Source organism: Cydia strobilella, chromosome 10, assembly GCF_947568885.1.
Source record: "Cydia strobilella chromosome 10, ilCydStro3.1, whole genome shotgun sequence".
NCBI classification, from domain to species: domain Eukaryota; kingdom Metazoa; phylum Arthropoda; class Insecta; order Lepidoptera; family Tortricidae; genus Cydia; species Cydia strobilella.
Window position 1 is genome coordinate 14,091,394 of NC_086050.1, and position 66,785 is coordinate 14,158,178.

Sequence of the window (66,785 nt, forward strand, 5' to 3'; positions counted from 1 at the left end):
TGCTTTTACGCAAATTAAAGTCAGATAATAATAGCGTTGATAGAATAGTTAGGTACACGGAATCAATTTGAATATTACATCGTACACCTGCATATTGTCCTAACTTCCTTGGCTTTAACTTAAATTACTTTTTGGTGAAGATCAAATGCAAATTGTGAGCGAGTTTCATGGAATGCATAATGCCTGCCTGCATGTGCATCAAAGGAGAGTATAAATGTCTTGAGCAGTGTTTGCTAGATGTAAGCCCCGGAGCGGATATCATTGAAGACATCGCTTTTCAGTTAACTGGTACATTTTAGGTGAAGTATATGTGCAGTATAGGTGTTCGAAATACGTAGTAATAAATGAAATCGACATGTGCAGCGAAATAGGGCAAAGCTGGAGATATGGGATTAAATGGCTGTGACATACGGACAGACGGACACGACTACGTAACCATTGACTTATATATTACTTCGTAATATTTTATTTTGTTCCTAGTTGCGTTAGACTGCACGACTGGCTCGCATTCGCACTGCCCGTAATGTATAAATGTCTTTGCAAATTGCAAAGTAATATTATGCCAATGTACAAAACCCTAAAGAGTACCTAACGGTCCTCCACCATCATGTTTTCCGATTTAAATTATTTTATGACGCGTTTTATGGCTCTTTAGCTAAATATTTATTGCGCACATCATTGTGCAAGATATTATTGCAGGTTATTTTACTGAACTTACGCACGAAACTATTACGAATAGAGCTCACGCCGCTGTATCTATAAACAACACTAAACTTTACTAAGTTTAGTTGCTCATCAAAAATACACTTCGTTGATTGGGTAGTAAAAGGTCAAAGTTTAATAAGCCGCCCGCTGCCTGGAATCTTCAAGCCTAATGCCTAAACTCAGGCTAACGCCAATAGATCCGGAATTTCTGATTAGCCCTCGGTCAACTTAGGCAAACTTGCCGACACAACTTCTTACATAAATTAGCACTAGAAGCTTCTACATGTAAGCAACTTAGAAAAATGGCGATGGAATTACTGCGATCTAACTTATTCGTAGGCTAACTTCTCATTTAGGTAAAAGAAAACTGTATGTTAAAGAAAATACGCTCAAGAAAGACCAATGAAAGTCATTTGATAACTAAATCTTTTTTACAGTACATAATTATGGTGCTTAGTTACCGCACTAGTGCGGTAATTAGCACTTTACGTGCCTATATCGAGAATTTAAGACTTTATATACTGTAGAGTGTACGATACACGTGCGAATAGGTAATTCGCAACTCGTGTCGATTTAAAACGCTCCCTTCGGTCGTGTTTTAATTTATCGCCACTCGTTGCGAATTTTCTACTTTTCGCACTTGTACCGTAACTTCAGTGTTGCTTTGAAAAAGTAAGCAGTGTAAATCAAATATAACTGTCGAATAAACATACTTATATACAATTACTGAAGTCGTAATTAATGTACTTAATGGACAAATGTACTTAATATACCACATACATCCTTAATAATGGTCAGATTAAAGAATCGATCAACATTTCATTAAATGTTTATTACATCTGTGCACTTCGTTAGGTTATGTTCGCTGCTATTACAGTATCATGTCTCAGCTACATGTAGTCGAAACGATCTCTAGGCGGTTTCTAGCAAGTTTCCGAGATCTGTCAAGCCGAGACTGAGCTCTTCTAAAACAACGTATCAAATTGAACGTAAAAGTCCAGCAAAAGCTCGCAACCGCAGCCGCTTTAGCACGTAAGCTATTAGACAGATTTCTACCAAAGAAACCGTATTTCGAAAATTGCGCTGAAATAGTTTTAAACAACAATGAAAACAACTTTCAACGGCCGACGTACGAAATCCGACGCTACCTGACACCAGTGGAAATGGCTTTTGTTTTCTGAATAAATTCCACTTTACGCGTTTAGTTTGCAACTGGCAAATATCTGACGCTCAAAGGAAAATCGGCTAGTACCGTAAAATTTTAGGCTTTTGTTTATTTTTAATACTATTTTTAAAGCTGCCAGTTTGCATGTGCGCTCGTAATTTTTTTTAATACTTTATGCCGTTTAGTGCGTTTTACTCTGTGTTAAAATTGCAGTGCCACAGATGAAATTATTCTGGTACAAAGGCACTTCTGTTCTGCAATTTCCCGCACGCTTTCTTAGAATCTTGGCGCATTCCGACTCGAAAAGCACAAAATGAAGTAAGCAAAGCGAAATGTAAGGAATGCCGAGTGGGACTGCTTTTACATAATGGCGCTTTTAGAATTTATACTTGGATAAATGTTGCGTTTGTTTCTGCTTCTCTTATTTACTATAGCGGAGAATTGCTGTATTAAGTATTTAAAATACAAACAAAATAATAAATATTTACTAAAACTTTTTATTTTATTTAGGAAAACTTTATTCACGTTTACCCTATTTTAGCATTTAAATAGCAATGAATTTCTCGAAAATTATGTACTTACATTACATATTTACTTTTACTCACGAAATATCATATCATATTTACCAGTTGCTTTTTGGTAAAGGTAAACTTACAACGTGAATAAATAAGAATAACATAAAATTTTATTATCTTCAGCTCTGAATAAACAGCTTTTGGTGGTATTACTTGCGCTGTTCGTTGATCTTTATTAGGTCTTAACATAACATTAAGTACCTACAAAGAAAGTATTAACAACCTACTCTAGAGAATACTGACCTTATCTTCTCCACATGTCCTACAGCTATCACAAAACGATTTAGCCTTGTAACAAAATTGCTCTATCAAACTAACAAGAAGCTAAGCACTAATAAAAATTGTCTCCTTCAACGCAATCACACAAATCCGGGCATTGTATTTCCAAACTCGTACAGTCTCTGAAATATGCACTCAATTCCAACCTAAACAGCTTGATATAAGTCTGAGTTTCCAATGACAACGATTTGAAAATTACAACCGTCTCAAAGCTAACGCTACAGTTGCCTGCTGTAACTGAGCGTGCTGAGTCCACCAAATGGTCTATAAAAGCCTCTTTGTTCGAATGGAATCGAGCAAATAAGGTTAATTACTAAATAGGTGAAATGGCTTACAGTGTTTCCTACGTTATTGGCGTTCCAATTGCTTTTATAGGGCAGAAATGTAAATCTTAACTATCATTGAGGGTAATAAAGAGTACCTGATAGTTCTTTGAAGGGCATCGTCAACGCACTTTCAAATTTTCTGGTGTTGCAGGTGTTTATTAGCGGCGGTAATTGCTTACCGTCAGAGCAGAGGCGATTCGCCTGTATCATAAAAAAGGGCAAAATAGATGTAGGTATGTAGAAATAAAAAAAAACTGCCAAACGCGTGTCAGGCCATGCACAATATCATAAATTTTATGATTTATGATATAAAAAAGGCGAGTAGCTGTGGTATTAGCAATGCAGTCCTAGTGGGTGGTAAGTACATATTGCTATGTGCCAGCAAACACAGAGAGTGCTGTTTCTAACAGCCCGCTCCTAATTTATAGGCAGATATATCCTGGCAAGAGCTTTTGTAGACGAAAGCAAATAATTTACTTGTCAAAAACCTGCCAAATCTCATTATACTAATAATTTCCGTATCAGAACGTTATACTCGATGTAAATTCACGAGAAGCCCGATATTCGAAACTAAATTGCTCTCATTGACTAAACAAAAGACGTCTTCGCTCCTAGAGGCAATACTGCGTAGGGATGTGTATGACGTATACTCAAAGCTAAAACCAGGTAGAGTACCATCGCTGTTAAAATTGCCTTTAAAGATATTCGCTATTTTTAATTCCAGTGTACTGAAACTACACTAAATATACTCTAAATTAGCAATGTGCAAATTGCAGAACATTTTTATAACTTCCGAAAATTTCTGGAAACTTTCATGAGAAAATTCTGATGCAAGTTTCCACTTAGAAAGTTCTCGTTCAGATTAGGAATTATTACTCAAATGATGACTATTTAATTTTTTTACATTTACGTCTCTCCTTAGCATCTATTTCAATCACTACATAGTATAAAACAAAATAGCTTTCTGCTGTCTGCATGGATGTCTGTCCATAATGTATGCTTAGATCTTTAAAACTACGCAACGGATTTTTAACAGCGCGCCAAGCGGGTTGTTTTGGAAACTCAAAATCCCATACATAATGAGACTAAACGCAAACGCGTACGTTCGTCACGCTATCGAATGAAATTAACACTAGAGGTACAGAAGCTTTACATCACACCGTACTGCAATGAATTCCTAAATACTGCAGCTTTAACCTTTCTAAATATTCCTCCTATAACAATCTACCTCTTACAGAAATAACGTAACAAACAAGTATTTCAATACCAAGTATTTTAATAGGTAACGAGTATTTTTCCGCCTCAGGACTAAAGAACCTGCAATCCGGGAAATCCGGAAGACAAACGTCTCGTCTAATGAGATCTTGCCAGGGTCTCTCCATTATTTTTCCTAGAAAAGGAAATCTGCATAGACTAAACAAACTAAAGTATCTTATTTTACAATACCTAGCTACTACGAATACGTATACTTTAAAGAAAATAATTTATAAAAAGAGTAAAGTTTTTAGACTTTCTACGTTTTATAAGAAAAAGTTATGTTAAGGTATAGGTAATTAAGTTACCCTTAATGAGTTATACAGTGTGTAAATCCAATACGGGCGAATATTGAAACGGTGGTTAGCATAGGACCTAAGAAGTATATTGAGATAAATTTTGTTAAGAAATACAATGAAAATATTAACCATGCAAAATAATTCGGCCCCCAATTTAAAGCAACGCAGAAGTTTCGAGATACGAGCTTTTTAAAGTAACTGTCAACGATTTTTGACAGTTACTGTAAAAGGCGCGTATTTCGTAATTTCATGTCATGTTATGGTCTCGTAATGTTTAGGTCACAGACCTAAAACTTATGCTTAGTTTACGTAGTACATTGCGGCTCGATAAATTTAAAAAAATAATTACGGGGTCATAATTAGGTAAGTGAAACATAAAAAAAACCTTTTAATGAATGATTTACACGGATAAATTGTATTGGATTTGCACACTGTATATTTATTTAACTATTTACAGCCGTCCGTCAAGCTAGTTGGAACACTGGAAAATAATTATGACATCGGTCTAGGCGCCTAGTTGTGATATTTGCAAAAAAAATTTGGTAATTTAAGTAAGTAAATAGAGAAAAAGTAGAGGTTTAAATTTTTCTCTACCAATTTCTAACACAACATCAGCTCATTTCAAAAAGTCGCGGGCATAAGCCAGTGAGTTACACTTTTATTTATATTCATCAATATGCCATTGTAGTCCTCTAAGTCATCAGTATCACTATGTTAATGTATTCATAGCGTTCGGAAGTCGCAATCCGACGCAATCCAGTCGGATCCGGTTCGAGGCGGACCTCAAAATTAAGGCGCCTTATCGGCCGGGGACTCGGGATTTATTGCGACCCGAAGTAATATCTTAATTACTTGCCTAAGCCTAGGATGGAATGCTTTAAAAAGTATTAGTGAATTGTTATATTTATGAAGAATTTTATTTATAACATTTAAAACTTTCGCGGTATGAACACATATTAAATCACCCAATCACATCAATCATCATATCAATCGCGATAGACCCGTTTGTAAATGTGATTTAATATGAATTTTATTTAGTTTGAATTTTATACGTAAACTATACTGTATCTACGTGTTTAAATTTGCAAATTTATAATAGTAACTATAGGTCATCTATTTATTTTATCTTACAGAAGTAGTAGGTAGTTATTTTACCTTATAAGATCGTTTTCTCTTATAGGTTATTTTTACTAAATATGAAATCGATGCGACCACTAACAAAAAAGCAATTGTGATTTGAAACAAATAAATAATAAAATATGCAATGGGTTTTTTTTTACTGATTGTAAGTTAATTTCATTGGAAGCCACCGCAATTTATTTTCCGCAGACCTTTAATAAACCTACATAATACCTAGTATACCTACCACGTTAATTTTTTGTACTACAATTTAATAAGATCTTGTTGATAGCAAACACTGTAAACTCAGGACTATTATAAACTGAAATAGATAGCGCTGAAACTGAGACTGAGGACTAATGTTCTAATCGAGTTACGGAGAAGATGAAATATTCTCAAGGAAAGACAATATTATAATCAGTCTCATACCATATAAGGAGTCAACTAATGAACACCTCTGTATCGGCTTACAAATACCAAAGTTTAATATCACAACACAATAGAATGGAATACAATGGGAGTTCGCACCGTTAGGTACGTTAGTTGCACAAGATTTATCCGAACTCATTTAGGGGTAAGTTACTGCTCATCCTGCTGTCGCTACCACGTGGCCAGTGGGCCGGTAAAATGGCACTTTAGTGTGGAATGTGATGGATTTTTGGGGTGATAAAAGAATGAGCGGCCCCGAAAGTTGTTAGAGATTTTATAGCTTTAGCTTTGCGACGACAATTTATTAAAGTTTAAATATTAAAGTGTGTACAAAAGCCTTAAATTTTTACAACAGAAATAATAGCCGAAAGTTATCCCGTAAAACGTGTCCTCAACCAGTCGTGCACTGTCCTCTTTTATAAGTTCCTAGCGATCTTGAATTCAGTACCCGGCGATATTGCATATCGGCCTTTGGAAAGACAAAATTGGCTACCGTCTATCAATTATCGTATTTATTAAGTGTCGTTTCATATCAAATAAATACTGCAATTACCTTATGTTAAATCGATGAGATATACACATTAAATATGATAAATATCTTATGATAACTTCACAGAAGTAGTATGCGACAACGCTGTACGAAGCCAATCTCAGTCTTATCCGAGTCTCTTTTCAAATTTTGTTATTTATCGCCGGGTACTGTAAGTACATAAGATTGTTGATCTACCTTATTTCAACTGTTGCTGCTAGGTCCTACGATTACATTAAAACTACCTGGATGTATTTACCTAATGATAAATTTATCACAGATAACATTAACATTGTAACGGTGGTGTATTTCGACAACTGTTTCTTAAAATTATTTGTTAGTGTGTATTAAATGTAAGTAAACTCGTTTTTTATGAACTTTCTTGAAAAAAAAAAGAATATAAAAAGTTACCTAAGTCCCACAGTAATCTAAATAATTTTCTTAAAATTAGTTATAAAACAAACACACACTCATAACTAACACAAAATAACTAAGCATCGAAAAGTTTAGCGCCCATCGCCAGCGGCATTTTACCCCTCCCGTCCTAACCACGTGTGCCTTGCAGTCTTTATTAGAACTCTCAACAAATAGCTCGGTTTCGTCTGCCAACGTTTATGACGTGCATATGACACCCTTTGTTCTTCTAGTCCTTGCTCGGCTTAATTTAAATTAAGTCAGGAAATGTTGGGTTTTGTCGCTAGTTACTTGGCGCGCGATTGTTTTCTGTTTTGGCGGTAAATCTTTATTTTGTGGGTAGGGTTGTTAAAATGAGTAGAATTGAAACAGGAATTGTCTTACGTTTATAGATTACAGGATTTAAAATTCATTCTTATGTTGTTCACATACTTCAGGTAAGCATGTAAGGGATATATTAGGTACTTGAGAAATCCTAGAAAAGAATAGTTTACCAGTTGTTCATAGCCTTGATATGAGAGTGAATTGCATAAAATATAAACCATAGTTAAGTAGTTTAATTAATTCCGTTATGTTACGAAAATTAATTAGTTTGCATGTAAATATGTTGGCGTAAGTTGTAAAATTATATATTATTGTGGTTTTTTTTGTTTTTTTTTTTTTTTTTTTAGGTAAGTATTATTATTTTAAATAAAACATTACAAAAATTTAACCTAAACTAAAACCTAACAAACACAAAAACTATTCACAAAATGCGCCCCGCGCCCCGCGCCCCGCGCCCCGCGCCCCTCCAGATGCAAAGGAGATGTTTTGTATGAAATAAATATAATAAAAAACAGTACAATACATTTTATATCGTAACACAACGTTTGTGATCAGAACATCATCCCGACTAAAGATATATTACATATTTATATTTACACAGATAATAGGTACTAGGCACTTACCAAAACGTCAAGTGCACACGCAAGTCATTACTGCGAGCGTTTGTCGTCCGTCGGCCATTTTGTTAACATCCCGCAATAATCACGTCTCAAAATGGCATCTTTGTCCGCGAAACGAGCGCCATTCGCGGCATTCGCGTTATGATGCCTGACTATTCCTTTCAGCTCAAATTGGACGAAAACTTGATATGAGACGAAAGTGAATTCCTTGCTCGAGATGTTTTGTGGAAGAATGGCGGCATTAGGAGTTTCTGCGATTTACATTTGGTACTAAAGTAGCTTATCTACTTACAGTAAAGTGTTTTCGTAAAATAAAATAAACGGTAATTCAGACGTAAGTGTAAGTCAAGTGCTTGTGTTACTTTGAGGGCCGAAATGTTAGCCGTGGCCAATTTTTGGCATCTAATATTCACCATTAGTTCTCAACTTAATCTACACCATTTAATTAATAAATTTCTAGCCCGTATAGAATAAATATATCGAAATCAAAATGCATTGAAGCAAGTACTCAGATATCACAATCACTTAGGTAATTTTAGTAAAGGTTAATTTTGAAATAATGTCAAGTAATACAGAAGATTTATAAAAAAGATCCAATATAATAAAGTTATAGTTTTCCCCTAATTTTCATTTTCTTATTGACTGCTATTATATTGCACACAACTGTACCTAGTTTACGGAACATGAAAGTCTTACGGCCCGGCCACGACATTGCGCGACCGGCGGCGGCGGCGGCGTCACCCATAGGTGGGCACGAAAGGTCCGACCGCTGTGTCTCGCTCCAACCTATAGTTGCCGCCGCCGCCAGTCGTGCAATGGCCGAGCCGTTACGTCATAATTTACTTTACCCAATGTGTTTGTAGCTGGAGTCTCGTAGCGCTCGTAGCCTACGTAGGTAGCTACGACGTAGCAAATTCATTGTATTCTTACTTTGTACCAGGCTATTTTTTGCCAACCGTATTATGATCAAATAAAGCCTTATGCACCTTAACCCGTCGTATCTTGTATATCAAATTTGCTAAAAGGTTGAGTAATATGAAGGACTTTCTGGCATCTTTTAAACTATATGTATGGAAGTAACTAATTAAAAAAAAAAGATAAAGAACCTACAACTAAAGTTGTTTGCGACAGTTTACTGATTGTGCCATTTCCATCGCAACAATCCTCAGTTAAATTTGATACCCTCTCACAAAATCATACGACATTGCCAACTTAAGACTGAAGAAAACCCTATCACTGCGAATTAGCCTTCACGTGGAACAAACACCCTTCTCTGCGGACTACAGATAATAGGTAACTGTATCTGATACGGCTCCTACAGAGGCTTATACGGCCCCATTTGCGTTTGGAGCGCCAGAGAGGAGACGAGAGCGTTAGGTTTGAAACATCTGAGAAAGGATAAATGTTACTTACTCGAGTACACGAAATCTCAAATTATCAGAAGTTTCTTTAGCCGAAATAGCTGTTACAAATATGTTTCTAGGATCCTTTTCATTAAAAGAAAGCTATGTATTTTCACTAAAATATTAAATTAACACAAAGCGACGTTAATCATGAGAGTTGTTGAATGAAAAAAGAGTGAGTGAATCGGTGAATGGATACAGGAATAAAACCATTCGATCATATATATAGTTGCGTTCAGAAACAAAAGGGCCTGGACTAATGACAATCTTTTATAGAAAAGCCAAACGTTAGCAGTTAAATAATGTATGGATATGATCACGTCACTTTTCGTTCCATAAATCCCAATAAATTTTTACTTTTTGGATTTTGTCTATTTTAATCACGTCTACGCCGACTGTTAGTTTAGAACTTAATCCAATAATAACATAATACCTAATACACGCAACCATACACAACATACAGGGTGAAAGTTACAGCTGTATAGAAAATTCTCAGTTTTGATGTTGACTACTCTCTCGTTTGATCTCTCGCCGCGCTGAGCTAACTCTTGCGGCGCGTAGGCGCAAGATAATGCCAGGATTTCAGGGTTTAGCGTTTGCGCTGATCACTCACTCACGTCTGCCGGCGTTACTGTCACTTGCAAACATCACTCATACATTGTGTGCACTGCCGCAGTATTGTAACTTTGAACGATTTGGAATATTTCACGTTGGTTGTACTTACGGTTGCGTTCGTGGCCCACAAATGGTCTCGCCGGAAGACCAGCGCTGACTTTAGGGTTAGGGGGGCTGAGGCGGGACCATTTCGTTGTAAACTAGGTATATACTTTTTTTTAAATATACTTTTTCTTTGTAATACGTTTGTATGAAATGTAGTTTATCATGAATAAATTAATTCTATTCTATTCTAAAAAAGTGCCCTAAGATTGGTACCTAATTACATTTACTCTAATCTCTGAAAGTTCAAAGCTACCCAATGCGCAATGACAGATATTCATTAATTCATTGGTGAAAGTTTTGTTTGGTTACTATAGGTACCTATATGTGACAGTGTGAACATGCCGTAAGAATGGCCGGTGTGGGCTGCGCGCTAAACCGCGCTAGCAGCTGGTCGCCATAAAGAGGATCCCTCCTTCATTGTTCTTTATGCGTCTGCCGACACGCAATATTGTTAATGTCTCTTTACTCCGTCTGTGTCTCCGGTCCGGAAAATTTGGATTAGGGTCTCCCTACATACTTATGTCGACGCGGAATCGGCAAAAGCCGATAGAAAAAACCATTATGTCTGCGCAATCAGAGCGAAACAGGCGTCGGCGCGTGCGCAGGCGTCGGCCGATGCGAGCCGAGCCAAATCTGTAAACTGACATGCATAATCTGACAATAAATGATTACTTACTTATTTAATGACGACTATTTTGCTCTTATTGCGCAGACATTTCTATCGGCGTTTGCCGATTCCGCGTCGATATATGTGGCGAGACCCTAAGGCGCTATTTTCGGTACGGTATAGCGAATTAATTGTGAATTTTGATTTATTGATTCTCTTAACAAATGAACTAAATACCGAGAGGTTGCCAGTGTTGATTCTAATTTAATAGTTATCAGGGCGAATATTTTTAACTTTGCTTTGCCTGGTAACGCAATACAACAAACCAAATACTTACCAATATTGTGACAAGAAAGAAACGTAAACTATGCAGTAATGCTCCTTCAACTAGTTTTATAGTTAAAGTAGTAGACGCAGTTTAGCAAAAAGAGCCTGACGACAAATCTTACACGTCAAATTCCGTCAAACAGATTCAGATTCAGAGAAAATTAAATAGAAGTTCACAATATACACGTACATTTTCACATAGTCACGCCAAATCATTAAAAATATATTGCATATAGGTAACTCAAAGCTACAGCAGATAAAGTTGTAAAACAACACGCATTGCAAAGTAAAATATGCAATTATTTTTTTAATTCTCAGATATTCGAAGACAAAGACCTGAGTCAGCCTTCCGCACAATCTCGCCGGCCATTGTGTGCCTTCACATGCTACTCGCAGAACTAGATCCCCAGATAGCCACAAAACGGAATTTTGTAATACGGCGTGTCTAGGGTAGATTTCGAATTTCAAAATTTGATTTTATAAAAAAAGATGAATGCGGATGTTTTTTTTTTAATATCACATTTTTTAATGTCGACATTTCGCCGTGTATACTCTCCAACCTTTTCTGCATATTCCGAAACTAATGCGAAACTTACGCCTTGCAGTATCTACTAAGAGAAAATCCTTTCGTACGATACGCCTCGATAGCATATGCACGATGCTTTGCTGGCCAGCGACCCATTGTTACTAATCAATGCGCAATACTCACGAACTAAAACACCACCCGCGTCTCTCTCGCACTTCGTGTTCGAAAATTAATTGAATTTATAGTCGGAAATCTGCCGCTCGACAACTAATACCTTAACATGATCCCCTAAGATCAGCCGTAAGTAACAATGATAATTGTTTACCGACAAATGCCAATCGCCGAGTACAAATTTATCAAGATGACAGATGCGAATGAAAATTTACAAAATTTTCGATTGGTGTTTTCTATAAGTAAACTATTGTCACTGTGCTGAGCATTAATAGTTATTTGTTTTACAAGGGGGTGAAGTTGTTGTTTAACCGCTCGTGCTAATATTGATAACCGAGCAAGCGAAAGATTCTTGAGCATTGCGAGGGTTTCAAGGCACGAGGGTTAAACAAAGTTTGCCACCGAGTGAAACACAACATTTTTCACCACACCAACGCGAGGAAAACACTAACTATGAAATACCAAACAAAATCAAACCAAATCAAATCCTAATTAACGTAATGAAAAATGTATCATTCAAAATCATAATTTAAAAGTCAATTCTACCAGCTAACATAAGGAAACAACCCTTTGCCCCACAAGTGGATAAAATGCAACTTTCTCGTTAGTTTCTTAACAATCAAGTGGGCCTTTACCAGTTGGTGTGGTGAAAAAGTATTTGTATTGTATTGTATACGGATTACTGTTGTCATCTCTTAATAAGAGCACCAGGGTGCGTAATAGACTAGATGCAAATCGTTAACGCTCCGTAGCGACCGAAACGCAACTGTCTCTGTGGCATTAATATGGAAGTGTGATAGAGAGAGAAAACTACGCTACGCTACGGAGCGTGAACGTTTGGCATCTTGCCTACGCACACTGGCGGCCTAGTCAAAATAATAATCGTAGATCCACAAACTCCATAAGTATCTCCCCCCCCCCATTCTTCTAAAATGCATACTTATTAGTGTCCGACCCATGTTTAGGTATGTGAGCCTTGCATGAGTTGGTCCTGATTAGGCGCACCTTTACACATAGAGGCATCTCATCTTGTATACAGCTATTAAAAATGCCAATGCCAAGTAGATACTTTTGACGTGTAGTTTCAAAAGTACACGTACACACGTACAGTCAACCTCAAAAGTAGCGAATGACCTGCCTGGCCGTGGCCTGCTAACTATTCTACCGAAACAATTGATTAATTCAGTCGTAATTACCCCTTTAACTGGCACGCTGTCGTCAAAGTGTACGCGGCACACGCACGGTTTAAAGGGATGAAGGTGCTATTTGTAGTTACGTTTGATCTCTATTTTTAACTCTAGCCCGTTACTGTACTTATGGAGAGTTTGTAGTATTAAGTTATTAACAGATCAGATAATTATCTCACTTGATGTTGTTTCATTTGTTTTTCCAGCAATCTTTGTTAGCAATGCAGCAAAAAACCTAATCATCATTCAGGGTGTATTTTTACTAATTCAAAAGGTAGGTACCTTTACTCAGACTACGCTCCGCTGTGTGAACGTTTCTCTGTCAGTAACCATTAAAATACTTATAGGCAGTTGAAATTTTCTCAAAGTATGCTTTTCTGTTGTTTATTGTAAATAAAACACAGTGCATGGTTAGTTCGTATAGAAATTATTGTATTGTTAATCACCAAGTTACAATGAAAATACACCTTCAGTAATAAAATAGCAGACATGTTTTTGATGCGCAGCGATTAAAAGGTTAATTAACAATTGTATCGAAAACGAATATTCAGAAAATAATAACAGCAGACAGATTTCGCAGTCATTATCCGATCGACCTGATGAGGCATGTGAGCTTGCATTCCGGGGTAATTTTTGTGTTCAATGCGCTTTTTAAATGAATTCATTTAAATTATTTTTGTATCGTAATACGAGTATATTATCGTCAGGGTACAATTGGGCAAAGTCGTAAAAAGCGACTATTGTAATGTGACGTGGTGGGCAAAGCTATATTCAAAAGCCTAAGCTGCGTTATAAATCTATGTTAGTTTAAAAAACTAAATTAAAGTTCTTTTTACCCCCTATAAAACCAATATGGTTAACATATAATTTTTTCACGAATACTGCCCAAGATGGTGTATGCTGGTTAATGGTAAGTTGTTATAGGTAAGTATGTTATGTAATTATGTTATACGATATTTTTTTTTTTTAAATATATCAGAAAATTGTTAACATGGAAAACTGGAATAATTAAAACTAAGAAACTAAATAATAAATATTTTGATTAATATCCATTCAGTGGCTACATAACTTAACCTTTTAATTACAAATAATTTAAACTATACGATACCTATTCAAGTACTCGCATTGAAACCATTTTCCTGAGCAATTCATTAGCTGTAGCATTTCGTAACATTAATGACGTATCTCAAACCCGTTCGTCGTCTCTAACACGGTTTTTTAATACTGTCGACGTCAGATATATATAATCATTTATCAACTTTAACACATTGGAATAAGGTCGGGAAATGTATACATATCTAAGACGTAGCGCTGTACCTGCGCTGTATTGATTCCGAGCAAGGACATACATTAGTGAGTTCCGTGGGACATCAAAGTCTCATCATTTCTCTATTAGAGAAGCACTCGAATGTTGTAATTAATGCCTCCAATTATGCTTTGAAAACCTTCAATGCTGTCTGTATTCAATTTTCTGTGGGAAATAATGAGATTGATGGCCGTATCGCGTTGGAAAACTTTGTATTACCTATTGCCAATTAAATGAGATGAGAATTGATGAGATGGATGTGAGCAGAGCATTATTGTTTGGCCTGTAATGTTATGGTAGTGAATATAATGCTTATTTATGTGTAGGTACGCAAAGAAAACAAATGCTTTTAAAACAAATCAAGCCGTTTTAATGGGCTGAAAACTGGGCTGAAAGAAAAATTACTTTTACCCTAGTGAATACCTATTTATGGGTGTGAGATTTATCTCGACCACAGAAAAAGTTATCTAGTTAATGACTTAGAATAATACTTTAATACAAAGATCAACCTATTATCTGTTAGCAGTCCTGGCATGTACGTACATGATTTTAATAAATAACGCCAATCAATTAGTTTATATTATTAAAATGACATTATTCAACTGACTTTCAAAACAGGAGAAATTTAAGCCCTGTCTCTGACCAAAGTATAGAAGGACATCGTTATAAATATATACTCATGGACAAATTACGAGGAACGCGAAAAAAAGGTTTCAAAATTAGTAATTAAACTTTTTTTTGCGTTCCTCTAAATTTGTCCATTAGTAGGTATACACTCATGGACAAATTTAGACATCTTAGCACCTTAATGAAAAGTGAAAAAGCACGCAAAAAAGTCATTAGTAATACCTTAGACTAATTACAGTGCCTTATAAATCTATGAGTAATACCTACGGTTTGCTTAAGAGATAGGTAGGTACCATAAATAAACCATCATCAGTCTCTGTCTAGGTAAGTTGCAAAAAAGAAGTGGACTGACAATATATATTTTATATAATATATTTTTTTATATACAAACTAGTCACATTACGTTCTAAGTGTCTGGGACCTATTCTTCATTGGCAACTGGATGTCGAACAGGAATAGATGCGTAACAAGATGATTAATTCCTTTTTAACAACTGGTTGCGAAACTTGGTTGCCAAAACGGCCGGAGGGGAATTGTCACGATATTTTTACGAAAGTAATTTATCAAGGGTTAACATAAATGACCGTTCCACTACTAACACATATTTACTCGTAAATCTCGTGAGGCAACTGAACCTGAAGCCTTTGCTCACTGACTCAGCAAAAATGTGCGCACTGTGTGAAAATATATTTTGACCTATCCGTTCAGCACCCATATTTCCTCCCAGCTTTCCTTTCTAAATTCATCTTAATGAGTTGACTAATAAGGTTGACTTTTGGTAGGTTACTGTAATTGTTACGCACTTTTGCAATGTAACTAGTAGAACTATAATTATTTACCCGTTAACCCATCTGTTCGGTGAGCCGAGGAACGTGGTCGCTACGGCCCTGCGAATGGATAATTCTAAAGCTAACTACACGGGCCCTTCGATAATGTTTACAGGACCTAAACACATTAATTAAGGGTATTTAGAGAACGTAAACTGTTACCTTAAGTCCGGACCGGTTTCGCTCAATAAATGTACCGAGGAGCTAACTAATTGTTGGAACAGTGGTTAATTGTATAAAGACAACCAACCGTTTTTTGGGTTCCGTACCCAAAGGGTAAAAACGGGACCCTATTACTAAGACTCCGCTGTCTGTCTGTATGTCTGTCCGTCTGTCTGTCTGTTGGTCCGTCTGTCACCAGGCTATATCTCATGAACCGTGATAGCTAGACAGTTGAAATTTTCACAGATGATGTATTTCTGTTGCCGCTATAACAACAAATACTAAAAACAGAATAAAATAAATATTTAAGTGGGGCTCCCATACAACAAATGTTTTTTTGCCGTTGTTTGCGTAATGGTACGGAACCCTTCGTGCGCGAATCCGACTCGCACTTGGCCGGTTTTTTGAAATTAGATAGATAATCTTGTGTAGATACAGGAGTTTGACTCTACTGCCTAGTAAATGACAAATTTTAGCATCACACTAACACGTGAAAAATACTAGCTTTAAAAGATTACAAATCTATTTCAAATTATCAACAATGCTATTAAATAAATAGAAAAGATAAGAAGCGCTGGTGGCTTAGCGGTAAGAGCGCGCGACTTTCAATCCGGAGGTTCGCGGGTTCAAACCCCGGCTTGTACCAATGAGCTTTTTGGAACTTATGTACGAAATATCATTTGATATTTACAAGTTTAGTTTTCCTAATAATGATAAATGAATAGACAACAGACTTTCGAAGTGAATGGTTTTTTTCTTGAAATTATGTCATGGCTGGATGTATTTTATTGTATTTTTGAGTTGTGCTTATTGGAAGGTGTAATGCTGTACGTAGTGAAACATTTCAAAGTTAAAGTTTGATGTCGCATTTTTATTTTGTGTATGGTAGATAGTTGTACATTGTAATATGGTAAAATTAAAAATTTGAAAACAAATTTGCATAAAAAATATTACGCTTTAGATACTACCCGTGCGAAACCGGGGCGGGTCGCTAGTGAAATTCTAAGACTAAATTAAGGCGGTTCCCTGAGCCAGAAGACGAAAAATCTCCTTATATGATCATGTTTTTCTAAGAGGCGTTGATATTCGTAGACGTGGAAAAAATATATATTATATACTATCTTTAATAACATAGCTCGCTCGATACAATTATTTCCTAAAGTAACCTCTTAACTCGGACTTTTAATCAAACTTGACTCGGTTATTTATTATGTGATACTATAAACAAAACAAGAAGAAAAACAATCTTAACTTAAATAGTAATTTCATAGCTTTCGAATTTCGATATTCTAAGGTAACGTTTATAAAATAAATAAAAATCGACAAAATTCGATCAATATTGACACTTGGCGCGCATGATCTTTCCCGTTCTTTCTTGCGTAATGTGACAGTGATAGCGGCAAACCGATGGACCGGCCTTAAATTAAGTAGCTACCTACATAGTTTAATAAAATTGACCACGAAAATATTGATAAATTAGTAGAGTTAGACCAAGACATGTCTGCAAGATTTTGATAGCACACGTAGTGCAAGTGTTATTTATACGTCATAATTTCATAGAAGTTTGACGTTTAAAATAACACTTGCACTGCGTGTGCTATGAAAATCGTTGCAGACTTTTCTTGGTCTATCTCTATAAAGGTATCTTACTTAAGAATCGAGTCGTACTTACCTATATATACACCTATATATATACAGTCCCTGCATCGTCAATTGTTATTAAAATCTAACCGAGGGAGGCTTAACAGCATCGGGGACAGAAAGCCGTAGATACAGATAAAGGTAGATAGATAGATAGGGGAAAGTCGGGTAATGACGATTACGCTTTTAATAAGTTTGAAAAAGATAGGGGAAATCATTAGGACAGGTATAAGGTAAGACCGCACATGCTATTGCCGAACAGAAAGGGATTGGAGTGGCAACTATATATAAGTAGGTAGTTATCTTGTTTCTAATAAAAAATGAATTAATTTTCCGTATTTCATCACATATTTTCGTTCATCCATCAGAGGTTGTCTGTTTCTACACTTAATCGGTGTTTTTGTAGGTACTTATATTGTTTGTTGTAATAGTATAGGTAGTAGTAGTAGTAGTAGTAAACTCTTTATTGTACAAATATACACATTAAAAATTACATGGTACAAATAATAAGATGTACAAAGGCGAACTTATCCCTATGAGGGATCTCTTCCAGTTAACCTTTGAGTAGATGAGAGGAGAAAGTGAAAAGAGGGTGACAAATGTAGCAAAATGTACAACAAGGTACCAGAAAGATAAAGGATATAAATACATACAAAATTAATAGGATAAACATATAATATATTACACAAAAAGGAATGGGGAAAATACACTAAAAATTGGAAAAAAGTAGAAAAATATAAAGCAACATACAATACAAATATAGGCACATTAGTCAATCAGATAACCACAGCTTCTTTAACCTCTCCTTGAACGACGCAAGCGATTGCGCCTGTCTGAGCGAAAATAGTATAGGTACCTATTGTTTAATTTTATCGAGGTGTACAATAATGAATATTAGTATTGTATCTGAGTTCGTTTATATAAGCGTATTTAATAATAAAATTTATAATTTTACATGCCATTTTACAATATACATAATAAATAATGAAATTAAATCTGAGTTTAGTTTTGAATTATATTCCCAGTTCGCAATTGCTCCACTCTCCCCTAGACATGTCTCTGAGACTAGCGCCTGGCTGGACCCTTCGCGGGATTACGCGGACAAATCCTGCCCACTGATGATTCAATTTGAATTTGCATAGCGTCGGCGTTTAGCAGATGAACGTGTTTACGCAAAAACGGAATGTTTTTGGAAGCGGGTTTGGGCTTAGAGCGCTAATAGATGTTACAGTAACTTAGGAACATTTGTTTTGTGACTGATTATATTTCAAAGCGTGATTTAATTTAGATACTAATCTATATCAATAGTTTGGTGTTGAATTTCAATAGGGTCAGATCGAGAATAGAGAGTTAGCCGGGAATAGTGACTTAGCCGGGAATAGTGACTCATATATAATCATAGTGACTCATATATAATCATAATCATGACAAAACAAGCGAGGCTATGAAATTGCATGCTCACAGTAATATTTTTAAGTTGTCAGTGATTTTTTTAACCTTAGATTTAGAAAAAAATATTAGGTTTTATTAATATTACTTATTCCAATATTCCTCAATTGAAAGGTGACGCGGTGGGCAATGTTGTTTGTAAAGAATATTGGTCTTTGAAGTCTATCATGTGACGTGGGGACGGAAACAACATACTTGGGGACGATTGAAACATTATCACTCTCCGCTAAACCAGCATAAGTACCTACTTAAGTATTTTTTAAACGTTCCGATAAGTTAATTAACATTTAACACAAAATATCTAAGTATAGCAATTTATAATTTCAACATTTAATTATTTCAATTAATTTTTGTTATCCTAAATCTAGAAAACGTTATCGCATTTTAAACCTTTAATTAAATCTGAGCTGAGAATAGAAATGCCTTGGTCCAACAGATTAAAAACCTAGCCCTTCATTAACATGAAAAGAGCGCGAACCCCACGGCAATTCAGCTTATGCAAATTTATATCAAATTGTTAGTGGGCAGAGATTTGTCCAACTAATCCTAGGGAGCTGAGATCCGAATGCGTAATTACGGTTACGACGCGTGCGGATTAGCTTTTTGCTAAGTTTTGTTATATAATTAATTATGTAGTAGTTTTCACATAGCTTGGGTACCCACGGTGCGTGACAGATATCATCTCCATACTATTTAAGCGCGTCACAGACGTAGCTATGCTACTCGTATAATCCTCCTTAAGGAAATCGCGGTCAGTCGCATCGCTTAAGGGGCAGTTAAAGAAACTGTGGCTATCGGACCAGAATTAACTGTTTGTGACTAGATATATATTTATTATATATAACGTAGGTATATATTTATTATATATATATATATATATATATTTGTTATACTGTTACTTCTAATTTTTATCTTATTTTATTTATTTTCGCCCTCTTTTATAAAATTTATATTGACTTTCCTCTAGTCTATTTAAGGCTCGGCCAAACACAAGGCGCGACGTAGCGCCGCGTCCGCGCCGCGTGATGCCTGTTCAAACAGGTCGCGCGCGGATCACGCCGGCCTCGCGCTCTCAACACGCCCTCATCGCGCGCGCGGATGCGGCGCGATGCGGACGTGACTCGCGCCCGATACAGCACCAGCATGCGCCCGCGGAGGGTTTCTCATTCACGTCCGACTGATGTGACCCATGACCCTGGGCGCGACAGAAGCGGGGCGCGATGCCGGCGGGACGCAGTCTGTTTGACGTCGCTAACCTAAGTTCGCCCGCCTTTGTACTGCCTATTTCTGTGCCATATTTGTGTTCTGTGCTTTGAACAATAAAGAGTTTATACATATATACATACATAATATATCAAAATATATTATATACATACATAATATATCAAAATATATTATAGCGAGGCATCTACGATTAAAAAAAAATATACGTGCCTACTACTGCTAGTATACATACTTGAATGAACTAAAGCGGTTCAGCCTCCCCAGTATCCGTACCACAAGTCACTGACAGTGTCAAAACTGACATATACGCGTCTACGTAATTTACTTTCTATATGCAAGTACGAGCGAGATGCATAGAAAGTAAGTTACGTTCTCGATAGCATTTATGTCATACCAAATAGTGGTAGACACCCTGGCGCGCCAATAAAGAACCGTCTCGTGCGAGTTATAACGGTCATAATAATTATATTAGGGACGAGTATCGAATTAGTCGAATACAACTTTTCCGTCTGTCTTGATTACTAAAGTAAAAAAAAAGAAAACATTTTGCCGTGATAATTTATTTATTTATTTTTATTATTATTTAATATTGTCTTCGGTTACCGCGATAGTTACTCATGAAATAAAACTATGAAAACGGATTATATCGCGTATATTGAATTTATAATACATCCCGACGTTTCGAACTCTTTACAGCGTTCGTGGTCAACGGGTGACTGAGGAAAAATTACAAAATGCAAAAATACCCACATACTAAAATAATGAACAATCATAGACTACAAACTTTAAGGCTGGTTGTACATGCAAAATCGGTTCATAAGGCTAGTTATACACTATAATTATTTTTCAAGTAAAGATATATATATATATATACGCGATAAAAAATAAACTATGCCGGCTCCAACCCTACACCACGGACCCGAGAAGATTATTTTAGTATGTGGGTATTTTTGCATTTTGTAATTTTTCCTCAGTCACCCGTTGACCACGAACGCTGTAAAGAGTTCGAAACGTCGGGATGTATTATAAATTCAATATACGCGATATAATCCGTTTTCATAGTTTTATTTTATTATTATTTGTTTTTTTTATTCTTGCTGCAACAATATTATTTATATAATTTCTTGTAGACACATTCATACTACATAACAATACCGAAAAGCCCAGGATAAAAACGATACAGTCCGTTTTACGCCAAAGTAAGCCATACTAGGTACATCATCATCAAATATATCGGAGCAGCACAGGCGCTCAAAAATATCTGAACATGCGATAATTTTTGAATTAAAAATAGACTATTATCTTAATTCCTGGTGCAGTACAGGATAATTAAAAAAAAATTGAAAAATCACTGTTATCGTTTTTACTCTGGTTTCTTCAAATCATTCATATTGGTTCAATTTGTCTTATCTTCCCCTGGCGCGCCAATAAGGAACCATCTAGTGCGAGCTTTAACGGCCATACTGCGGACGAGTCGCTTCTTGTCGTCGAGAGATGGCGCCAGGTCCAATAACACGTCTTGCTTGAATGGAAGCAGGAGCATGGTGGGGTAGGTGTGCGCTATGTCGAATAGGCATTGGAGACTTTTTATTCTGACGTCCTGAAAATAGTGAAATAGTACATTGTGTGCTAAGTTAGCCATTACACACGATAAAAAAGCAGATGTGTGTAATGACCAATGCACACGCGTTTCATACGACGTTTTTCAACACACTTGCGAGGAAAAACATTTTATAACAGCCAATGGGGGAGCACCATACAATACTTTAGCTGCTGTCTGTACGCAACGCACATCCTATAATTTTTTCTCTGACAAACAATAAAATCCAAATAAAATATCTTACCATAGACTTAACATATTTGGACAAGTTCACCAGCCGTGGCAAAATTGTCTGTATGCTATCAGCCACAGTAACATGTTTCGCTTGCACCAGATATGACAATATATCAGTCATGACGAGTAATAGATCGCTGTTGTCGTATTGTAGGGAATCGATCACTAGGGGCACGACCTGCAAACAATAAAGGTAAGTGGTAATCCTGAAAATGGAAAAGGATTATTTCATTATCTTCCTTGCGTTGTCCTGGCATTTTGCCACGGCTCATGGCAGCCTGGGGTCCGCTTGACAATTAATCCCAAGAATTGGCGTAGGCACTAGTTTTTACCAAAGCGACTGCCATCTGACCTTCCAACTCGGAGCGGAAACACAGAATAACTAATAGTACTACTGTACTACTAAAACTAGGTAGGTAGGTAGGTAGGGGTAGGGGGTAGGTAGGTCTTGTTGGGATTAGCCCGGTTTCCTCACGATGTTTTCCTTCACCGAAAAGCGACTGGTAAATATTAAATGACATTTCGTACATAAAATCCGAAAAACTCATCGGTACGAGCCGAAGTTTGAACACGCGACCTCCGGATTGCAAGTCGCACGCTCTTACCGCTAAGCCACCAGCGCTTCAACGGGAATGTGAAGGGATTATTTAATAGTATAAATTCGGAACTACGCAGTCGCTTAAACTATCTGTTTTGTGGTTATAGTAGAATGTTTAATGACAGCATAATTATAATAACAATTTTTTAGGGAATATGACGGTCAGAGCTGGCGGCCGGGGTCCGATATAAAATCGAGGGTAAAATGGTTTGTCTTCAACAGAACAGATTGATAGTGCATTAGCGCCTGAGCGCGTGCTACGGCGCGTGCTATTGTCAGACACAATGGCACACCGCCCTCATAAAAGGAACAATGGCTTTTGTTTAACAGATTACCGTCTTAGGCGTAAAAATCATTTGAGAAGATGCAGACTATACCATCGGTCACTGCCAGCTTACTTGCCAAAGCAGAGAATATGTGGTACATCCTCTGTTTGTAGTAAGCTTTCGACAGATCTTACTTATTTCTCTATGACTAACGTATAAATGAGCCTTACCTTAATAACCTCACTATTAAGTACACTCTTAGGCGCCTTCGCCAACACATAGGCCCAGCTAAGTAATACATTTTCCTTCGTACCCTCCGTCACTTCCAGCTTACTTGCCAAAGCCGAGAAGCTCTGGTACATCCTCTGTTTGTATAGTAAGCTTATTCGGCAATGGTGTTTAGGGGTCAAATGGTCAGGACTGTCGGTCATTATGAGATGGATCGCTTCAGCGCTGGTTAGGCTGTAGTCTGGTATTGATAGGACTTTTGTTATCTGTAATAAGTAATTAAAGATTTGATTAAAAGTTATGTTAGTGACAAAAAATATGAAAAAGTTAGAATACTTATATGCTGTACATGTATTCTTGATATTTTACATTCAATTTTACATCTCAATTTCTTAAAACTATATGTATTCATGTAAAGTCAGGTGCCCTAAGATAAGTACCTAAAGGGTAAACACGTGACCCTATTATTAAGACTTCTCTGTCCGTCTGTCTGTCACCAGGCTGTATCTCATGAACCGTGATAGCTTGTTGAAATTTTCACAGATGATGTATTTCTGCTGCCCTATAACAACAAATACTAAAAAGTACGGAACCCTCGGTGGGTGAGTCCATTTTGCGCCGGTTTTCTTATACAGCTAGTATAGCGACATGGGTACTTAAGTTGGGAAGCTTAGTACATACATGGTAAAATCCTTATAACCTCGTAAGGCCCACCATACAAAGTTTCCCTATTTTTAATTTGAACCTTATTGTATAGAAGATTAGGGTGAATTTCATTTGTTTTAGAAAACAATGAAACAAAAGAAATGCGACTTAATTCAGTTAGTGTAAGGTTCAAATTAGATTGAAACAGAGTGTACATTGTAATGCACACCGGGCCTTACGAGGATAATTTGGAAAATTATAAAGTGTGCATTCTACAGCTCTGTACTAACAGTTAATAGGGAATATTACGCGAAACTCTGCGTAGGGGGCGCCAGGGCACCACTACCACAATCTAAGGGTCTATTAAGGCCTATTAATTATATAAAATTTCTTTATCTAACATCTCTGTCACTCTTGTCTTGCATATTCGAGCGATAAAGAGGCAGATAGCGAATTTTCGGATTCGCGTTTCCCGGTAGGTCCTCTGTAAGCAAACCGCCTTGATGTATCAATGTCATATTTTATTATCTCTGAAAACTTGTCAAAAACCTGTTAAAGGTACAGAATGTATAGGTTATTCTATGGTTTACTAAAAAGGTTAGTCCTGCACTCTGGTGGCAGAACATTGCAGTAATTTGTATGCTATTATGTAAGTTTATCACGAAATAAATGATTTATGATTGTGATTTATGATTTATAATATCCCCTATTATTTGAGACATACTTGGAAGCAGCAAGAGATGGCCTCCAACTGGCAGAATGACAATCAAGATCGCAAGAAATCGTAACAGAGATCCATGGGGAAGCTTTTTCCTAAAGAAATTATCAAATCTTACCTTTTCTAACCAAAACTGGAACAAATTGCTTCCTCTCAATACCAATGCTTTGGTTATCCATCCATACAGCATTATAAGTCTAGGACACAATTTCTCACTATCTCTATTACAAGTTGTCAAGTGATTCTTCAATTGATCATATAAAATATCGAATTTTTGACCATACTCTGCTTTGTTCATAAAATGAGCTACCAAACTGCATGCTTTTCTTCTAGTAAGTTCGTCATCAGAAGATAACGACAATTTCAAACTTAACAACATTATCTCAGTAAAATTAGTCTCAAAAACTGTTTGATGTAAAGAGTTATACAAAGATTCTAAGGTGAGGAAATAACATTCTTCGTTTTTACATTTCTCTAAAACCGTTTGTGCGTGTTTTGCCAGTATATTACATTGCTTCTCAGATGGCAAACTGGCTATTGTTGTAGAAATCAAGGCATATCCATGGGTTAAGGAGTCTAGTCTGTTTAAAGGCTCATTCATAAGCCAGGAAAGTATGGAGTCTATGAGACCGTGGTCACTCTCGATTTGCGTCAACTTTTGGTCACTGTACAAACTTGAATTAGACATTGACTCACTTAGCGCCTCCACAACTTTTAAGGCCTCCTGGTCTTTTAAAGTGATCAATTTCAACATTTCCTCTATAATTACTTGCGTAAAGTCATCTATACTTGCCAAGTTTGAGAGTAGATTCAGTCGTTTTTTCAAAGCAGTTTTGTCTTGAGTCAAATTTTCTAAGTCACACTTCCCTTTGACCACCAATGCCATGATAGTCTCTGGGTATTTTCTAGCTAAAGCATGAACTGCTTCCACACTTACGCTTAGAACATCATTCTCCTGACTATATTGGATATTATGGATCAATACTTCCACAAACGGCACAATTAGTTCTGTTTCTATGACTTTCTTCACTCTTATCATCGTTTTGAAACCCGCTATTTGGTATTCCTTATCAGGTTGGCTGACTGCAGTCAAGCATAACTGAGGTATTTCAATGACCTGCTTTTCAATATCATCTAACACCTCCCAATGTACCGCCAGTTCATATAGATCGCCTAGAAACTCTAATGTTGCTATTTGTAGTTTCCGAGCTTGATTTAGTTCGTAAAATGCCAGAGCAGCGGGTATCATTGATTTGGTTATGAGAACACAAGATTCTTTTGAAGCATTTGCAGTTGTCAGTAGTACTTTAGTAGCTTGAACAAACTGTGCGACTGTGGATGCCTCTGCTATAGAAGTTTGCATGGAAATAAGTATTCCTTTAACAAAATTCTCAAATGATTGACTCGTGTTAGAAGAAGTTGCCAATTTAGCAACTAAGATTGATAATGCTTGATGAGCAGCCATTTTTAGCTCCTCGTCGGTTTTGTGAGATATTTCCCTGTTTAGTGAAGACCATAAGGCTTTTAGGAAGGGGTCATAAGCTTCTGGGTGGAATGTCTTACAGCTTTTCTCCTGAAAAAATGGGAAAATAATTTTAACCTTGACATAAAATCGTTAAATTCACTGCATTTGGCCAATAAAAGCAGTATTTTTTTTTAATGCAGAATGAACATTAGTCATGTTATAAAATTGTGAACATGTTTACTTCTTGAGTTTGTTGTAAAATTTAGTACATTGATATATCCTGAGTATATTTCTTAATAGGGTCATGGCTCGGCTTAGGCAACCAATGCGTCCAGAATATAGTTTGACTATTGTATGTGCAAAATATTTCTCGTTTAACAGTTGTAATTAATATCAAATTAAACAAACCGAACTAACCAATAGCTTCAATGAATCAAGTTTGGCCAACCTTAAGCTGGAATCCAATTTCTCTATCAACAATACCAAACAATGCTCCCCAAACTGTGGTATAGCACACAAACATGGACATAGTTCATCTGCTAAGTCTTGTCTGGACACAGCTGCGGGATCATCCGGTGACGGATGAAAATCAATTGGATAATAGCATGAGATCACTTCAAACATTTCATCAACTAAATGTCCGAGTGGTATATGCCTCAGGAATGTTGGAAGGAATCCAAATAGGAACAGTAAGTTTCGCGGGTCCCTCTCTCCGTCCATTGCTGATATGAACCCATAGACAAAGTCTGGCCCCAAGGTTTTCATATCTGGGAAATAAATTGACATTAGACAATAATTAATAACTAGTTTTCTCATCCTACTTGTAAATTATGGTTTAAATTATTGCACAGTCAGATTTAGAATAAAAGAAAACACAATTATCATTAGATACAGTTTTTGAAGAGTACAGTTGCCGCCGTCGCCGGAGTCGCCAAGGTGCCATCTATCCTCATCAGCACAACATTGTGAAATAGAAACAGTGTAAGTGTTGTAAGTAATTAAAGATCTACACATAGACCAGTCACCCACTTTATGGCTTCGTCACTCAGGGTGATCAGGTCTTCGGGAGGGCCAGCGCCATAATTGATTGAATTGATTGAACATAAGGTTTTCTTTTATTATTAGATGCATAAAAATAATAAAAGATAAGGAAAGGAAATTGTAATACTTACATTCAATATCTTTCTCTAGTAATCTCCTTATAATCAAATAGATGTTTTGCCTATCTTGTCTCACTTGTGACTGACATGGTACTTCTCTAAACAGTATAGTAAAGAATTCCCCACTACACTGCACATCATAGTTCTTCATATCAATGATAGCCAAAAATCCTTCCAAAACTGATGGTATAACTCTATGGTTATCTTTTAAACGATCTATATAAAATTTCGTTATATATTTAACTTGCTTTTCCGATAAGAAATCTCTCGGTAATTCTTTTAGGATTTTGGTATAAAATCTCATTCCTTTTTCACGATTTTCTGGTTCTTTGTTTGTGAGGACTCCAGCCATATTTTCAACAAGGCGTGTTATGTCTATGTGGGAAGATATTATGTCTACGAAAAAAGTTATTATTAGATACATAAAGTTCAAACATTGAATAATTGCTTATAAGAAATTTAAGTGACTAGAGCAGAAAGGATTTTATAAAATGTATATATCTTGAGCAAAAATTGGCTTAATTTTTTTGATAAATCATAATTCATAATATAAAAGAACATAATTATGTAAAATTTTAAATTTTATGAATAAAGGAATATGAATATGAACCAATATAAAAAGTCAAATATATGATAAGGAACCGTTTATATCTGCCAGGTCATGAGGCCAAGGATTGTGTAAATATAAATAGAATAATCGTTAGAAGACGACAGTGACGAAATAAATAAGTCAAAACAAATAGAATGTATTACAACCATATTACATCTGTAGGATTCTTCATAGTAGTAAATACCTACCTACTTTAAAAATTAGACCAAGAACGGAAGCACATCGCAATATTTGTACTCACCAGTAACAATGCTCGATGTTTTAGCAAATATGTCCTCATTCTTTATTATTTCATCAGACAACTCCGCTCTAAACCACACAGAATCCATTTTGATGAAAAGAAAACGACTAAAACTTAAGTGTTTGCAATGGAGACACTTTCTTAGGCACCTATTGTGTTTATATTACACCGCTTTACACATTTTCTGGTTGGAATTTCATAACGTCGGAAAACTTAAATTTTTCATTATGAATCTTCAATTTTTAGGTTACGTTATAGATTTGACCGATGTTGCTAGAGCATTTCTAGCTAATTATATGAAATACAGAAGAAAATGTTATGAACAACTAAATTGCTAAAAACATCGTTTCAAGTTAATCCTTTAGCAGTTAGTATAAATCAGAAAAAGATATAAAACCTTTATTATTAACTAACTTAGCGGTTTCACTCACGTATTTTTAGTCACTCGCGCGCCGCAGTACGTAGCGCCCACCCGTCGTGACCGCTACTCACTCAGGCACTGTTACTGTTAGTGCTTGAAAATGGAGATCTTAGGCTCTCCGAAACATATCGCGCGAGTGACTAAAAATACGTGAGTGAAACCGCTAAGTTAGTTAAGTTAATATGTCTCACGATAGTTTAAATTCGAGCCTTATTATTGTCATCATTCAAACCTGATATTAATAATAACGACATATTTATTTTTGAGTAATTTAGTGGTCACTCTGTTTTTTATACTACCTAATGATATATAAGTATGCTTGTTTGCCACCGATGTGGTATAAAAAAAAGTAAATATTGACTTGTGGTAGTTTGACCAACATACCGAATATTTGTCGAAATTTACAAATAAATTACCTTTGTATACTATCAGAATACAATAAAATAAACCCAAAAAATCTCTAAATGTAATCACCTGGCAACACGTTTATGTTTATATATTTAAGCTCATGAAATAAACGCCAAGTATCCAAAGTGTCACTTAGCTTCTGAGCGGGTCATAATGTAGCTGAAACAGGTTGTCTGATAAGTTTGACAGTGACAGCTGTCAAATTTTCACAAGACGAACGGAACGGAACGGGCGACGTGTATGTGTATGTCGCACGCAGGCAGCATACTATATTTTGACATCTTATTGGTAGTGATGCAATACTAATATTCCTATCAAAGCGTGAAAATTAATTCTATTAAACATGTCGCACAAAACTTTAATTGATTTCGTAGTGAAATACCACACGCCGCGGTTATTAAACAACATAGTATTCTTTCCGAGCAATGGGAATTCATATTTTGGAAGACGTCTGGTTGTCCCTGCGAAAACGGTAGCTGCAACAGCGGTATCTCCAAGAAACTTCAGCACAACTAGAACCAAATTCACAGATGTACAAGCCACCGAACAGATGCAGATACAAGGCAAATTCCAACTAATGTATACCTGCAAAAAATGTAATACCAGAAGCACAAAGTTCATCACAAAACTTGCCTACTACAAGGGAGTCGTGATCGTGAATTGTGATGGTTGTGAGCATAGACACCTGATTGCTGATAACTTAAATTGGTTCAGTGATATGAATGGAAAGAAAAATATAGAAGATATCATGGCGGAGAAGGGAGAAACGGTTCAGAAGATTTTGTCAGAAGATCTTGAGTTTATTGCAACCGAAATGGTCAAGAATATAGAGAAATCTGAAGCTGAAGAGTTAGCCACATTACCAAAGCTATGAGGAGATGTAACCTGTAATTTTTAATTCAATAATTTTCTGTCAATATTTAAATGACAACATGCTGTTTGTAATAAACAATTTTTGTTGCATTTTAAAGTTGAACTAACATTTGAAGGCACTGTAATTCAATTTATTCCAGATATATAATGTTAAATTAGTCTATATGTATTCCAATCTTCACTACTGTGGTTTAGCAACTATTTAGAACAACGGACTCAGTTCTAAGATGAGTATAGTATCACGACATTACTTTGTTGTTAAATTAACACATTCACTGCCAGGAACCTACCTGGTGGGTGCTCATGAACTTTGCTCAGTTGCCACCGCTGGGCAGGTTGTTTTATACACCTATAGACAACCGGTTTCTGGGGTATTGCGCCATTTTTGTCTGGCAGTAAATGTGTTCTAATTGTGTATTATTTATGTTCTTAATAATCAGGGCAGCAAATGATTTGTAAATAAGGGAAATAAACAATGCAACAAGAAACTGGATTATGATTTTATTTATCAATATTTTCAGTTTATAAAATAAGTCACAATAATATGGCTTTAATAAAATTATACATAGACTATATGTGGTAATCTACTTGTAAAGATAATCCTAATAAAATATTGGTAACACTGCATTTTAAGGAAACTTATAAGAAAATGTAAAGAATTGAAATGAATGATGAGATTGATTTTGGCATAAAAATAATGTCATAAGTCGTAACATAAAGACTTGGAGTGTAATGAAAATACTGATTATTAACAGATTTTTTTTAAACAGGCCTGTGGCTTGCAGTGGATTGATAACAGCCACTGATGATATTAATAATCCTGTGGTAAATTGAAAGGAAGCTTCTAATAGATACTTGCGACAGAATGTCAATATAAATCAGCACCATCCATCTCTCTTATTTCAAAATAAGATAACTCATCTGACGAGTGTTACTAATAATCTGGTCTCTTGACATTTATCCTTAATTGCTCAATATAGATCTTTTATGACACAATTAACATTAACATAATTAATGATTTCAGTGCCACCACCAGGTTTTGAAACCTAAATACTGAAATGGGTAATGAAATACTTTTAAAGTGCATGATCTTTATATGCATATAAAAAAATATGGTACACTAATACTACATTTAAACATAAAGTATATTGGCACCAACTGGTAGACTTGTCACTGTTGAATTCTAGAAATAGTCCTTATACTAAGAGCAATAAGGCACTGTTTAATCACATGGTCCGTAAATCAATATCTTCAAAGGAAAATAAACACTTACAGTTATATACATTGACCTATAAAATGTATATAAGCACTTAACTAAATTGTGAAAAGTACAAATTGGAATGCAAATAGTAATTTCTTGTCATTATAACTATAATTCGTAACATGTTTTTTTTAAAATATTTTCATCTAAAAGTTTACCCACAATAATCTCTTCCTATTCGAATTTCTGGTATAAAAAAATTTCAGTCTTAGTGTATAATATTCGCTGTAATACTTATAACATTTTAAAAGTAACCTTACACCCTTTTTGGTCGGCTAATAACTGCATAGTCAGTCCCATTACATGTGTTATGATTGATCTCTTCCAAACTGACCTGGTTTTGCAGTGCCTGAGCTTGTGCAGCAGTGGGTACTTGAGGCCCTGGAGCATTTGGTTTCCGTATCATACCATATCCTAGATGAGAATCATCAGCCAGTCTTGCAGTCTGCATCACATTCTCCACTTCATCATAATCATTCCAAGTATCTTTACTCTTTTGATCCCCAGGAATCAATGTCGTTGGACGGGCTTCAACTTTTTTATACTTAGCAGACTTATTCAACTTACTTGTAGAACCAAAATACTGTAGTCGGTCATAGTTCTCATCCTCCGGATCAACCATTGGACTTGGTAACAGTATAATTCTAGAACCTTCTGGGCCAGAAGTGTTCAAATTATCTTGTGATCTTGATATAAGTTTCATGCAGTTAGGGTTATCACCCAAATTAGGTGTGAACTCAGTGTGGTCAGGGTCTTCGATACCAAGAGTTTTCCAAGCTTCACTACGAACTTCCACCTTGTCATATGGCACAGAAGGAGGACTTGGGTCTCTTTTCACTTGTTCAATTGGTTCATAATTCTCAAGTTTTTTATATCTGCCAAAATCTAGGCTTTCATCTGTTGAACTGCATAACTCTTTCACAAGAGCCTTGGGCATGTTGATGATTTTTCGTGGAGGTTTTTGTGGCTTGGGCTTTAATGCTGGCTTAGGCATTAAGAGAGGTGCACTATCTCTTTCAGAGAATGAGCTTTGCTGGCTTGAAGGTGCAGTTTTGAACGAAAGAGAACTCAAGCTTAAATCATCAGGCCTGGCAGCCACTAAAGGACTCCTAGATCCAGGGAATAAATTTGCACCGGCCTGTAAGTTGAATTCACTGTGTTCAGGACTATTTAAATCACTGCCAATCATCTGCTTCATGGTTTTCATCTTCAATGAGACACACTTAAATATCTCAGACTGGTTAGGATGCTCCAAATGGAAGATACCTTCACCTGTATCACATTTTCTTCCTGCCTCAAATGTGAATTTTCCCTGTCTATAACCATAACGTCTTATATATCTATATGGCCAAGTAGCATACAGCTTATTGTCATTTACATCTCTTAAATCAATGGCAGTTGTAGTGAGGAGTAGCAGGTACCGCATCACCTCCAAACCACACCTTATTGATGCATCGGAAGGGCACAATTTGACTGAGAATACTCCTTCTCCTGATGAACAGTAGAGGTCATTGTCCTCATCACAGCGAACAGGACTTGTGTCTCTGCCTTTAAATGCTACAGACTGCAGCGCTTTCACCCATTCTAATGTTTCCAGTTCTGATTGAGCACAGAATTGCTGGGTATGTGACTTAGTAAGTACAGTGATAATGTTTGGACTAGAATGTGTTATCTTAATACAATTCTCAAGGGTAATAATCTTGGGGATGGCACCTGTATTAATGTCATCCTTATTATCATATATCTCTAATCTCTCAATACCCTGCTTGCTGGAGCTTAGAAGCAGACAGTACTTTTGTTGTTGTTTCTGAAAACAATTAAAATCATATTACAATTGACTATATCAGGCCTCCTTCACTCGCTCAAAGCCACGCGCTATATGCCTACCGCTCGGCGTATCGTCGACGATATAATCGACAGAGGGCCGCCGAACGCCCGCCTGAGCGCTCGCACCGCACGTTTCCCGCGCTTACGCTTCGAAATGCCGAAACCACGTAATTATTGTGCAGTAGATGGGTGTAAAAGTCAAAAAACAAAAGAAAATTTGTCGTTTTTTAGGGTTCCTTACCCAAAGGGTAAAACGGCACCCTATTACCAAAGATATAACTCCGTAATAAATGGATACAGTCTAAGGAAAAAACGTGCCTCGAAAATCAAGAAAATTTGATTCTCGTTCAGAGGGCGCTACTAGTTTTGGCCTATAGTCGTATAGATGGCGTTTACGGTTTCGTTTGTTATTTAACAATTTTAACGCATATCAGTGAAAGAACATGGGTCAAAATCATAAAAATAATTAATGCAAATAAAAAAATCATTTATCTATATTTAAATACATTCTATCATATTTTTATAAATCTTCATTTTTAGTTTTAAAGTGTGTCGACAGATGGCAGTGAATTTACTGGGGTTACAAAATTTACTATGACAGTACCGCTCTAGTATAAGTTACTCTATGCTATTTTCGAAATCATTTATGGCGTTTTTAGGGTTTCGTACCCAAAGGGTAAAAACGGGACCCTATTACTAAGACTGCGCTGTTCGTCTGTCCGTCTGGCTGTCTGTCACCAGGCTGTATCTCATGAACCGTGATAGCTAGACAGTTGAAATTTTCACAGATGATGTATTTCTGTTGCCGCTATAATAACAAATACTAAAAAGTACGGAACCCTCGGTGGGCGAGTCCGACTCGCACTTGGCCGGTTTTTTCATTTCCGAGAGACGAAGAAAGGTGAGTAGTATTTTAAATCTATCTTTATGAATTTTGACACTATTTATTTCTTTGAACATAAGTAGATAAATCGTAAATTAAGGAGTTTTTTGAGTCAGGTATTATAAGTGTTGTTTTTAAATATTTGATTGACTAATATAAAATATGGTTGATTCGCAACATTCGTTTTATTACAATAATAACATAAGTAACAGTACAACCCTAGCGCATTCTTACGATGACGCGTTGGCACGTGGCTCGCACGGCGAGCAAGGCAGTCTCGACTCTTTGTGCGCCATACTTATGGTACATTTCTTCTCGTCCTGAGCAGCAGGTATTATTATTAAGATTTTGTAGGCTATTATAGAGTAGGTATTTTCGCTTTTGTATGGGAATGATGTATCTGTTACGTAGTAACTATTTATTAATCTGTGACTATATACAGTTAGTTATGAACCCGTGGAGCGCTCCAGTATCACAGACGGAACTAACTAACATACTACATACACACACTACTACTACGTACTACACACGTGTGATAGTAGGGCGCTCCACGGGTTAAGGAAAATATAACACTAAATAATTGCTCTTCATATAAAATATCTATTATTTCCTTTTGATAATAGGTGAAAACCAAATAACGAATTAATTCGAATACTTAGAAATACATTAAAATCGATGAACTTCAGAACAACATTCGAGATTCGAGCCGAAAACTATTTAGAACAGGTAATCGGAAGTCTGAAACTACAAGGCACATTGCTAGCCACCTGTGACTCACGACCCAGTGTCGTAACGTAGCACACTATAGGTTCCGCGTGATTCACTCACGCAACTTACTTCGTAACTTCTGCAATATTAAACATACCGTAACCGCGAAAAAAAAACAAAAGTTTATTACCTTCTTAGGAAATTTACTAAACACATTCCCTCCGGCGGGAGGGAACAACAAACAACCGGATTTAATTTCGTCGTGCTGCTCCATTTTACACGTCGCTCAAGCTGTTTTGCAAATTCGTCGCAAATCGGCGGGTGTAGTAAAACATATCAATAGTATTCAAAGGCTTGTCTTTATTGGTATCTCAATGATAATAAAACCCGTGCGCGCAAATTCCGTTCTGTTCTGTTGTATGACAGCCAGAGCCAGCTGCAGTTCTGTCAAAATTGTGTCGCCATTGTTCCTGTTTGAGATACTGATTTTTTGTTGAAAGTTCGTTACTAGTGTTATTTATAAGTCATAATTTCATAAGCTCGCTCCAGACTACGTGGCGCGAAGCCGCGAACGCGAGTGTGGAGTCGATTTGGCTGATTAGTGAACTAGACTCCACACTCGCATTCGCGGCTTCGCGCCGCGATTCGCGCACGAGTGTGGAGGGACATATAGGAGTTTGAAGTTTAATTAAAATAACACCTACACTGCGTGTGCTGTCAAAATCTCTGCAGACTTTTCTTGGTTTAAATCTAATTATAATAAATAAATAGAGTTTTTTAATTGTGAAATTGGCCAGAATAATTATTTTCTCTTTTTTATATCCTTTTTCCGTCTGTCAGACAACATTCAAACAAATACCGCAGCAGTTATGTCAAAGCCTTAAACAAACCTTAAAAAATCCTTAAGACCCTCCACACTCGTGCGCGAATCGCGACGCGAAGCCGCGAACGCGAGTGTGGAGTCTATGATCGACTGTTAAAATTAAAAAAATAATACGTCTCATGAGGCGTAACACACTGTCGCACCGCACCAAGGCGCATCCATAAGTAAGAGCGAGAAAGCGATATCGCTCTTACTAAGAGTGCGATAGTGTGTTACGATCATTAAATGTCAAAGTGACTTCGCATCCAGGCCATAATTCACATAATTGTAAAAAAAAAATGTCAGTGACACTGACATCGCACCGCATCGCGAAATCGCGATCCGGTTTTTAGGAGTAGAAAAATTATTAGAGGGCTGCAAAAGTTCAATAATTAGTATTTAGTATTATTAGACAAACAATCATTTTCTACCGAAAATGTCGAGTAACGTTAACCCCTTAGCGGGAACGGCGCATTTATTAGATGAACTGGACAGTACGTTCTTTGACTACTATTACTATTGACTACTTATTGTTTTTGCACATTGTTTGTAATTTTTTTCTTGTTCTATGAAGAGAAACTTATGGTCCTTCTTCGGGATGGTCGCACTCTGATTGGATATCTGCGCTGCGTGGACCAGTTCGCGAATCTAGTTCTACATAAAACGATAGAACGAATTCATGTGGGCAAAGAGTATGGTGACATACCCCGAGGAATATTCATCGTAAGGGGGGAAAATGTGGTTCTTCTTGGTGAAATCGTAAGTTGCAATAGTTGACTCCAATATTCTGAATATCTTTACATTCTAGAATCTAGAATTCTACATCAATACCCTTTTAGGGTAACATGTTGTAATGGAACCATTGTACTTAGAGTAAGACCTGTACACCAACATGAGAGCAATAAATATTCTATTCTATTCTATTCCATCTTATTTTCTAATAAGGGTTAGATGGGATAAGACAAACACCGGGGCAAGAGGAACACTTGTAGGGAGTCTCATACTGTTTCTCTTGACCTGAGTAAAATAAACTATGTTTCTCTTACCCCACATGACCTTACTAGTCACTTCTAACTTAACACTTTCTTTAGTGTTACTTCAAGTCACATCAAGTTTTTTTCTTATATTATAAATTAGATTATTATCTCCATTATTACATTTTTGATTGCTTTCTCTACACACTAAAAATACACAGTTTAACATACTAAAGTAGTATTTAGAATTGAAAAAAAGGAAACTTACATCAATTTGAATAAACATTTAGTTTAATTTAAAAGTGGAAAAATTACTGCCTTGGGTGAGACTTGAACTCACGGCCTCTGGATCCAAGTCTCACCCAAGGCAGTAATTTTTCCACTTTTAAATTTATTCTAAGCGTAATAGCATCGATCGCAGACGTTTCTGCTTGTTAAAAATTAACATTTAGTTGATTAAGCAATGTTGTAATTTAAATAAGTATGAGTAGAGCTATTTAAACTAAGTACGGTAAGATTACTGATGTTACTTCAAATTTTTAGGTACCTTCTTCTTGTTAAGGGCTATATAAGGCTCCAAAGCCTATGTATCACTGTAACCATCCCTGATCTATTGTGATTTTAGGTACCTACATTTTACACAGTTGTAGTTAGACCAAGAAAAGTCTGCAGAGATTTTGACAGCATATGCAGTGCCAAGTGTTATGATGGCTAACATGTATGAATTTGCCGCTAGGGGTGCTAGTGTAGATGGTGGTCTTTTCCATAGTTCGAAATGTCAAATGTCACTTGTCACTTCAATGACTGACAGCTGTTCTTTAGTCTTTTGGACCACCATTAACAGAGGTGCCAACTGGTGAGGAAAAAAACGATAGCCCTCATTGCATAGAATTGTGACATTTAAAATAACACCTGCACTGTGTGTGCTGTTAAAATCTCTGCAGACTTTTCTTGGTTTGACTCTACCTACATATTCTTTTTTTTTTTAATGTCTGCCTTAACATTATCTTACCTTGGTAGCAATACAAGATGTACCTGAAGGCACAACATAGAATCAGGATGTGGGGAACTATAAGGAAAAATGAAAATTTTCCTTTCTTGCCAGCATAATCTTATAAATTTCAAATCCTTGACCCATATTTTCAGAAATTATTATTATTACGAGCCTATTGTGTCCCACTGCTGGGCAAAGGCCTCCCCCCTCTTCTTCCACTCCTCCCGGTTTTGAGCTACATCTGGCCAGTCGCTCAAAAAGGAGTCCAAGTTATCCCGCCATCGCCGACGAGGTCTGCCGGATCCCCGGTTTGACTCATGGGGCAGCCACTCTGTGGTTATTTTGGCCCACAAGTCATTCGGCATGCGGCAGACATGACCAGCCCAGTCCCACTTTAACTTGTCCGCTTTCCGAGCTACATCTATTATTTGGGTTTTAGAGCGCAGCGTGGTGTTCCGGATGCGATCCCCGAGTTTCACACCTAATATGCTGCGCTCCATACCCCTCTGACAAACCCCGAGTTTGGACTTCTGAGCTTCCGTCAAAGACCAAGTCTGAGCACCGTAGGTGAGGACTGGAAGTATGCACATGTCCATGAGCCTACGTTTGAGTGATAGAGGTAGGTCTCCCTTCATGAGGTGTTTCATGGACCAATAGCTCTTCCAGGCGTTCTCGGTCCGTCTGTCGACCTCTTTTTCTTGTCGCGCCTGGAAAGAGACTATTTGGCCCAAATAAAGGTATTCATGGACATATGCAATGTGTTCTCCGTTTACCTCAATCCTACGTTTTGTGCTGTTAGTCATGACTTTGGTCTTTGACATATTCATCTTCAGTCCAACCTCGAGGCTTGCGTAGCTAAGGTCTTCTAGCATATGATGTAGCTCGGATGCCGTTGAGGAAAAAAGGACAATGTCATCGGCGAAGCGAAGGTTGGTTAACCTTTTCTCTCCGACAACCAACCCCTTGTCTCCCCAACGCGGCGCAAGCTTCTGGAAGACATGTTCTAATGTGCTGGTGAAAAGTTTCGGCGATAGCGGATCTCCTTGTTTTACTCCCCTTTGCACTTCGAAGGACGGGCCAGAAGATTGTAGTTTTATGGCGGCTGTACTATGTTTGTATACGGTGCTTAGAAGTTTGATGTAACTAGGGGATATTTCTTGGTGACTTAGAGCTGTGAAGATGGCATGGTGTGATATGCTGTCAAACGCTTTTGAATAGTCTACGAAGGCTAAGTAGAGGGGGAGATTATGTTCGTGGCATTTTTCGATAACTTGGTTTAACGTGTGTAGGTGGTCGGTGGTAGACAGGCCAGGGCGGAATCCCGCTTGTTCGGGTGGTTGGTGCAGATCAAGTTGACCCGAAATGCGGTTTTCTATTATTTTTATAAATATTTTATAAAGATGGGATACAAGGCTAATAGGGCGATAGTTGCCTATATCAGCCTTGTCGCCCTTCTTATGCAACAGGATTATGTTCGAATGGCACATATTTTTAGGAAAAGATTGAGTTGCTATAATTTTATTAAATAATTTACAAATGTGAGGAATTAATGATGGCTCCCCAACTCGCAACGCTTCAGTTGTGACGCCATCCTCACCCGCGCTTCTGCTGTACTTCATTTTCCGAAGCGCTAAGTATACCTCATGCTCTGTGATTGGTGGGATGGCGCTGAAACTATCGTCTTCGATTGGTAAATCTTGAGTTCGGAGGGGGTCCGAGTAGAGAGCCTTATAATATTCTGTAGCTATATTCAAAATTGTATTCCTGTCTCCCTGTTTTGTTCCTCTGCTGTCCCTTAAGCTAGTTATCCAGCTTTGCCCCTGAGATGCACCTTTTTTTGCGGCCTTGAGGGACTTGTTTTTTGTTAGGGCTATTTCTACCAGTTTTGTATTATGGTGCCTGATATCTGCACGGATACTACGTTTTACCAATTTATCTTTTTCTCTATATTCTGGGCTATTCGTTGCGAGGTGTAAAGACTGTCTCTCATCTATAAGTTTTAATGTTTTTTCTGTTAGCTTTTTGTGTTTATTTTTAGTTGCTTTTATTTTGTTGCTGGCGTTTCTGATACTATTTACTATATGGTTATACTGACTATCCACGTTATCTTCTTTATGGTTTTCCAATACGTCAAAGTAGTTATTAATTTCTAAATTAAATTTATGTTTGTGCACTATGAGTGTATCTTTATCATGTTTTTGTATTTTAGTTTTTAAAATGAGTTGTTTGCGATAAATCGACTTGTTAAATATTAATTTGGCACGGAGTGGACGATGATCGGAGCTAAATTTTATGTTGTTTATAGTTTGTATGTTTTTGATAATTTGGTTATTAGATGTAATTATATAGTCTATTTCGTTCCTAGTGCGGGAATTCGGCGAATTTTCAGAAATATCCTATAGAAATAACAATTGTTACTGAAAAAATAGTAACATGTGTAAACCACAAGCAGACATTCTGAAAAAGAGTTTTGATATAAATTCCATACACCTATCAAATGACTGTTCTGTTTACGCTAACTCTGCATCAAGTTTGATGTGACAAAATGGGGAAGTGCCATTATAAACATATTTTTTTGTAGTAATTGGATGTTTATGGTGACACTGTCACTAATAAGTCTAAGCAGAGTTAGCTTGGTCAGATTTTACATAATTGTGTCAACTGCAGAGAAATTTGTTTGCAAAGGGATTCAACTATCTCTGCAGCTGACTATACATAGATAATCAATATATGGAAATAACTGAAAATTATCTAGAATAAAAAGTATTCTTTTTATATGACATTCATGTTATTTTTTAAATTTTCAGGATAAAGACAAAGAAGACAACCTCCCACTAACAGAAGTGTCCGTCGATGACATCTTGGATGCTCAAAGAAAGGAACAAGATGCCAAAATAGAACAGCAAAAGTTGCTCTCTAAAGCACTAAAGGAACGAGGACTGAATCTACTGGCGGATCTTGGACATGATGATATGTTTTAATTGTCCATTCCTGTATACCTCCATACTTAAGACTTATTGTTTATAAAATAAATTAGTTATCTTTATTTACTTATATACCTGTTTTGTTCTTTTTTATCCTGATTTTTTTAGTTGCAGTTAATAAAACAGCATGCACATTTTGGCACGGTTTTATCTGTATAATGAAGCAATTTTATTCTGGAAAATGCGATTTCAATTAAAAATTTCAATACTTTGGAAAAAAATGAGTTGCCTCTGTGCTGTGTCTACTTAAAAAAATACGATCCAAATATGAAAATTGCCCGTTTCATGTAAGCTGTTAGACAGATATTACAAGAATAAACTGGCAACATGCAGCGTTTGACAACGGCTTGACCAATCACAAGAGGCGTGTTGACCAATGTTGCCAGTAAAACATTTAAAACACTCAAAAATGTGCAAAATGGAATATCCCTGGATATTACTATGATATAGGTATTTCAAATTGGAAATAAAATTTTAAATTACTATCATATTATTTTGGTTACTTTTATTTATTAGATTTTATTCAAATTTGTTTTAATTGTACATAATATATGTTGGTCAAGCAAATCTTGTTAGTAAATAGCAACAAAGAAAATTATATTCATCCTTTTCTTTTGGGTGCTAGTACTAGTGTAAGAAAGATAGTATGATTCTCTCTGTCTATGTTTGATATGAGAGTCCCTTGACAAACTATATCTGTAAATAAAAATGATAGTACGAACTACGAAATAGTTTCAGAACGTCGTTCCGTTTGGCCGTTGTGACAAACTTGCTTGACGTTTAAAAACAATGAAAACGGGCGCAAATAGAAAGCAAAATAAATTAAAATAATAGCGTATTTAATGTAGAATATGTTAGTTATAAAAAAACAGTTTTTGTACAAAAGATTCCTTTGTAAAATATAAGTGATATTGTGTAAAACATGTGTCAAATTACGATTTTACCCGAGTAGTCTTGTAGACCATGTGCAGTTTAATAAAATAAAATGGGTTCCCCGGACGAATTACTGATAGAAAGACTGCGAAAAGAGAACTTAGATCAATTCTTTACTTTAGTGCGCATGCATCTATCCTTTGTGGTAGACATAAATACAGACGAGTAAGTAGTTAAAAGAAAATATTTTCAACATGTTTTCATCTGAATAATAGCAATTTTTACATTGCACTTTTATGTTTATTCCAGTGTTGATTGTTCAACTGATAAACCAAAGCAATTTAGATGGAATTTTCATAAGAAGATAAAGAATTCGGCACCTAGTTCTAGTCAACAGAGCAATGGCACTGGTGTAAAGATTGGTGCAGAACCAAGCTCTATTACTGAGGATGGTATCCTAAGGCTTACCGAATTGATTGACTTCTTGTCATTGCCAGAAAGTAAGCATATCTAATTTACAATTATAGTTTTTAGGGTTCCGTACCCAAAAACAGGACCCTATTACTAAGACTCCGCTGTCCGTCTGTGTGTTACCAGGCAGTATTTCATGAACCGTGATAGTTAGACAGTTGAAATTTTCACAGATGATGTATTTCTGTTGCCGCTACAACAACAAATGCTAAAAAGTGGGAGTCCGACTTGCACTTGTCCAGTTTTTTTATGCATAACAAATTTTAAATTTTCAACCAATGTATATTAAAAGCAAATAAATAAAAAAATAAAATTCATTTATTTCAGACAATTCGGAATCCATATAAATAAAGCAAATAAGTTTTGTTATTGTAGGAGATTTCCTTAATTTATGTTTTTAACTAATCTTAAATGCAAATTTACAATATTCTAAACTTGCTAGTTTTGTATAATTTCTAAAATCGACCCCTGTTAATGTCAGTTCCTGATCAAAACTTATCGAATTCCAGATGTAACACAAGAAGGCATATTCCGCCGCACGGGCTCCCTCACCAGACAGCAGGAGCTGAAGCAGCTGCTGCTCACTGGCTCAAGCCTCGGGCTGAAAGAAGGCAGGTTCACGGTGCATGACTGTGCATCTGTACTGAAGGGCTTCCTTGCTGAGCTGCCACAGCCGTTACTGATGGATCAGTATTATCAGACTTATTGTACTTTAGCTGGTATGTTCTTCTCAGTTTTTATTGGGCAGTTAGGTTTTAAAAGGCGGGTCCTACTAGAAATTTTTATATAAAGATGAAAAACCGGCCAAGTGCGAGTCGGACTCGCGCACGAAGGGTTCCGTACCATTACGAAAAAAAAACAGCAAAAAAAATCACGTTTGTTGTATGGGAAACATTAATTAATAACAATACATAGTATGAGGAAAATAAACACGACCTCAAACATAGTAGGTAAGTACATAATTTAATTTCACACCTATATTATTATTTTTATTTGCCTATAGCAATAGGCAATGGGTACCAGTCTCAGCCTGTGCTAGATATGTGGCATACGGTATACATATATGCGGTGCTGAATTTTAGCCTGATCCCTATATTGGTATTTATGGAAAAATGCTAACAAAATTGATTTAATTGTATATGACATACTGTCTGCTTAATGAATGCGTAAGTTTCTTATTTCTGTAATTTATTTGTGGTAGTGCTTTTTTCTTAACTTTTTGTTCTTTTTTTTGTGTTGATTATATCATATTATTGTTGTTTTGTTTACAGCGATAAGCTACTGTCTGTTGCTACCTTTATTTACATTGCAAAGCTGTTTTAAAATTTATTTTCTTTTGAGTTGCGATAAAGTATATTTACTTTACTTTCATTGAATGATTATTACTGAATTATTTGGTATGTCAAATTTCTATGTGAATAAAACTATTTTTTTTAATATTCAATACTAATTTGAATTTAGAGAACTAATGAATTTATTCTCTTTCGCAAAGACAACCCTTCATCGTAACAACCCTTTTTAATTATGATTACCATTTTGTCCACAGCCCAATATCCCCCAAACCTTGAAGCATCGGAGCCCAAACTCCTCACAGCCCTACAGCTGTTGCTGCTCCTCCTGGCCCCGCTGCACCGCAACTTTCTACAACGGCTCCTCACCTTGCTCACACTGGTGGCGGACAATGAGGCTTCAAACAGAATGTCACCGGACACACTGGCTACTATGTTCACGCCACACTTACTGTGTCCTAGAAAAGTGAGTACGGCTAACTACCTGATCGTTGACCCTTTAAAAGCACGAAGGCCGACACTCCTCACAGCATTAGAGCGGTTTCGCACTATGTCCGATCCGATCTCCGTCATTTAGGAAAGAAATGAGACGGATCTAGTGCGTAAATTACCATAGAAATAGTTCTACGGCTACTTCGTACCATATTTTCACGGATTCGGGTCGGATTCGGACCGGATTCGGATAGGACGTAGCGCTCCATTGCACAATAATTTTTCTACAGCAGCTTCTTACCCTGCTCACACTGGTGGCAGACAATGAGGCTTCGAACGGAATGAACATTGACTACTATGTTCACGCCACACTTACTGTGCCCAAGAAAAGTCATCATCATTATCATAAGTTAAGAGCTTTGCTAAGAGCAATTGCCAATCCTTTCTTTCCCGAGCCAGTTTTTTGGTTTGCTCGTATGATGCATTCTCTTTTACTTGGCTGAGATATGTGATTGTTGCCTTTCCACTGCCTCTCGTCTTTTCAATTCCAGAATGTTTAGGAAACAGTTGTCGTTTCTTATCAGGTGTCCTAACATCTTGCCTCTCCCATTCCTTATGGTATTTAATAAGCTTCGCCTTTATCCTACCATACTCAAAACCTCTTCATAAAGGTGAGGTGAAGGTGAGGTTCAAGAAAGGTGAGCAGGTCAAACTACTTTGGCCCTTTAAAATACAATTAGGGCCCTGTTATGCTAGAAAATATATTCTTACAGTGGTGTAGCAATATCAAGTGTAAATCTTTGGCCCCTGTATTAAATTACGATTTGAAAGTAATATTTCTGTTTCCAGTTATCGCCGGAAACGTTCCACGCGGACGCGATAGCGCTGTCTCCGTTGATCAGCTTCATGATCCGCCTCTCGGGCCGGCTGTTCCTGGCGCCGCCGCAGCTGGCCACGGACGCGCGCGCATACTTCACGGCGAGAGAAGCGAGGCTCGACGAGAGCGTGTCCGATAAGTAACTACATTTTCTCAAACTTGCAATTAAATGTTCGCATGGCTTACTTCAAATTAGGTCCAGAAATGCTACGATATGTAATAGTACATTATTGTCGAGGCTCGGAAGTAGCTACTTGCTGGCTGAGGATTCGTTTTAAACGGACGACCTTGGGAGTCCGTTTAATGGAATCCGAAGCCAGCTAGTAGCCTTCCAGCCGAGTCATATATAGTGCTTTTCTCAAAAATGGCGCAATAAATACAAATATTTTACAGAAGCAACGTTCTTATGTATATATTTTCACAGAAAAAAGTAATAAGATTTGCTTTGCCGCCGTTTCATTTTTTTATTTAAAAATAGAAGTGTATTTTTCTGCTGAAAATACGCCAACCTATTTGAGACACCTAAATAGTCGCGGTACCAACATTATAATAATAAGAACTGATCATCTGTTTATTGGACCTATGCCTTCATTTGATATGGCCACTTCAAATTTTTAAAAAGTTTGGAACTCGACAAAATGGAATTTGTATGCAACATTGCAGTCCCGAAATCGAGACTGCAATGTTTTAAACTTTTTAATTTTTTGACTGACCATAAACAACGCACTTCGCGACCTACTTTTTAACCGGCAACGTCGACTTTGCCTTCCATTTTTGAGAATAGGAATTTTATACAGCCTTACACGCCTGTAAAGCAACCGTCTTTTGTTTTTACCACCAGCCGCGGCCCGCGCGCCTGGCTGGTTGGTCAGCGACTCCTTCTCGTAACTCATGAGGCCCTGGTACTTGCTCAAGCTAAATTCAATTTCTAGACAGTTTTTTCGCGATGTGGGCCACCGTAGCCTATGTATATTTCATTGCAAGTTTGAGAAAAGTACTATACAAATCTCGACGAGAAACGGGGTTGCCGGCCGTGTATCCCTATCCCCTTCGCCCCTATCGCCTGCAACCCTTCGTTTCCGGGCTCTATAGTAATGTACAGTCGAAGGCAAAAATATCGATCTAGACAAATGGCTCAAAAATATGTGAACACGACTTTATTGTCTAAGGTGTAAGAGCGTACACATATTTTTTAAACTTTGGGAGTGTATATATATTTATGCCCTTGACTGTATTATTTTAACATTCTATTCCCATCGGGTGACCATCGTAATCTTATTATTGAGCCTTCATCATCCGTCTTTCAGCGAGCATGACCAGAACAGTAATTGATAAACATTAAAAATATCAGTGTCTCTCTATTGTCTCTATAACAACAAATAAATATAGTAATATAATTAAGGTTGTAGATACCTATAAAGGTTAAAACGCTTTGTCTCTATAATGATTAAAACACAAACCTCTAATCCGTGGGATGGTATGACGCTCTTAGAGCGTAAGTTTGATTCGCATTTTTCGCAAGTTAAGGATAAAAATGTTGAGATTGAGTGTGAAAGTTCGATCTTACAAAATCGACAAGGATTGTTTCCAAAATACTCTATCTAAACGCATTTTGCATTACGTTTGGTGCTCAGTGTTAAAATATTATATAAAAATTTCAGAACGGCAGCAAACACAGTATACACATTCGTGGACCGAGGTCGAACGGCAGCAGAGAACTTGTCCAACCCTACAGATACGGCTTTAGCGCAGTTATACGCGCATATACAAGCCCTACCTGAGTCTACACACAAACGACGGCTCATCAAACACTTCAACCGGCAGAATGGATATGGTTAGTTGATGCTGATACTATTCTATTTACCATTTTGACGACCGGTCTAGCCTAGTGGGTATTTTCACATACATTTTGTATAGACCGTTACAAAACTGACACCCAAAATTTGTATGAAAAACTGGGGACACTTTTTTTCTTCGTCTAATTCAATAGCACTCGTGATTCTGGGTCTAAACAACCCAAAAGTTGATTGCTTTTCGAAAAAAAATTAAATGGTACCATTTTTTCTGAAAACACCCATGACTCAGGAACAAATACCTGTGTTCATCACACAAATAAATGCCCTTACCGGGATTCGAACCTATGGACTATCGGCTTCACAGGCAGGGTCACTACCCACAAGGCCAGACCGGTCGGCAAAAATGATAAGTTTTCTGTAACATTAAAATTAAACCCACACCAAAACGGAGACTGTATAGGTTCTCAACATTGTTGTTGTGTTCGTGTGTTTGTGCCCACTAATGGTTGTCCCCAATTGTGCCATTTTCAACCAAAAGGGTATTGTCGCTTGTCAGTAAGGCGCTATTTCCATATAGCTTCATTTAGAAATCAACCTTAGCGACAAGCGACAATGTACCTTTTGGTTGAAAACCAGATGGGAAGTTTGTAAGAGTTTAATTTAGTTTTTTTGTTAAGAGGCCTTATTCCTACAAACGAGCGTATTTGGCAAAATGCTTCCTTTTTCATTCAACATTACGACGTAACTATTAGTATTTATTCAAAAACTGTTAACGTTCTCAAATAATCATTTCCTAAACTAGCGGCTGAAATATTTAAAGGGTGCATTTTCTCTTTTTAAACCTAAAATAAATGAGTTTTCCTGGGAGTATTTTTCAAAATTTGCAGTGAGAAGTGTCGTTTCGGTTGCCAATTTTGCAGTAAACAAGAATCATTTGGTCCATGAATGATTACAATTCAATTCACCATATCTTGTACGAGGGGCTGAAATGATTGAAGATCAAAGATTCATTTAAAAAGATTGATAAAATACCTTCCGAAATTTCTTCATTTTTTCGGTGAAAACAGGGTCGCATAATATTTTTTTATCGCAAATTATACTTATATTTTGCCCTCAAAATAATATTATAGCAAACTTTAACTTTATGTGAACCCATAAAAAAAAATCATAACTATAGGACCTATTTTGCCGTAAATTTAAATATTTTTAAAAGACGTATAAATTACGCTGCACGGACGCTCCGCGCTCAGTCTCCGCCGGGCGCGCTTAGGGGACGGACCTGTGCTCGATCGTCAGGCGTTTGTTGCGTTCGTAAACCAGCGAGCTAGTTCCGAGAAATGGTGTATACTGCGATTAGAAAATCTTGATCCTTAGGTGATCAATGTAATCATAGGTACATTTTATAGCGCAAATATTAAATAATTTTTTTGCCTAGGTGATCGGGTCTGTTCAGGGTGCCTAGCCAAGATGCCAACCGTTTAGGTACCTATAGTTTACATTAAAACCAAATCTGTAGCTGGCCTCTGAATGGGTAGTAAAACCGGGTTCCGTATGTCTTTCCCTTTCCAGATGACCAAGGTGCCTAGCCAAGATGCCAACCGTTTAGGTACCTAGAATATAAAACTATGAAAACGGATTATATCGCGTATATTGAATTTATAATACATCCCGACGTTTCGAACTCTTTACAGCGTTCGTGGTCAACGGGTCACCCGTTGACCACGAACGCTGTAAAGAGTTCGAAACATTATAACGAAACACAAAAGTATTATAAATTCAATATACGCGATATAATCCGTTTTCATAGTTTTATTTCATGAGTAACTATCGCGGTAACCGAAGACAATATTATACCTAGAATATAATTTACATTAAAACCAAATCTGTAGCTGGCCTCTAAAATGGGTCGTAGAAACGCGTTCCTTGTGTCTTTCGCTTTCTAGATGACCAGGGTGCCTAGCCAAGATGCCAACCGTTTAGGTACCTATAGTTTACATTAAAACCAAATCTGTAGCTGGCCTCTGGATGGGTAGTAGAAACGGGTTCCGTATGTCTTTCCCTTTCCAGATGACCAAGGTGCCTAGCCAAGATACCAACCGTTTAGGTATCTATAATATAATTTACATTAAAACCAAATCTGTAGCTGGCCTCTAAAATGGGTAGTAGAAACGCGTTCCTTATGTCTTTCGCTTTCCAGATGACCAGGGTGCCTAGCCAAAATGCCAACCGTTTAGGTACCTATAGTTTATATTAAAACCAAATCTGTAGCTGGCCTCTGAATGGGTAGTAGAAACGGGATCCGTATGTCTTTCCCTTTCCAGATGGCCAGGGTGTCCAGCCAAGATACCAACTGTTTACGCTCCGTAGCGAACGAAACGCAACCGTCTCTGTCGCACTAATATGGAAGAGTGATAGAGAGAGATTACCCTATCGTTCGCTGCGGAACGAACGACTGGCATCTTGGCTAGGCACCCAGGTTTAGGTACATATAGTTTACATTAAAACCAAATCTATAGCTGGCTACTGTAATGGGTAATAGAAACGCGTTCCGTATGTGTTTCGCTTTGCAGAGGACCAGGGTGCCTAGCCAAGATGTCAACTGTTTACGCTCCGTAGCGAACGAAACGCAACCGTCTCTGTCGCACTAATATGGAAGAGTGATAGAGAGAGATTACCCTATCGTTCGCTGCGGAACGAACGACTGGCATCTTGGCTAGGCACTCAGGTTTAGGTACCTATTATAGTTTACGTTAAAACCAAATCTATAGCTGGCCACTGTAATGGGTAATAGAAACGCGTTCCGTATGTGTTTCGTTTTGCAGATGACCAGGGTGCCTAGCCAAGATGCCAACCGTTTACGCTCCGTAGCGAACGAATCGCAACCGTCTCTGTCGCACTAATATAGAAGAGTGATAGAGAGAGATTACCCTATCGTTCGCTACGGAACGAACGACTGGCATCTTGGCTAAGTACTCTGATTATCTGGAAAGCAAAACACATACGGAACGCGTTTCTATTACCCATTTCAGAAGCCAGCTGCAGATTTGGTTTTAATGTAAACTATAAGTACCTGAACGGATGGCATCTTGGCTAGGCACCCTGGTCATTTGGAAAGCGAAAGATATACGGAACGCGTTTCTATTACCTATTTCAGAAGCCAGCTGCAGATTTGGTTTTAATGTAAACTATAAGTACCTAAACGGTTGGCATATTGGCTAGGCACCCTGGTCATCTCTGGGTACAAGTATGTATATTTTCTTAACATAATAAACTGAAATTACTACTACCATGCATATAAAATAAAATAATAGAGTGGCTATAACAATAAAAATAATGTTACTTGCTACTGAAATCGACAACGATCAAGATTATTCTTCTCTGCGTTCAAAACGCGTTATAGTTGCCGGCGCTCGCGTTTCGCGCGTCAACGCCATCTATTGAGTGTTATTTCGTGAAATCGATGAACGCTCCAGGGAATAAGGGCTCTTAATAACAAATTATTTATAGTATTTAAATTTTACAGGCACACCAATACAGATCCAAAGAACGGGCAAAGTCGCGGGCTCTAGGAGTTTCGGCGACTCCATCAAGAGACACATTTTCAACAAGGGGCTTCTGAACAAAACGCCCAAGAAAGGATCCGGCTCCACTATCAATTCCATTGAAGAGGTATGTTTTTAACACGTTATAAATATAAATCTACTAAACACTGATTTAAACTTTCACGATTTTTACTCATTATTATTTACAACGACGGGACTTAATCGCGTAAAATAAGTATTAAACCCACCTCCGACGTTTCGAGGACGGCGTTGTCCCCGTGGTTTCGGAGAAGACTGGCTAAAGTTGACATCAACATCTTCTAGGCGCGCGAGTTTTTCGAACTACCCGCACTTGGTCTTGTTTATTAACTTGAAACGTTTTGCGCACTAGGGATGTTACCGGGTCGACACACAACACTCACAATATTCGATTTTTCAACTTTCGATATTTGGTTTCGCTTACACTTACTAATGACTGGGTTCCATGTGGATGAGATCTTAAAACCTTCGTCTCGATTGAAATTTCTATGTTTCTTGATTTCAATGGCTTCACGGATTTTTCTACTATAAAACCCACGATCTGTAGAAAGTATTCTAGGGTTGTGAAGCTCAATCCAGTGGTTTGGCCCTGACTCTAGTAAATGCTCAGCAACAGCAGACTTGTTCACCTGACGGTTCTTGACAGCTGCGATATGTTCCTTAACTCGCTCCGCAATGGTACGTTTCGTTTCCCCGATGTAGGAACTACCACAACTGCAGTCGATCTTGTAAACGCCAGGTGACTGGAACGGGATAACGTCCTTCGGTGACCTCAGGTTTCCTGCAATTTTGGATAAAGGAGTGTATACCGTCTTTATAGAGTACCTCTCAAGTACTGTGCCAACCTTATCCGTTATTCCTTTCACATAAGGTAAAAATGCCGGTTGCCTGGAGACATCAGGACGCTTCACTCTTGCTTTTCGTCTGGGTTGCCACTTTCTCACCTTATACCCGTTCCACCTAAGTACCTCCTGAATATGCGACATCTCGCTCTTTAAATATTCAGGGTCACACAGATCTTGTGCTCTGTTCACCAGCGAGCTGACAACTGATTGTAAGTGTCGGGGATGGTGGTGAGAAAAAGCGCTCAAATACCTATCCGTGTGAGTTGGCTTCCTGTATACAGTATGCGTCAGGGTTCCGTCGACTCGACCAATCACTTTGACATCCAGAAAAGGCAAACTGCGCTGTGATTCCAATTCATACGTGAATCTTATCTTAGGATGAATTGAATTCAAATATTGGAGTAGTTGCTCCACTTCCTGCTTTCCACCTTTCATAACACAGAAAACATCATCAACATATCTCTTCCACAACTTTACTGCCCATGGCTGCAGGTCTATACTGGCTTCGATATGCTCCATCCAGATATTTGCCAAAACCGGTGCTACGGGGCTACCCATGGCCACACCATCGATCTGGAGGTAATGCTTCCCATTATACAAAAAATAGCTACCTTCTAAGCAGTTTCTCAGCAACACCATGACCGACTCCGATATTCCACCATCGCTCAGTTTCCCTCTGACCACTTCAAGGCACTCCTTCACGGGAACATTGGTAAAGAGCGACTCAACGTCGAAACTCACCATGATGTCGTCCGGTTCCAGCGTTATACCCTTGAGAATGTCTATAAAGTGACGAGAATCCTTCACAAAAGATGGCGTCCCACCTACAAGCGGTTCGAGGAAGATGTCTTCAATCGTTTGTACAAACCTAAGATTGTACAACCACCTAAATTGTACGGATTGCCGAAGGTACATAAAACGAACGTGCCTTTGCGGCCTATCGTAAGTCAAATCTCATCTCCTACTTACGATCTTGCGAAGCATGTTGCGTCGGTATTGCAACCGCTTGTAGGTGGGACGCCATCTTTTGTGAAGGATTCTCGTCACTTTATAGACATTCTCAAGGGTATAACGCTGGAACCGGACGACATCATGGTGAGTTTCGACGTTGAGTCGCTCTTTACCAATGTTCCCGTGAAGGAGTGCCTTGAAGTGGTCAGAGGGAAACTGAGCGATGGTGGAATATCGGAGTCGGTCATGGTGTTGCTGAGAAACTGCTAAGAAGGTAGCTATTTTTTGTATAATGGGAAGCATTACCTCCAGATCGATGGTGTGGCCATGGGTAGCCCTGTAGCACCGGTTTTGGCAAATATCTGGATGGAGCATATCGAAGCCAGTATAGACCTGCAGCCATGGGCAGTAAAGTTGTGGAAGAGATATGTTGATGATGTTTTCTGTGTTATGAAAGGTGGAAAGCAGGAAGTGGAGCAACTACTCCAATATTTGAATTCAATTCATCCTAAGATAAGATTCACGTATGAATTGGAATCACAGCGCAGTTTGCCTTTTCTGGATGTCAAAGTGATTGGTCGAGTCGACGGAACCCTGACGCATACTGTATACAGGAAGCCAACTCACACGGATAGGTATTTGAGCGCTTTTTCTCACCACCATCCCCGACACTTACAATCAGTTGTCAGCTCGCTGGTGAACAGAGCACAAGATCTGTGTGACCCTGAATATTTAAAGAGCGAGATGTCGCATATTCAGGAGGTACTTAGGTGGAACGGGTATAAGGTGAGAAAGTGGCAACCCAGACGAAAAGCAAGAGTGAAGCGTCCTGATGTCTCCAGGCAACCGGCATTTTTACCTTATGTGAAAGGAATAACGGATAAGGTTGGCACAGTACTTGAGAGGTACTCTATAAAGACGGTATACACTCCTTTATCCAAAATTGCAGGAAACCTGAGGTCACCGAAGGACGTTATCCCGTTCCAGTCACCTGGCGTTTACAAGATCGACTGCAGTTGTGGTAGTTCCTACATCGGGGAAACGAAACGTACCATTGCGGAGCGAGTTAAGGAACATATCGCAGCTGTCAAGAACCGTCAGGTGAACAAGTCTGCTGTTGCTGAGCATTTACTAGAGTCAGGGCCAAACCACTGGATTGAGCTTCACAACCCTAGAATACTTTCTACAGATCGTGGGTTTTATAGTAGAAAAATCCGTGAAGCCATTGAAATCAAGAAACATAGAAATTTCAATCGAGACGAAGGTTTTAAGATCTCATCCACATGGAACCCAGTCATTAGTAAGTGTAAGCGAAACCAAATATCGAAAGTTGAAAAATCGAATATTGTGAGTGTTGTGTGTCGACCCGGTAACATCCCTAGTGCGCAAAACGTTTCAAGTTAATAAACAAGACCAAGTGCGGGTAGTTCGAAAAACTCGCGCGCCTAGAAGATGTTGATGTCAACTTTAGCCAGTCTTCTCCGAGACCACGGGGACAACGCCGTCCTCGAAACGTCGGAGGTGGGTTTAATACTTATTTTACGCGATTAAGTCCCGTCGTTGTAAATAATAATAAATCTACTAATTTAGATATCATGCGTCTCGCTCGCGTCAATATATGTACGGACAAGTACGAGCGAAATTCACGATAACTGAATGACATCATTTAGATGCCATTCCGAATAGGACTGTAAGTCGATAAATGAGACGTCACTATCGCATTCGCGGTTATCACACTAATGCGGTGTGTATGAGCGTGACAGCGCTATGTGCGTATATAGCGACGTCCTGCTCGCACACTAGAGTGATGTGCGAATTCACATCCAATGTAAAGACCAAATAATATTATTATTATAACGAAAAAAAAATGTGTTTTCCATTGAATTAATCATGCGTTTTTCGAATTTTTGGGAGCCTATACGTACTATGTACAGTCAGAAAAAACTATTAGCCTAGCAGTCCTGCGTACATTTTTATATGCAAAGGTGCTAAGCTAATCGTTTTGCTGACTGTACATGTATCATCAGCATCCTTTGCTTTTGTTTTGTCAATAATAACTGTTTAAATTGATATTCAAAAAAGTAAAATGACTAAATAGAGTTGAAATAACTTAAATATTATACAACTTTTTTGATTATCGAACTACTAACATAGTGTGTTCGCATTGTGATTCATCCCTCTATCTCTCTCTCTAACTTTCCGTCCATAACCCGCATCTCTAACGCATGCCTTATTTCCAGAAAAAGAAACGCCTTGACGACAAAAACGAAATCTTACATAAGAACATCGTTCTTAAGAACCTGGTCCATAAAATTGCCAGTTCCGAATCACTAGATGATGATGATTACGATTCGGACGCTAGCAATGAAAGCACTTTATCCGAAGGAGCTATTAGTAGAAGAAGGAAAACAAGTCCCAAATTTGTATCGGAGCCGAATTTAAGCATGATAGATTGCGAAGAAACACCTAAAAATACTAAGAAAGCTTCTAGACTATTCCGTTCAAAATTACTATCCGCATCTCAGAATATAAACAAGAAATACCAAAAGCGAAACACAGTTATAAAAGGCACACCAACCTCATGCGTCTCATGTTTCGATGAGCAAGATTCAGAAAACGACTTGTCATACGACAGTCCGATCAAAGAAACTCCAAAGAAAAGGCCTAACGAAGAATTCCGGTTGCACTATTTGACAAGCACACCGGGCATAGCGGAGGCGCCTATTATAGAAGACTGTGCCACGCCTTATACAGTTAACTTTAGACGGGCTTCGATGTCTCCAATAACGAAATCTACGCAGAAACTGTCAAAGGCTATGCAGGTTTGTTTGCATGACTAACATCATTGTTTAATGTTTTTTATAACCTGCTTGAAATTTAAAGTACTTGAACCTCTAGTGATAAATCTTTACACAAACTAATCGAAATTAAACCTTATGTCAATGGCAGACAGTCTTAATTAGCTTAAGATGTTTTTTCTCTATTCCTGGCTGTTTCTTAATCATTATGTCCGTGTTTGTTACTGACTTCTTAATCTTCTCAAAGTTCTTATGTTTCTTTGTCATTCATAGCGTCATAACTATGTTTGCATTGTGTTCAATATTAACTTTTGCAGCCTTATTATAGAATAAAGTTAAAAACGTACTCAGAAAGTCCTTTGGACCATCGCAGGACATCATTTAACCTCTTGTCTGTCATACACAGAAGGATCATGAGGGAATTTTTAATCAAATTTTTAGGGTTCCGTAGCCAAATGGCAAAAAACGGAACCCTTATAGATTCGTCATGTCTGTCTGTCTGTCTGTCTGTCCGTCCGTATGTCACAGCCACTTTTCTCTGAAACTATAAGAACTATACTGTTGAAACTTGGTAAGTAGATGTATTCTGTGAACCGCATTAAGATTTTCACATAAAAAAAACAATAAATTTTGGGGACTCCCCATACTTGGAACTGAAACTCAAAAAAATGATGTTGAGGTTTCTAATATCATTTTTTTCTAAACTGAATAATTTGCGCGAGAGACACTTCCATAGTGGTAAAATGTGTCCCCTCACCCCCTGTAACTTCTAAAATAAGAGAATGATAAAACTGAAAAAAATATATGATGTACAAATACCATGCAAACTTCCACCGAAAATTGGTTTGAACGAGATCTAGTAAGTAGTTTTTTTAAATACGTCATAAAGCGTAAACCGCAATTTACCTTTCACTCACGTTTCACATATAAAGTTTATGTCATGTACGAAACCCTCGGTGCTCGAGTCCGACTCGCACTTGGCCGGTTTTTTTTTGTCTACACAGCACCACCGAGATTAGATTCCACACACATCTCGGTGTAATATGTATCACGTTATAGCAGTCAGTGCAGCGAGTTAAGTCACTTGCGTCGATGCTTCAATCATTTGTCGATTTTTTTCGCAAATCTCTTTCGAGTGCTATTAGATATATGACGTTATTCATAAATTCGCTAAAAACCTCAATTAGCTATAAATCGCTTGTTTTAATCTGTCATTTTGACTTATGTACCAATTTGTAAGAAAGGGATAAAACATAAAATAACTAAATTAGACTTGTAGTTTTATGAATAAGGGGGTAAGTCAGTACTCGGGAAATGACATACATATACTGAGTGAGCTGAAAAACCGGACAAGTGCGAGTCAGACTCGCCCACCGAGGGTTCCGTACTTTTTAGTATTTATTCTTATAGTGACAACAGAAATACATTATCTGTGAAAAATTTCAACTGTCTAGCTATCACGGTTGATGAGATACAGCCTGGTGACAGACAGACGGACAGAGGAGTCTTAGTAATAGGGTCTCGTTTTTACCCTTTGGGTACGGAACCCCAAAAATCGAATGTTACGTTACAGCTACGCCTCCAACGATGCGTCACAAACAAGATTGAAGATCAGTCAACAGTTTTACCACCTTTTGACTATACCATCATTACTTATACTGTTACAGGAGTCTATAATGACGCCGCGGTCGCGCAAGCCGCTCATCATCACGTGCGAGCAGCGAGACGCGGCGTGCGAGCGAGACGCCGCGTGCCAGCGAGACGCCGCGTGCGAGCGAGGCAGCGGTACGGCGCGGGAACGGGACGCGGCGAGTGAGAGTGCGCTCGGGTTAGCGAGGGACAATGACAGCGATTTTGTGTCGTCGGATGATGACACGAGGTCTACGTTCTCTTGTGAAAGGTAAGACGTTTCGGCTGCACCGTTTGTGGCTTAAGTAATGTGGCCGACCACATTCAAAATTGGCTTTAATGTACGATTTCCACCGACCGGGGTTGGTCGGAGCGCATTTCAACCGGCCGCAAGCCGGTCGGCTGCTCGCGGACGCGGACGGCTCCGGACAGACTCCATTGACATTCTAAAGTGCCCGGCCCGACTCCAGCGGGTCGGTGGGAATCTTACTTAATGGTCTTAGGCCAAGCGCGCACTACGGTTTTAATTTTTGAATCGCCCTGTAATACATATTTTTTTTGTCGTATATACTAACATATAAACACATACGTTCTGCGACAAAATTATCGCACGACAAAAATATCTTAGTGCGCGCTTGGCCTTAAGTGTTTTTTCCCTTAAAAATTACCTTGAGGTGTTTTGTTTTGATTTTTATGACTCCAATTATCCATGCTCCACTGACGGTCGAAATAATTAGCAGATGGCGCCAGCATAGCTTGCCCTGTCAATCCTTAGAATTTAGAATTGTGTAAAAAAATTGTTTTTTTAATGCCCTGGATGCCAGCCCTTTAAGCCAAATCTCATAGAAAAAGGGGCAAGCTATGATGGCGCCATCTCTGCAAACCTTTGACAGTTGCTAACCCCATTCGGTTTTTCTGAATGAAAGATTTTGATCAACACCATGTTTCTTTTAGTTCTACACTCATAATCTCTTATGAATATAGCCCTATTTATTATCAGTTAAAACGATAAGCATTTATACTCTCTGATATACATATTTTGAATCATTTTAGATCTAACAGAATCTTTACAGCGTTTGACCTTAAAAAAATCAGTAGCAAACATGTTACTTCTTTCACTTCTTTGTCATGTAAGAACTTTGTCAGGTTTTCGAACTTTTTACGAAGCAAGGTTTACTTTTTACTTGACTACGAAAAAAATCAAAAGGAAGCGTTGAGTATGATGTCACAAACACTCAGTATAATGATATTGCTCATTGTGATTAATAACGTGTCCATGGATCTGGAGCACAGTATAGTGGCCCCGACAAGACGAGTAAAGCGAAGCGCAAGAGCACTACCTACCTTTTCTCGATGTACTTGGTCGTTTTTTTGAACCCTCATAACTTGGATTTGGATTATATGTATAAACAAAATTCTCCATGTGACGGTAGCGATTCATAGATTTAAAATAAAAAGAAGATAAAAAAACATAGTTATTATTTTTAACATTTTGACTTGTATATCATTGCAGATCAATCACATCAATACCCCGTTCTAGAACGTTCGACGGTCGCTCCCTGTCCGCCGGCGACATCAGCCCGCACACACACGCCACGTGCTTCCTCCGCCACCCCCGACCCATCATCGACGACCTCAACGCCACGCTAGAGCCCCCAAGGATAACACTCACTCAAGAGCGAGCCCGGTCCCTCACGGACCCTTTCCGTGACTACCTCCTTAGCAGATCGGTGCTCACCGCGACCCCTGTCGACTTGTCCATACTCAACACTTCCAAAGATAAAGAAGAAATATCGGACTCCCTCCTGTATTGCCTCGACGGCAACGTTCCTTCGGATCTCACCTCGTCGATCGGGAATCTGGCCGTGAATAATGAATCACTTCGATCTCCCCTGAAAAATGTGAATGGAGTCGCCGAGAGTCTGAATAGAAAACGGGCCAGTTCGCTAGTTTATAAAGATGAAGAAGTCGGTGTAAAGAAGGCGCTGGTTGAAAAAGAGAATGTTGGCGAAGCGGTTTATGAAATCAGAGAAACTGATCTCTAGATAATTTTAAATGTAATTGCCAAAGAATGTTAGCATTGTGATAAAACAGAGTTAGTTTTGTTAACTAAGATTCAGAATACCGAAAGTGCCTTTTATGGAGAGGCGCTAGTTTTTCTAAAGTCTCTACGAGGCTGATAGCCGTCAACGTATGTGTAAATACGACAGTATTTTAGCGCTCCTTTTTAAAATACCTTTATTTTGCTTTTCTCTTTACCTGATTCATGATATACCTGGTTAGAACATGTTGTGTAAGTACTTCAAGGATTTTTGTGTCCGGATGTAATATTTTTGAAATCCGGTATAACAAGAATCTGATAAATAGGTAAAGCTGTTAAATCTTACCTCTAGTAGCCATTTGTAAAATGGGGTATTTTAGAAACGAGCGTTTTTTTTGCATTCAACTGTACTTACATGTTTGTATTTAACTTTTATTTAGCTGTATACGAAATTAAACTTTCTCATAACACTACTATCGTCACAATAAAAATATCTCTTGGCTATATTTTATTTGTTTATAATTTTATACTTAAAAAAATAGTTCTGTTTCTTCTCTAATTTCGTTATATGGATATCCGTATATTTGTATCTTCTTATGAATCGTTACTGATAACAATGCCAAATTATTATTTTAGTTATAACTATAACTTTTATTTTTTTACCACTACACATGCGAGTGAGATATAAAAAATTGGTCATAGTTTGAAAACGTTTGAAAAAAATTCAGCATACATGTTTTCAAAAATTCCTGATTTCGTCATCGTACTTAACTTTAATGATCACATTTTAATTTTACCATTTTGTTGTAAAACTATTTTTTTTTTCGGAATAAGGTAGGTATATTGAGAATCAGGTAAAACGAAAATCTGCTGTTTTGGAAAAATCTTTTCACCGGTATCTGGTGTAATACATCACACGCAACAACTATGCTCTGACAAAATTTGCAATAAAGTCGTATACATTGTAATTAAATATTTAAAAATAATTACAAGACATGATCTGGTTTGTATCTCACTCTTCTTAAGAAATGTTATTAATTTATTTATTAGTCAGCCATAGATTAAAAAAAATAAAAATGACCATAAGACCTTTTTCTATAGTAATGTAGCAAGCTATGTATTTAAACATACAAATTGAATATTGTAAGTCAATATAACTTGTATATTTTAGTTAAATTGTTGTTTTATTACCTATTTATGAAATTATATTATACTTAGCATTATTAAGTATGCTATGTATACACATTATTGTGATAACGAAGAATTTACGAGCTTGGTGGTGGGGGGAACGCACAACGTGGTGAAAATATGAACTTTCGTGGGATGACATCTTCATACTATTTGGCAGCTGCCAACTGTCATATAAGCCATTGCTTATGGCCTAGGCAGGGGTGCGAAACTCCTAGCTTCGGGCAAACTCGGCTCCGTTCGGCTCAGCATTGCTCCGAGCAATTATTAGGGTTGGCACAACTTGACGTCCCTTTGCGTGCAGATAAGATAATGACTTGAATTTTGACAACCCTAAATAGCCGAAAGGGATAGTGCCATATATTAGAAAGGGACAGCATGATTCGACCCTGAACCACTGTCAAACTTCGGTTTTGTAGGAAGTTTCCTTTCTAGACGGTAGTACTATTGTCGTCAAGCTCACTATACTTATTAACCTATCGAATGAGCTGATGCCTTTACTGAATGAGCTGATGCCTTTACTGATACTGGAAAAACGATATGTAAACATACTGCATACCTATACGAGGCCTGGACGTTAGTGAGATGACGATAATTCATTGCTGGTGTCCTACTTTGTTACCTACGTATAACATGAGTTAAACCTGATTATCCATCTGGTTACTTGGGCTTCATAGTCGCCTCCAACCTCCCCTTATAGCGACCCCTTTCCGCACACTAAGTTTACCTTAAGTTCATATGATGAGTGGTTACACTTTCTCGTAACTACAATGTGTTCTATAATTCTAAATTACTAATATCTTGGGACGAAACCCTTCGTATAATTATGATTGAACTTCACTTACATTAGCCATGAACAATTCCCTCGGATCACTGTTGACACTCTGAATACTGATATCACAATGAATGTTAGTCACAATCTACAATAGACACCTCCTTATTCTAATAACACCATTAGAAACTCCTTGAATAGATCCTAAAGCAAATATCACTCTTGCCGTAGCTTTGTTCGCACACAACCTCCTTTTCTTACTGTCGTTCGCGCGTATACCCTCTTGTTTTACCCTTAAAAATCACAACAACCTAGAAGCGGTTATTTCACTTAAACGTGATTACGAGCGCCATCTACTCCATGACGTTGGCAGCTATTAGCCGATTCGCGATATTCGCGACACTCGCGCCCCGCAGGAAAAAGCTACTCTTTTAATTGAAGTTAGATGCCAATAGGCAAACATGTAAATAAATCAACAATTAGATGATAATTGAAACACCAATAAGATTGAGTTGATGATAAGAACACTAATGTGAATTATAATGTATTTTAGCCGTTCAATCTCGAACTGCCTCTCTCGGCTTTTGCGCTGTGAATTGGTATGGCCTGAGATTTCGTATAATTTCTGATGACGTTGTAGAAATGCGCTGAGGCACGCCGTTTCTGAGACTGATCTGATTGTTCATCTGTATTTTTGCTGAGCTGATAAAGAATCCCTGAGACTGGTCTGAGCATTCATCAATGTTTGTGCTGAGCTGATTAATAACAGGATACTGGGACTGGTCTGAGCATTCATCAATGTTTTGTGCTGAGCTGATTAATAATATGATCCTGGGACTGGTTTGAGCATTCATTAATAGTGTTAAACTGATTGAAAGCAGAATTCTGAGATTGGTGTGAGCGTTTATTGATGTCTGAGTTGAGCTGAGTAGGATCACGGCTGCGGTTTGTCATCTCTGATCCGTTACTGGTCTACCTATGACCAATGGTATTACTCACACTCTAGCGCGTTCTGTTCCAGATTGCTTCGAGCAGTCCTTAGTTACAATCTAGTTCACGAGAAAGATACAGCGTCATGCGACCTAATATGTCAGAGAGTGGCCACGCAATTTGATATCAATCATCGGTGTTGTTAGACTGTGAGAACTCCGTTCGCGATATATTTTATCTATGACTACCATCTGTGATGTAATATGCTGCTTTGCTCTTATGATATCGTTAACATCTTATTTCACTACTTCAAGTGTCACAACTTTTACTACAGCAGACGTAAACATAATGACCAGCATAATTTGCGTGTATAATTAAACAACTGCAACTTTATTAAACACCGCGTCAACCGCGTGATCGAACTGAACCCACGTTTTTATAAGCACTGATAGTTATTACACAGACAAATGCGACCGTCTTATCCGACCGGGAAGTGTATGTAACCTAAGTTCCCACTTCTCTTTACTGAATACTACTGGCAGTAATCTACTATGTCAAGTATTTTAATCTATTCGCTTATCTATTATACCTAAGTAATTGACATATCCATCTCTGGGTGTACCTACTTCATATCCGGTAGCCCTCCCAATCCAAGGAAGAAACACGCTATTCTCATATGATCACAAATCAGAATGTAAAATAGAACCTATCTACAACTCACAAGAGCCACATTCTTTTTTTTATTTTTATTAAGCTAAGCTAAGGATTATCAACCGACTTGCCAAATCAGGCTGTTATTTCGGACTGTCAAATCCAAAACAAGTGATGTGATGTCAGTTCATTCTGATTTATTGTGGCCAAAATAACTGCGGTTTTCATTTCTCTAATCATTTTCTGGTGCTTTTATTTTTCGCCTGGTGTGAGATAATCTGGTTTAAATAAGTTGGTACAGTCAAATCGTCAGCCTCTATTAGGTCTAAAAGCCATCAATGCATTTAACCTAAGCTACACTCAAATAATTTAAACTAAGTACCTACATTATTTTTAATTAATTACAAAACCTGTAAACAACTCTTTTTTACTGCGTTCCATCCCCGTGTACATAATCAGTCATGCTAAGGACCGTAGAAACAGCATAGCAATAGTAATACATATACTGTACATCCGAGGTGCCTATTAATTACGACTTTACATGCCTATTCCTTAATTGATGTAATCGATCAGATCTTAAATTAAGTGTAATAATCGCCAACTTCCCGTACTACGGTATTTTAACTGCTGTGTCTATCAAACTGATCCACTTTGTTTCCTTTATTCACGAATTTTCACATCACAACTCGGTAGCAAATACTCAACGTGTGGCAATTTTGGCGCAGCGTCTGTATACTCTTTATGGACATGTGCTTTATTGACTTCGCAAAGGCTTTTGATTTCCTTAACTGGAGTAAAATGTTCAGGGTTATGAGCGAAATGAGGAGACCACCTCACGTTATCTTTTTATAGTTGATCAACTGTTCACTAACATCGGTGTGTACATAATGAGTAGGAAGGCTGTGAGGGTGGTGTCTATGTCTGAGTTGGTGGTCAGCTAACCAATAACCTCCGTTTTGCAGATGACATGACTATATTAGGTTAAGTGTCTGTGGAAAATAACTTGCGGTTCTGCTTCAAAAATTAAGCATGTCAGTAATTAGTCCATACTCAGGATTCAGACCAGATCCATACCCTAGGATCAATAGAAATAAGACGAAGTTGATGAATGTCGATCCAGAATTTTATTTTATTCTTGAGGCTTGAGGATAATTGAGGTTGGTTTACTTGGGATTTTAAATAAGCGACGATGGCGCCTGCGACCAAAGCATGGCCAGAAGAGCTCAGATGGCCAAAGCTGCAGATGGCTGGGATGGGCAGTCGTATCTCGAATACCAGCAGTATTCAAATTAGTCATAAGTAGTTATATAATTGTAATACAATTGTATTGTGATATGCCCATTATGTTAACTTTTTCAATTAAGTATTTCTATTTGACATTTTATATTAATTTAGATTTATTGTGTGTAACTTTATTGATATTAAATTTGCACGCTTGCATGCAAGCTAAATACATGAACTGTAAAACAAATGTATTGTAACATCCCCAAACTGTATCAGTGCATATAAATAATTTCTGATTTCTGCAGTGAAACGACTCGACAGAGAACATAAAACAGGGATAAGACTAATGCGGACGCCTTATTCTCTCGTACTTTCTGTAAGTACATGTCCGAAACCTAGACCATTACAAACTGAAACCCATCATAGGAAAGATGCATTTGAGATGTGGTGCTGGCGATGAATGCTTGAACGCACTAAGTGCAATTGCACCAACTTTCGATGAACTCAACGTCAAACCGAGGTTATCCACTGTTTGTACCCATCGCGTACTTAGTTTCTGCGGCTATCGAGGCAAAACAGGACCATGTAGTCTGCAGAAGCTCATAATCAATGGCCACATGGCAAGGAAGCGTAGGGATGGACGTATGGCCACACGTTGGGCGAACAGATAATATTAAAGACAAAGTCACATTACAGGCAAGCATACCTACACCGAGCCCAAGAAAGAGCGGCTTAAAGAGCACTGGTGAAGAACCACACAGTACAGGTGTCCAACTGTTCACAGTGACACATACGGCAACGAATAATACTGATAAATCAGTCTTGTGATCATTGCTGCTGTAGTAGTCGTACATAAAACAATTACCACGTCCTGAACAATACGATATTTTAGGGCAATATTATAATATTAAAATTAATGAAGAAGGATATCGCACTTCCTTATAATATGAGTAATATGACATCTGATTTTAATTGTGATCCTGATTTATGTGTAGCTCCAGCCTGCATTTTATATATCAATCTGATTAAATCTGATAAACAAGCGAACAGTTGATGTCACGTTCATACGCCAATACTTATTTGGCCCATGATTAAAATATTATCTTCCTTTTACTATAACATAAAAAGTTTAATACTTAATTGAAGTTACCTATAGCCCTTCTTCACAGGTTTAAATCGAAACATTATATGTTAAAAATAATGTTCACTTGCATCACAATGTCTGTTGTGAAAGACGACAGACAACCCTACGTGCCAAAAGTATGCTTTTGACTGGTTTTCAATAACAGGCATTATAACTAATATTACAATCACCTAATGTTGGTACATACTGTATTAGCCATACTATTGTATTGACATCTAAGCAGAACTCTGTGTTGAGATAGATAAAATGCTAATTTCTAGCTCAGTGTTGAAAATATAATAAATAAAAATAAAAATAAAAATCATTTATTTCGGACCACAGAAATCCATAACAGGTTAGTCGAACATGCAGGAACTTAAAACTATGTTAGATACAATTAATTATTACTTAACTTACTAGATATCTACAACTACAATACATACTTAGCTAGGGAACGATGCAGGCTCGACCAGTGCTGCATATAGCGACTATCGAGCCTACCCGCTATCACACTCAGGATACTGTTGCTACTGCCAAGCACTCTGCGACGCGTCGCGGCGGCGCGCTTTCTTATTGTGGCAAAGAAACCGTCTACCTGCGCGTCCGCGAACATGCCTGACGCGCTGCAGAAGCGAGGCAGACGCAACAGCACCCTGAAGGCGTTGTTGAACTGTACCCGAAGGGCGCTGATCGATCTTTGCGAATAATTAGCCCACAAGCTGCAGGTATAAAGAGAGGTACAGTAGGCTCTAAAGAGAGTTATTTTGACCTGAGCTGTACAACCTCTGAACCTATGTGCTATCATATTCGCTCTTATCGCCAGCGCCCTACGTTCCCTATCTATATCTGCGTCGTCACGCAGATTTTCATCGACTAAGTGGCCTAAATATTTGACACATGTCACTCGTTTAAGGGGTGTGCCATTTAGATATAACGGCGGTACAACAGATGGACATTTCGTCCCAGACTTAAAAACCATAAGTTCACTTTTCAGAGCGTTATATTTGAGGCCATGTTTACATGCATACTTCTCACACACCTTCAGCAGTATTTCAAGTCCTCCCGGCGAGGGACTCAACAGCACCATGTCGTCAGCATAGCTAATATTATTCATACATACTCCGCTAATATGGCAGCCGACATGTATGCTGCTGAGCTCCTCGATGAGAGCATTAATGTACAGGTTGAAGAGCTTAGGAGACGTTCTCCCACCCTGTCTCACTCCGCACTCCAACCTGTATTCCTCTGACACTTCTTTACCCCATCTGACAACATTAACTTGACACAAGTACCAACTCCTAAGTATATGCACAATATCCATAGGGACCCCCGCCTTTTTTAACTTGGCCCACAAGAGCTCATAATTAACCAGATCGAACGCCTTGGATAGATCCAGGAAACATGCATATATAGGAGTCTTCCGCTGTGTATAGTATTCGACGGTGTGCTTGAGGCCCAGTATCGCGCTCTCAGTAGATAGTTTAGGTCGAAACCCAAACTGCGCATCACTGATTCGTATATATCTATCTAACTCAGCATCAAGCACCGCGTCGAACACCTTAGCTACTACAGTTGCCAGAGAAATTGGCCTATAATTGGCCAGCTTCGCTATGTCTCCTGTCTTATTTTTTACAATAGGAACAACCATAGTGCGAATCATATCGGGTGGCAGGTAAGCATGGCTAATACAAAGCGAGAAGAGCATGGCAAGAACCCTGGGCAGGTGTGGCCCGGCATGTTGCAGATGCTCAATGCTCAGCCCGTCATGCCCAGGGGACTTGCCCCTCCTCATATTTTTAATTATTTTACTTACTAGATTTGCTGTAATTTTGGTAGTACACTCGGACCCAGCTGACCATGCCACCTCCCTTCTGGGTTCTGCACTAAGGGGAGACTTGACAGAAAAATGATTCATAAACAAGTTAGCTATTTTTACAGGATTGGTCTCATTTTCAATACTCACAGAAAGCCCTGGCCTATAATTTAATCTGTTAGTACTCTTCCAAAAATTGCGAAAATCATTTTTACCATGATAAGAAGCCAACCGGTCCAATTTAATTTGGTCTTGGTGTTGCTGGCACCACTTTAATCTAGCTTTAAAAACTTTGCGACTTACACACATGGACTCGTATAATTGGCCAGAACGGGGTTTTCCACTAGCCACCCAGGTCTGAAATCTAAGCCTGGCCTCTCTGTGAGCCTCACCCACATGTTTATTCCAACCCATAATGTGTTTATTTTTCCTATTTTGCGAGTCACTTGTACATAACACAGAGGCCGAACTAAGGGCACAAATGATGTCACTATACAACTTATTAATAACTTCCCTATGCAGGTTGTCATTACTGACATAACAACAACTATCTGCACATTCACTGAGCTGTGTAGGAAAGTCAATACCTTTTAGCAAATCATTACATTTACATTCATATTTAATAATATCACTAGGTTGTTTGTCACCCCAGAAAACTTTTGACCTGTCAACATTACAATTATATATTTTTGAATGGGTCACATCCAAGTTACATTCAATGACTAGCGGAAAATGGTCAGACCAGTAAACATTATGCATTACATATATTTTAGAAATAGTAGACCAGGCCGCCTGGGTCACAACACAGTGGTCCAGCCAACGCTCACATCCATGACTATCACTCACATATGTATAAGTACCGGTGTCGAGCCCAAGCATTTCTTGGTCTGCACAAATCCACTGACTGTCCTCACACAAACTCATAAGTTCATTGTGAAAGGGTTCATTAGGGTGGGCATTGAAATCCCCTAATACATAAGCGGCTTCTACCTCGCTGTCCTCAATAATAGCATGTAAAGTACTCACACACTCCACAAAGATTGGCAAATTTTCAGCGGAATCGGTTGGCATATACACACTGAATATCACAACGCGCTTAGAGCCTACATTAATTTGAATACCACAAATCCTGTTGTTGTTACACTCCACTACACTCGCCGATGGAAACAGACTCTTTCTCCATAGCAACGCGACGCCGCCGTGGGGTCTTCCTCTGAGCATCCCCGCTGAAGTGTCAACTGCCGATGTAGCTGTATACGCGAAGTCCTCATGTATAGTGGAAAGAAACGGTATGTCATTTGGGAGCAGCCACGTCTCCTGAATTCC

General features: G+C 37.9%; 5 protein-coding genes across 6 annotated transcripts; 3 read left to right on the plus strand and 2 right to left on the minus strand.

Annotated features, from left to right (window-relative positions):
- Window positions 1–21,335: 21,335 nt before the first annotated feature.
- LOC134745021 (MMS19 nucleotide excision repair protein) lies at window positions 21,336–28,207 on the minus strand. The gene is made up of 7 exons (XM_063678990.1): window positions 27,981–28,207; window positions 27,142–27,525; window positions 26,387–26,736; window positions 24,623–26,077; window positions 23,144–23,407; window positions 22,060–22,227; window positions 21,336–21,815 (listed from the first exon to the last, which is right to left on the minus strand). The coding sequence occupies exons 1-7, from the start codon at window positions 28,066–28,068 to the stop codon at window positions 21,612–21,614; spliced, it is 2,913 nt and encodes a 970-aa protein (XP_063535060.1). The 5' UTR covers window positions 28,069–28,207; the 3' UTR covers window positions 21,336–21,611.
- Window positions 28,208–29,050: 843 nt separating this feature from the next.
- On the plus strand, window positions 29,051–30,307 carry LOC134745023 (DNL-type zinc finger protein-like). Its single transcript, XM_063678992.1, has one exon. It carries the CDS (start codon window positions 29,153–29,155, stop codon window positions 29,681–29,683), a length of 531 nt encoding a protein of 176 aa, XP_063535062.1. The 5' UTR covers window positions 29,051–29,152; the 3' UTR covers window positions 29,684–30,307.
- On the minus strand, window positions 30,168–34,787 carry LOC134745022 (docking protein 2). The gene is made up of 2 exons (XM_063678991.1): window positions 34,552–34,787; window positions 30,168–32,750 (listed from the first exon to the last, which is right to left on the minus strand). Exons 1-2 carry the CDS (start codon window positions 34,633–34,635, stop codon window positions 31,200–31,202), a joined length of 1,635 nt encoding a protein of 544 aa, XP_063535061.1. The 5' UTR covers window positions 34,636–34,787; the 3' UTR covers window positions 30,168–31,199.
- A 753-nt stretch (window positions 34,788–35,540) lies between these two features.
- LOC134744784 (U6 snRNA-associated Sm-like protein LSm1) lies at window positions 35,541–40,241 on the plus strand. The gene is made up of 3 exons (XM_063678696.1): window positions 35,541–35,717; window positions 35,798–35,982; window positions 39,999–40,241. Exons 1-3 carry the CDS (start codon window positions 35,660–35,662, stop codon window positions 40,170–40,172), a joined length of 417 nt encoding a protein of 138 aa, XP_063534766.1. The 5' UTR covers window positions 35,541–35,659; the 3' UTR covers window positions 40,173–40,241.
- A 697-nt stretch (window positions 40,242–40,938) lies between these two features.
- Window positions 40,939–58,866, plus strand: LOC134745024 (rho GTPase-activating protein 19-like). 2 transcript variants are annotated; one of them, XM_063678993.1, is made up of 10 exons: window positions 40,939–41,273; window positions 41,358–41,548; window positions 42,029–42,238; window positions 43,066–43,274; window positions 44,090–44,256; window positions 45,779–45,951; window positions 49,437–49,582; window positions 53,531–54,112; window positions 55,756–55,988; window positions 57,231–58,866. In XM_063678993.1, the coding sequence occupies exons 1-10, from the start codon at window positions 41,161–41,163 to the stop codon at window positions 57,760–57,762; spliced, it is 2,556 nt and encodes an 851-aa protein (XP_063535063.1). In that variant the 5' UTR covers window positions 40,939–41,160; the 3' UTR covers window positions 57,763–58,866. The 2 variants fall into 2 exon arrangements, with proteins under 2 accessions (XP_063535063.1, XP_063535064.1); XM_063678994.1 differs by lacking the exon at window positions 53,531–54,112.
- The last annotated feature ends 7,919 nt before the right edge of the window (window positions 58,867–66,785 follow it).

Coding starts and splice junctions, on each gene's coding strand:
- LOC134745021 (XM_063678990.1), bottom strand. CDS start 28,068: ATGGATTCTGTGTGGTTTAGAGCGGAGTTGTCTGATGAAATAATAAAG. Junction 26,078..26,386: donor TTGATTCATTGAAGCTATTG/GTTAGTTCGGTT, acceptor CCATTTTTTCAG/GAGAAAAGCTGTAAGACATT. Junction 23,408..24,622: donor TCCAGTTTTGGTTAGAAAAG/GTAAGATTTGAT, acceptor TACTTATTACAG/ATAACAAAAGTCCTATCAAT.
- LOC134745023 (XM_063678992.1), top strand. CDS start 29,153: ATGTCGCACAAAACTTTAATTGATTTCGTAGTGAAATACCACACGCCG.
- LOC134745022 (XM_063678991.1), bottom strand. CDS start 34,635: ATGGAGCAGCACGACGAAATTAAATCCGGTTGTTTGTTGTTCCCTCCC. Junction 32,751..34,551: donor TTAGTAAATTTCCTAAGAAG/GTAATAAACTTT, acceptor AATTGTTTTCAG/AAACAACAACAAAAGTACTG.
- LOC134744784 (XM_063678696.1), top strand. CDS start 35,660: ATGTCGAGTAACGTTAACCCCTTAGCGGGAACGGCGCATTTATTAGAT. Junction 35,718..35,797: donor TTTATTAGATGAACTGGACA/GTACGTTCTTTG, acceptor TGTTCTATGAAG/AGAAACTTATGGTCCTTCTT. Junction 35,983..39,998: donor TGGTTCTTCTTGGTGAAATC/GTAAGTTGCAAT, acceptor TTAAATTTTCAG/GATAAAGACAAAGAAGACAA.
- LOC134745024 (XM_063678993.1), top strand. CDS start 41,161: ATGGGTTCCCCGGACGAATTACTGATAGAAAGACTGCGAAAAGAGAAC. Junction 45,952..49,436: donor CAACCGGCAGAATGGATATG/GTTAGTTGATGC, acceptor TAAATTTTACAG/GCACACCAATACAGATCCAA. Junction 49,583..53,530: donor CTATCAATTCCATTGAAGAG/GTATGTTTTTAA, acceptor CCTTATTTCCAG/AAAAAGAAACGCCTTGACGA.